A 53,983-nucleotide genomic window follows, 5' to 3' on the forward strand; every position below is an offset into this window, starting at 1 on the left:
GAAAGTGGGTTGAGGGGAGGGTGTGGCAGGGGCACACGACAATACGCAAGACTTACATCACAAAAAATAATTGCAGTGATCGATAGTATCATGCAACATAGAGCGCACTAACCAGTTAGTCTCTTCCCATCTTATTTTATTTTGCTGCTGCAGTCGATAGTGGAGTGACGTCAGAGTCGCAGTCGTCGCAGCAGATCATGTAGATGTTGCTGGCAACTTGCCGCGTCGTCTTAGACAGGTCACCTTGAAAATCAACCATACCTCGTGACAGAACGGGAAAGATATTGTGAGGAAGATTGCCCTTTGCTTAACTTTTCATTTATTTATTTTTTTTTTTACCTGATTGTTTCTGTGTCATCCATCCAGACTGCGTTTCTCGCATTTCATGCATTTGTGAATGATTAAGACGGGGGATGTTAGGTGGATTCGTTATTTAATTTCTGTTGATAGTTTAATAATATTTTGTTGGTTTTACGAAAAAGAAGTAGGAGATAAACCAAATAGTAATGGAGTATACATTGAGTTAATATTGAGATCGATCTATCAACTTCAGGATTCTATGTTCTCCTCACACACACACACCTATGTGCTCCCTCGCTAATGTCTCGCCTTTAGCTCCAAAGGGCTTTGCTATTTTATTTCCTGCACTATCAATGACAGATTAAGGAGTTTGGCACACACTGACTACTTAATTATCACTGACGTTTAGCCGCGACCACCACCACAAACCAAACCCTTTCCTAAATCTTTGTAAGCTTTCGTCCGTCTTCGGGTGTTTCCGCCGACTGTTTGCGCTGTGCCCCGAGCGCCCGGCGGCACAATAGTTGCTAGCAAACACACGGAGACGGGGAGAGCGAGACAACTCACCGCCAGTGTGCCCCCAACTCTACCTGGTGTAGGTCATTGGTGACAGTTTGAACTGCAGCAGTTTCGTAAGACAAAGTGAGTATTGACATTGAACAATATGAACTATACCTGCTATCATCCTTTTTAGTCACGCATTTTCTGACTATAGACTAATGAAATTATTTCCAAATCGATAAGTAAATAAACTTAAGTAAAAAGATATGATTTGCAAATCTGGCTAATTAATATTAAATATTATAATTTTGTAGTCATCGATGTTCACAAGCAAAATTTTGTTGCTTGTATCAAACCTGAGAATGCATTCACTTTTTATTACATATGGTAACGGTGGCAATATATAACCCTTGGAAAATCTAAACAAAAGTGTGCTGATGATAATTAGTACTTTTTTTTGGAATAATTATTATTTTAAATTCGCTGCTTTTTAATAACTTTTATCATAAGGGAATGAAATGCGAGAATATCCTGCAACGTATCATCAGTGAAGGATTGCAGATAGCAGGAGACTGTTAGATGAAAAATAACAAAGTAGTTATAAAATTAAATTGTGTAGAAGACTTATTGTTTGGAATTTTATGTTCCATATATTACAGTATTTCAATGGAGTATATATATATATAATTGATATGTAAATGTCGGTGCCTTTGCTGTCAAGGTGAAACGTTTCAGCCATTTTATCGAGCACACATAGCCGGTGCGCGTGTCAAGCGATTTGTAGCACAAAAAAAAATATATCTATATTTTGTAACCTTAAGGGCGCATAGTTTGAACTCTTCAAGGCATTTTTTGCGATAGGAACATTTTTCAACACGGTTACACTCTCGTGATCGTCAGCGGCTATTGTCTCAAACTCAAGTGCAAGAGTTCCTAGGCAAGGGAATTAACTCTCAAGTCAAAGGTAGTTGAACACTGATAAGTCTCGTTATCGTTATCATGACATTGAGGTGTCACGGCTGAGTCACATCCCTCTCTCCAACCATTTCAAAAATACGTTACATAGTGAATGTAAGAGAAAGCTTCGTAAAGAGGACAGATTCGCACAGTGGGTTAAAGGAAAGATAACAGAAGATATGGTGTAATTAACGGTCGTCGTGACGCAAGACTAGCAACTGTATACAACAAGTAATACAATATCTTTCCTATACGTTGGTGCGCTACATTGTCTTCGACTTCCTTTATCCCTGGGTTAATAACATGTCTTTGTAACAAGTGTTGGGTGTTGGCAACATTGTATTTTTCTCGTTTTGGAATTAACAAAGAAGCTAATTGTGATGACGTAGCGTTTGCGGGACCAGAGATATTTCATACACAAGAAAGTATACCTGTTCTAAGGTATCTATATACACACACACATGTAAAAGATCCACATTTTTAAGGCTTTATTGTTCTTAATGCTAATCCAAAAACACCTGTCAGACTAATGCCTTGAACTTTGAACCAAGCAATAGTGTCAGTGGTAGGGTGGCCATATCACCAATCTTTACATTGTCACAGTCCGTGATCAAGATGGCAAGCGACGCTGAAGCGCTGTTTAAGAAGCTGAGTGAGGCGAAAGACTGCAAATCGCTGTTGAAGAAGCACCTGACCAAAGAGAGGTTTGAGGAGCTGAAGAACAAGAAAACCTCGTTTGGAGGAACTCTGGCAGACTGCATTCGCTCAGGTAGGTGAACGCAAGATTTTAAAGTACAAGTAAATTTGCATGTACTCAGTGTGTGCTGTATCATATGCAACGATCTTGGAGCTAATTGAAGACATTTCTGTTGCATTTAATCTTTATCTTTTAGAAATGGTGTTGAATAAAATAAAAGTGTTCTTGTTGGCACAAAAGGCATCAGACCACTAAGATATAGAGAGAGAACGGTATTTAAAGCATCTACCCATGCTCGATCAGAACAGTAATGGCTTCTCGAGTTGAATGAATGCTCCAAATATTTCGCTTTTATTAGCTCCTCCTAATTTGTGATTCAATTGCTGGGGTCCAGTGTATAAGGCAATGTACAGTGTAAGTCTGAAACTAGAGTGGGATGTTACCGGCAGAAACATGCAGCACAGATAGAGAACAGCACAAAGACTTTATCTGTTGCTGTGGAGGAATAGACATCACACCATATCCGATCACAGGGTCTTTAACAATTACATGGCACTGCAATTTGTTTACTGTCCTGTTTTACACATTAGAACCCCTGTTGTTCATGCAGTAAATTTTAAAGACCACTATCGACAGCCAAATTACTGGTCAGTCACAGCTTAATTGTTAATATTCCATGCCAACTGATTTTCTTTCAAATTTGCTGGTTTTTTTTTTCACCTTTTCTTTTAATTCCATTGAACTACAAATTAAGAAAGTTTTGGTAAAAAAAAAGGCAATCAGAAGACGTATCAGGAAAAGCCCTGAATGTGCATTGTTGTCGAATCATAGTTATAACTGTGAGTGAGGCCCATCCTTTAAAATTATGAAAGCAATTAGCGAGTTTTCTGAACAGATGGATTGCAAGGGAAAATGTAAGCCAGGGGAGGCAACCTGGCAAGTTACTATTTTAATACCAACCAACATGATTACATAAGGCAAATGCTGTTAATGTTTTCTTTTACCTCAAATAATAAATTTTATCACATATTTATAGAATATATTAATTGTACAAATTCTACTTGTTATTTGCATAAGGTATTTGATGGACAGTCACGTCACTGATTTCAGTGTTGTTTCTCACTAAAATGATGTTGATCAAGACTTTTAAATTCCTATCAGGAAAGGTTTATAAGTCAAGTGAACTAATCACCATGTCACCAATTCACTACAATGTCGACAAATGTCAATCTGAAAAATCTTTTAAACACATACAGAAATTAAAAAGATAGGAGATCCACTTACAAAAATATGCGTTAAATCGTTAAATGCGAATTTAACAATAAGAAATGAGAAGTATTATTATTTTTGCTTTGAGAAAATATGCAGTCAGTAAAGGACGACGAAGAGAATAATAAAATATTTCAACGAAGTGGCATAATCCTCTTTTGCCTCTCTTTTTGCCCAAAGGATGCGAGAACCTGGACAGCGGAGTTGGTATCTATGCCTGCGACCCAGAGGGTTACACTGTCTTCGCACCTGTTCTGGATGCTGTCATCCAGGACTACCACAAGGTCGACAAGCTGGAACATCCGCCATCAGACTTCGGGGTCGACAAGATCGACTTCGGCGACCTGGACCCTGAGGGCAAGTTGATCGTCTCCACCCGCGTGCGCGTGGGGCGCAGCCATGATAGCTATGGCTTCCCACCCGTGGCCTGCAAGGAGGCGAGTGATAGTTCCGATGAACAACCTTAAAGGAGAAAATCAAACATTTATAAAGTTCTATTTTCAAAATGTTACAACCTGTACATTTTTCTGTACAGGCAGAATCCGCAGCTAGGACAGCAGAAAAATGTTTCTAATGTTCCGTGGGCCGAAGATTGACAATGATAATAATAATTATTTTTTATTCGTCAGTAATCATATGACCACAACCAACAATAATAAGACATTCGGTCCGTAGAAGCGAAGAACAATGAACAAAAATGTCATGCACAATGAACCAATAATAATATTATGTATTACGTAGTTGATTTAAAATTAAAGAAAAACTCAAGAATTTGCTGAGTTAATTAAAAAAAAACCAACTCAGAAAACAGTATAAAAAGAAATAAAGGTATATATATATATGGAGAGACATCAGAGGAAGATTGTCAGCTCCACCGCTATTCCCTCCAAACGAAATCCTGCATCGCACAAAGGGAGACAATGGATATGCACTATAGGCTTGTGAGGATATAACAAGATTATAACAAGAAATACTAGATGACTAGATGGATACTAGGCTAGCCCGCAGAATCCAAAATAACCTACGGGGATTGCTGATTATCTTTATTCTAATGATGAGATATTTGAAGAATGAAAGGCACTTAAAGTCATTAGGAAGAAACTGCACCTCTGCATTTAAAATAATGGATGGACAGTTTGAGTCTCGGATTGTGGACAGCAATGTTATTTGGGTGGTGTAATGGAAAACATATGATTTCAAAGTACATGTACATGGAAGTTTGTCTAGCTGTCTACTTTTAGAAAAAAAGTATATATATATGTGTTGTATATTACTACTGGTTGGGTGCAGCTTTGCAGTCACAAGCTCTATCAGGCATTGAAATAGTGGCAACAAAGTCGGCCACCTCATCCATTTAACAAAAGATTGAAACTAATAAAGTTAATATTTACTTAATGTATGATTGTATAATTATTAACAAAATATTATTTGTAAATTGTAAAGCTAACTTAATATTAATTATGATGGCTATATTTTTCTGGCTAAATGTCCGTATAAGAAGTGCTCTTGACAATTACTATCAATGAAAAACAGAGTATAATGTTGTGATGACGAAAGCAGTTGCAACACTGATCAGCTAAGGATCGTACATTAAAACGAATTATTCTTTGTATAGATAAAAATAAAGCAAACTTTAATTAATAAGTATTACATTCTACAATACTGTTGTGTGCACAAAAGTTCAAAACACTGATTTCACGTTGTCTGATAATAATGTCAGGATCGCATGGCCATGGAGAAGATAACTCTAGAGGCGCTCAACACCCTAGAAGGAGAGCTGAAGGGTACCTATTACCCTCTGACAGGCATGAGCAAGGAGACACAAAAACAGTTGACAGAGGACCATTTCCTCTTTAACGACAGTGACAGGTGAGTGTCCTTAGTGTCATGCATTTTCGTATTTTCTTCATTTGTGTTGTACGCTTTAAGGACACTAAAATTATCTCCAGAAAAGAAAATGTCCTTTTGCTTCAAACTGCCTGTTTGCTTCCGGTTAACTGAAATCACATTACAGATTTGGTCTTTTGCTAAATTATTTTCCATTAGTTTTCTGGCTACACAGGTTCCTACGGGCAGCAGGAGGCTATAAAGACTGGCCCACAGGCCGTGGAATTTTCCACACGCCCGACAAGAGGTTCTTGGTGTGGCTCAACGAGGAGGACCACCTGCGATTATCTCTATGCAAATGGGCGGCAACCTCAAAGAAGTCTACGTGAGACTCGTCAAGGTGAGCTGACACATAAAATGGCGAGAGCTGTGGGTATTAGTATAAAAGTTAGTACTTGCTGACATTTCTTCAGTTAATTCTATCCCACGAATAAGCTAGCTTTGTCGTTTCCCCTTTTCCAGGTTGGAAAATCGTTTAAGTTTGTAAATTTAGTCATTAAAGTGAATCACTCTAGGAATGCACTCAACGGCAGAGTCAAGGTGTACAAAAGACTGATACGCATTAACATTCAAAGGCAGTGTGGCAGTCAGAATTAAAGGTAACTTCAAGACATAACAAAGACAAACTTTACCCGTCATCAGGCACATGCACTTCAGAGTTAATTAAAATAAATCGACTTGCTCCTAACAGGTCATCCAAACCTTAGGGGAAAGCACGACATGAGATACAGGAGTAGACTTTCTTATTTCTTGAGAATCCTTTTTATCTTTACGAGTCCTAAATATCGTTTCTTTTTAAATAGTGGAAGACGATAGGAGCTTGGCTGTGTGCTGGACACTCTTAGCTAATTTCTTTTTCTGCTGATTAGCATCATTTAAAAATGTTGTCATTTAACAGGCCATCCAGACCCTAGAGAAACGACTGAAATTCGCTAAGCGGGATGGTCTGGGCTACCTGACCTTCTGTCCCTCCAACCTGGGCACTACCCTTAGGGCATCTGTCCACATCAAGATCCCCAAACTGTCTCAGACCCCGGACTTCAAAGCTTCTGTGACAAGTACAACATCCAGGCACGAGGTACGTTCCCTTGCTTTCCGTTTCCAGTAGCAGGTGTTTTAAAAATATTTGCCAGGTGCCAATAACATCGCATAAACTGAATCATTGTCCTGTAGGGTAGAATAACGAATAAAGTAAGAAAGTTTTACATTTGGATGACGATGCAGAAAAGAATATTTTGAAAAACTAGCAAGACAGATAATGGGTTGTCGTTATATGGATCAGTATTTATTGCATGTCAACAAAAATAATAGTGTAATGAAGGAGTTCTTGAAATAACGATTGTGTGACAGAAGTAAGTAACAGGAAGGATTAAAATGTTTGTAACTGTCAATCAGTTATATTTGACTGTGCATGGTGTTGTCCACGTGCAGGTATTCACGGTGAGCACACAGAGAGTGTTGGTGGTGTGTACGACATCTCTAACAAGCGACGACTGGGTCTGACTGAGTTCGAGGCCATCCAGGAGATGAGAAGGGGAGTGGAGGCGGTTATCGCTGAAGAAAAGAAGTTGTCTGGGGTGTAGTCGACCCAGCTGACATTCCCTTGATGCTCACGGCACCCACATATGTGGAAGCCATCTTGACTTGTACGCAGTACGGTCACACATTCCTCAGCACTACAAACTAGAGTTTCCAGAATAAGTAACCAGGTGTGTGACACAAATGGAGAAAAATATTCGAAGAAAACTGTCTTGAAATTCTCAATTCAAAATAACATTGATGGGGTCGATCGTAAATTGTAAGATTTATATTTGGTTATTACAAAATGGGGCCCAGTAGCATGGCTATGTAAAGGTTAAACAAGTCAAAAGAAAAATTTGCTGTGTGTTTTCAAAGTTGATGGACATAGTGAGTTGGTCAGCTCATCGAAATTTATTATTTAAAATCTTTCTTCGGTTCTTTGGGATTTACTCATCTTATTTTTCTTTTTTTCCCCTTTTTATCCTTCCTTTCTTCTTTTCTTTCTTTTTATCGCCGTGTGGTGTCGATTGCACTAGATTTTTCCTATGCGGAATAAAGTTATTGATGTTGTGTTTAACACAATTTTTGTGTTTAGAAGTATTCTAAGGATGAAAACCTACAAAAATTAGATTAATAGAGTGGTATATTTTGTTGTTAAGAGCCTTTGTGATGATTTTTAACGTCAAGTGATGCCTTTGACTTATTGTCATGACCTTTTACACAATTTTTGAATGGAAATAAAGAGTGGCTGTAAACAGGTGTATTGTGATTGAATAATAGTGGTTGAGTTTGAGCAATCATAAAATTCATCTTTTCGTTAACAATGAACTCTACGATTATGTTTCACTGCTCTAAAGAAGAAAAAAAAAACAACCAACAAAAAACAAAAACAAACAACAACAATAATAAAAAAACAAAGTTTTTTGGTCAAAATGAAAACACAAATATAAACAGCAGAAGGCAACAGTTTGTGTGGAAACAGTGCTGGTCAAAGGGGGATAACAAGGCAGCGCTCTCACTGAGGCAAGATTATCTCTCCATAGCGCTTGTATGGCTGGTGTTAGCAATACGAGTCTTTTATTCTAATCAGCCATTTATTTATTATCGAAAAATTTTCCACGTCTTTGTCATGGTAAGTAATTTCAACATCTGCTTATTTGGTGGGTTTTTTTTTTTTTTTTTTTTCTTGTCATTCACCATTCAATTTATTCATCTGTCTTTATCTTTTTCTAGCGCGTACATCACCTAGTCCATCAAGTACTAGCATTATGTGAACTTTATTTACGAATATTGGCTAAAGGAGGTCAATCTTTAGAGAAAGTTAAATGATCTTTATTTTACCTCACGGCCTTCCACAGACAGAGAGTTAATGTGTTACTATCATGGATTTAAGATCCTTGCATTCCTCGAAACAAGTAAGCCTATCTGGTAGTGTTCTTTATTTTTTAAATCAGATACTGTATCTACCAAGGTTCTCCACCTCCCCTCAAATTAGAGGGCCGTTTCTGGGCTTAATTTTGAAGACAAACATACGTCAATTGCTCTCTCTTTATCTATCTATCATAAAGTCATCGAAAATTGAGAAATAAACCCTTGTTATTACATATGTTGGATACACGAGAGAGGTTATGGTAGTCAGGCTCAATGATCGAGTAAAATCCTTGCTGTTTGCTGCCATTTTAAGGTCATTGACCTCCTTGAAATATGTGTTCATTCGATGACTATTTAGCTCTAGCCTTTTAGAGGCAGGCCAAGCAAACTGTAAACAAGCTACCCAAACGGATTTTCCTAGCCTGTAAAGGATTTTGAAACATCGACCATCACGTACAGCAGCACAGTTATCACTCGACTTCTCCCTCGTCTTCTAGACTGCAAGAACGTGCCTGTAGAAAGCGAATTTAAACAGTTGAACGGAATTCGAGGTAGGACTGAGTCATGTTGGCAGAAAACGAGACATCTCTCAGAGGAGGCAACTTCTGACACCAAGCCATGATGTATTGCAGAGTTGAGATCCCTGATACCAGAGGGCGTCTGAGTGCTGCATTGGGAAGCTGCGTTCAACGTGCTCAGACTATCAACATCAAAGCTCTTCCTTCCTTAAAATGAAAAAAAAATCCCTTGGTTTTAATCTTCATTTTCCTTTATTTTCTTTGCTTCGCCGCGTCATTTTTCATCGTTAAAAATTGTTCTCCTTTGATGTTAGTAATGTCGAAAATGAATTCTAACTGTATTGCCTTTTATATCTTTATTATCAAATAAAAGAAGGCTTTGGATTTTTGAAGAATTATCTCTTTAAACATTTTTGGGGGTTTTCTATGGTTGATGTTTCTGTTAGGTGATTGACTAGGTGTAACATGCTATATTTCCCCCCTAATCTGAATCTACAATGTTAGTATATGTTATATTAAGAGCGTTGTATATTAAACTTTAAGTAGACAGCAATTAGAAAATTGGTACTAAAGGGTTTCGAAGAATGAAAATGGCTGTAAGTTTGAAAAGAAATCTAGATAAAGAGTATACAATGACATTGTTGTGTATCTAAAATTGAAAGTATAATGTAATAATCTTACATTGATTACACAACTGTTTTTCCTTATAATGTGTAACTTAAATGCAATGAAAATAAAATCTCTGCCTCTCATCGTATAAAACATTTGCCAGTCACCTGACTCACATTGATAAAGAATATTTCGCAGTAATATTAGATTCATGCGCCTGGTTCTGTGTACACAAGGGGTGTGTGCACTTGAACCATTTCACCCAGTGTCACCCACTTTCACCCGCCCTTTCCTTGTGTCTTTTTTACGACAACCTCAAATCTGACTCTTTTTACCATATTTTGATATTAAGAGAATACTCCAGTCCATGGCCTTTTATCTTATCAAAGATAACTATTAGCTTCAGATAATAGCTAAACTATTTAACCAACAGATGTGACAGGAAAGGGGTTAACAGCTAAACATAAAAGTTGATGGCGCAAATTACTCTTCACCCCGGTGCACACGACCTAGGATCGTTGTCATTTCCATCATTAACTTATGTAGGTATGTTCTTCCTCTATGCCCATGATGATTTCTGTACATCGTCAGCCATAAACAATGTGCTTGCTCTGGAATTCTATCATACTCTAGTCCACAAAAAAGAGAGAAAGAAAAAAAGGAACTTTGAAACAATGGCTAACATTTAGAAACTGTTTCCGAACACGTCTGCTAATGAATAACTGCGTCCCCGCCACTCGTTTAAATTTTTTCTGCCACAATGAAGCTGACATTTTTAAAAGATCATTGCCAATATAAGTTTGGTGGACCTCAGTACTTGGTGAGCTAGGGGCTTCTTAACTTTGGGGAAGATAGAAACACTGATAAGAGCGACGTGCAAGTACCGCTCAGCCCTCCTCCTGCCTTCCTGAACCGCCGTAAATTCCGTTGTCTGGGCCCCGCCTTCCACAGAATATCGATTAGCTTTTGACATGGTGACCTCCGTCCATGACCTGCCTACCTCTCCGCTGTGAAGCTTTCTCCCTCTCCTAAATTTTTTTCTTTTCCCTCCATTCCGCGAACCTTTCCTTCGCACTTTAGTTTTAAAATACATTATGAAAATAATTTGGGAATTCAGCTGTGTGGTCCTCCTGCCTTTCACCATTGTGCAGCAAGGTTGTTGTATCTCGTGTCGTGCCGACTACCCTTGGAATTCTGTTAAAAATAAACACGTGTATCTAGGTTGCCGGGTGTGTACTTTTTCTTAAAAAAAAAAGAGTTTGCATGCTCAAGAGACATTGTTATGAACAGAGTTGTGCACTAGATGAATGTGATTATCTTTCGTATGTCTGGTTAAGATGTTTCTCTTCATATCGACAAATAAAGAGGTGTACGGATTCACAGAGATTTATGAGGAACCCACAACTGATATGCATAAGTCTGAGCTCAGATTAGACACGTGTTGCTATGTTTGTTTTTTAAGTGACTATCTTGCACTTTGACATTTTTTTTTACATGACACTGGCGCCGACAAAGGTGTTGACACTGCATACAAATGTCAGTAAAATTCTCATGTAATAGTTGAGTGTCCTACAACAAGGACATCTACCAGCGTCAAATGAATATGCAAACAAAATGATGGATTGAAATTTAAATGAAATACAAGAATAGACCATTTCAACATTTGACAGTTAACCTAGTAAGAAGGTCAAGTATAGAATGAAAGGCTATATGAATACGTGATAGAAAGACTAAAATAAAATCACTTAAAACCTGAATAACCCAACGATGTTTGTGTTTCTCTTCTCTCCTTGCTCCCATAGCAGAATGGAAAAAAAAATCCAATGCCTTTTTAAAAGTAATAAATGCTCTAGAATCATCTGACTAAAACATGCATTTGCTGTGCTTGTGTCATGGACTGTCTTTACTCAATTTGTCACGCATGCCTGTTGTCGGTTGTTGTGAAAGAGATCAGATCCCTTGTTTTCTTTTCGTAAAATATCACGCAGTATTTTAAACGAACAAGCACATGCTCATACTCAAGACACAGACAACCAGAACGTGACCTTTAACCCGACTGCAGTTTCTACGTCGTCCTCTCGTATCGATCCGAAATAGACACCGTCCCTCGTAAAAACTTCGAGAAATTCCGTGTGATTTCTCGCCGCCGCTCGGCTATTTCCGTCGAGCCTCCGGAAGGCGAGCAGACGTGAATCTGTCGGCGCGCCCTCGCGTTTCGACTTTGGGAAACCGCCAGGCTGTACACGCACACGTCGTCTGCGCGCGCTGCTCGTGAGCAGTCAACACCACGACACCACTTTTAACATACTGTTTATTGTCCAAACTCCTTGAATCGAGCTTCATTCTTTGTTGGAGGAAGTCATCCGCTTGTGCATCAAATTATTCTTCGATAACTGGACTGGAAGCCATCGTTGTTTGATGACACGGAGATCGCCGTCTGGCTTGTAACACCGGCTGGAGACTTGTTGCACTGCATGCAACAGTGCTGGAAGGGAATTTTAAATACTCAGGAGAAATTTATTCTTTGATATTATTTTTTTCTACATTGTGCTGGAGAATATTTTTTAAATTCAGAAATAGTGCGAGCCTGGTAACCCCATCTCTCTCGTGTGGATCCACAGAAGACGAAACAGAAGCAAAAGTCTTTTTTTCGACGTGCAGTCTCAAATATAAGATTTTACAAATTCTTTCACTTCTTTCATTGCTTCGTGTGGGACTCTACGATCGTCTTTTTTTGCTGAATCTTTCCCTTCTCTTATTGCAAGCAGTGTACATCACCATGACAACGGAGGTTGAGGAACTTTACCAAAAACTTACCGAAGCAGAAAACTGCAAATCACTATTGAAGAAACACTTGACGAAGGATGTGTTTGAGAAGCTGAAAGACAAGAAGACATCGTTAGGTGGGACGTTGGCAGACTGTATCAGATCAGGTAAGAACTAAATTAATATTCGTTCATTTGCACGCTTTTTTTCTTTCCAAGCTGTAAGTTCGCTCGGCAACCTGTTACAGTCTCAGTTTCAATGACATGTCGGTTTTTATTTGTCAGCTAGATATTCTCTACATTTTTTTATAAAATTAAAGATTTATAAAAAAATGGTGTGAGCGTTGCCAAAAGTTGAGCAAGCAAACATTAGCATAGACACATTCTGTCTATGTAGATGTATAAGCTTTGTCTGCGTGTTAGTAACCAGTGTAATCAATACGTCTGTATACATATCACTCTACTTACCTCCATTTCGGTCATCCCTCCGCTGACCTCACAACAATGCCCTCCCTTCAATAACCTTTGTGGACAGCATAGTTACTCCCAAACAAGCCACAACAATGTCGGCAACACTGTAGCAACATGCTATAGCACGTGGTGCTCGGTGGGGGACAACTGGTGGTGAATATGACACCACACGATGCCTACCCCTGAAAAGCTTTAATCGCTACTTGCAAAAACCATTCGCAGTGTCATCCCTTTTCCAACCCTTCTGACTTTAAAGTCATCATTCCTTCCTGTCTGTAAAGCAGACTTAACAAAGAAAAGAATAGTAGGTTTTTAATGGAGAGAATGGAGCAGTGGTTGCTAGGAATGAAAGTGTGTTATATGTGTGAGTGTTCGTTTTTATTTCTTTGTATAACTACATGAGTTCCCCCGTCTGTCTGTTTGGGTGTTGTTCATCTTTCTGTCCGTCCTACTGTCTCCACTCTTCTGCTATAATAGCCATCTTTATCTACACATTGCTGTCCAATTTATCGCAGTTACTTTCTACTGGTGAATCTCAGCTTTGCTTAATTATTTGATGTTATGTTCTATAATTGCACATTTTTGTGATTTTGTTTATCGTTCTGATAATGCTGAAGTAGCAGTTAATGTTACTTTTGGAAAAGCACCGACCAGCACATGACTATGATGTATGGAAGAGGATCACTTAATACTCCAAGTAGCCATGCTACTTACCAATAGTCACGTGACAGGCTAATTAAAAAAAAAGCTGCAAAATGTGCGCAATTATTAGAAAACAAGGGTGGAGGGAGGAATGTCTGTAAAATGTTTTTATCTTGTTAGTGGAACTGCGCGCGCGCACACACATACACACACATATACACACAAGCAAACTTGAGGTGCAGGCGATACTTTTGTGTGTGTGTGTGTGATTGCCACGTGTAAAACTAAAGTCTAGCAGTTTTTCTCTCAGTACAAGGAAATCAATAGGGTCTGTCAACACCTTCACCGAGACGAACGCCAGTCACAGACAGAAGGTGCACATGGCTTGATGGAGGACGATTCATGCTCTTGGCACCAAGCTCTTAAGTAACTCCTACTCACGCTTTTTAACATTTCCTGACGATGTGAGCTAATGTGTAGTCTGAGTTTCGCTCGGTCATCACTGGTAATCATCACACGCAAAGTCTGTCTGTTTAGTTCTGAGTTAAGTCTACCGTGGTTTCTTAATTACCACTTCGCTAATCTTGCCATTAGCTTTACTACACGTGAACTACCGCGTGCGAACTTTCAGTCATTCATTTGCATGCACATGGCAGTTTGGTCGTTATTCATACTCGAATGTTAACGAGAAAAAGTTCGAGCGCTGCCCGGATGATGTCCCTTTGCCTGACAGGCTGTTGGCGCTACGTGCGCTCGCAGACCACATCAAAGAGAACAGGAGTTGGGTGGTTAGTGTGTGTGGTGGGGAGTAAGTGGGGCTAGGAAACACTGTCGATAGTTATCAATAAGTTTTATTTGAACCTCTGAACCATTTGGGTGACAGGAGAATGCACAAAAGTATTCGAATGCGAAACCCAAGGCCAGTCCCCGACGCAGAAGGGAATGCCGCTGCATTGCGTTCATCTCTTCTCATGGGATGCCGTTAACTGTCAGCTTCACCACCAGAATCCGAGCGGCAAATTGCGTCGTATGCTTTGGCTGGATGCTAGTCTCATCCTGCACGGATGGGGGTCAGGGGGTCAAGGACGGGTGACGAGAACAAATAAACAGAAGATTCTAAACGGTCACTGTTGCGACGCCAATACAAACTTAACCTTTTTTTTTTCTTTTCTTTTTTTTTTTTTTTTGTAATCAGCCCATAGGGAGCACTTTCTTCTTCTTGTCGTCGATGCCATGCATTGGACTGAGCGAATATTGATGACAAAGGCTACGACGATGATGATGATAAGAACTACAACTAGGGGGATTATATACTTAAAAAGGTAGATGGCTCCCTCGTCTGTTAAAAGAAATTTATCAGATTAAGGCTCAAAAATATGTTTCAAGGATATTTCAATCAACGCCTATCGATAAAGATGTGCCAGTGATGAGCTTTATAAGATTTCTACACTGGTTATTAGTTTGCTGAAGTTTGCAGCAAGAGGTCGCTGGTTCGAGGCTTGCTAGAACCTGTGCTTGAAAAATTCCCGCCGCCTCTTTCCGCTGCCAACTCACCGACAGAAAGGGTTACTGGGGTACCTGAGTTATTTGAGGAATGATGAAAGAGACGAAAGAAGAGAGTTGGTGTCTGTATCGTGTTTTGAAAAGCAGTCGTGTTTTGGACTCGTTACACAAGGGTGACGTCAGGTGGAAGGCGCTGTGGCGCAGGCTTCGGTGACCTCAGCCAGGAGGCTGACCTCGTAGGGTCGGCGAGTTGAGGGCAAACACTTTGCCTGCAGACAGTCAAACACTCCACTTTGTCAGCTGACTTGGCGGTGCTGACTCTTTACGGAGAGCTGTTCAGGCTTAACGACATCACTCGACAGTCAGTCACGACAGCTTTGCTCCAGCTTATCCTGACGCCATCTTGAAAGAGGACGATGACTGTGTGTGTGTGACATGTTGCTCTGTGATTTTTTTTTTTTTTTTTTTTTTTTTTTGTAATCGGAGAAATGGTGTGTGGGCGTGGGTTTGTGCGTGTGTATTCACGTAGGTGTGGTACAGATGTGTATCTTTGTGAATGTGCGTGAGCTAACAAGTATATTGATAATTTACATCTTAATTTATCCCCCGCTGTTTTGTGGACGACAGATAAAGACCAGACTCGAAATATCCCTCACCCTAAGCTGCGATTGGCTCTGATAAGATGTCGTGAGAAAAACTCCAGTCCCCTCCCTAGTCAGCCCTTGTCTACCTCATTGCTCGTCGTCTTGTACTTTAAAAAAATGGACGATGGCTATTGACGCAAATATGGCGACACATTCCACCCTTGATTTAAAAATATAGTTCGCATGTTTGTAAATAAATGTTTCAGGGGAAGCTGATACCCAAGTGGTTAGAGAACTGAGAACGCGCTGGTTCAATTCTCTATTAGCGCAGCAAACTTTCTAAATCGATCCAGATGGCGGGAATGGGTCCATAGACGATTGGGGAAAGAGCAGCTGGCCCTGACAAAAATGGGATCTTTAACATCTCAACCCCGCCAACGACCCAAAAGGCTTAGGGGATGACATTTAAAAAAACGGCTTTTGTTCACTTAAAATTCGTTTGCTTGATGAGGACGAGTTAGGTGTCGCAGTTTCATCCAATTAGGTCTTTTATATGAACTGTTAGAACTCGTGTATTCCTCGTGGATGAAAGCAGACACGACTTCCGGATGCAGATAGCGTCGTTAGGAGCATCGATGTCAGAGGAAATGCTTCTATTCCCTGGATGCGATGCCGACTGTTATCGCCTTAACCACGCAAGCACCCGGCACCGCACAGTTTGAACCTTTCCTCTGCAATCAAGTTCTTTGAGTGGTGAGAGAGGAAGGGTATTGTGTTTCGACTTCAAATGGGAAACAGTCAAACGACAGTTCGGTCGTCAAGTCCCGTGACCTAGCAGTTGACCGCCCTCGTACATAACCCCGCCTGTGGGTCACGTGACTGAAAGCGGTGCCACTGACAGACAGAAGCAAGAAAGGACTCTCTGACTATGACGACAGTTTCTTCTGTCTGTCAGCTGTCTGTGTGGCCACCAGTCTGAACATGACGACTAAGCGCGTGCCCTCAGCACATTTCCATTCCCTCTTCCACTAATCTCGCGAAAGGATCTTCTGGAAGAATTGATGATATCTTTCTTTTAGTATCGATGTCTCTTGCGGCAAAGATGTCCGACTTTTACTGTATCCAGATCATAGGTACTCTTTGCGACGATTCCAAATGACGAAGCAGAAAAATTAAAAGTAGGTAGTTTTACGAAAAGTGTAATCAATAAAATAATAATTTATTAATATAATTTTTAGTTTAATTTAAATTTAATAATTTTTAAAAAGTTCAATACAGATTTTAAGGGCTACAAAAACGTTTAGTAGCAGCAAAGTAGAGCTTTACCTTAGCCATTAGTAAACAAAAGCAAAAATATTGTTTATAACATCTCAGCTGCAAGAGTTTCTGTGCTTGTGAACACAGCCGACATTAATACACGCTCATTGTGTAAAACCACTTGGGAAAGACATTATTCTTGTCTTTCAGGAAAAAACCCAAAATAAAAATCAAAGCCTGTTCGTTTGCTATTGTATTCCAATCACCACTGTCATTGTAGTCATCGGCTGCTCGTGTTAGTGTCACGATGTCACGATGTCACGAGGCCTGCACCACGGGTCCCGGGCTCACCTTTCTCAGCCTCTTTCCAAAGACGTATTCATCGTGACATATCACTATAGCTGCTCGTTTCCAAAAAGGATGAGTCAGCAGTTTCAAAGCCGACAACCTGTCTGAAAGTCTGGGTGCCTTCTTTTGGCAACACTCCGGGTGTTGTAGCGGTAGTTCATAGTGGCAACGGCTGCATGAAACGGCGGTAATTGTGTCTTACATTTAGGCCTTTCTCAAACACACCATGGTGGGCCCTCGACAGGATTGGCACAGGTGTTGTCTTGTAGTCATGGCTTATTGTCTGTGAGGGAAACATGTGCATGCACCAGTCTCTCAACACTGCCTAATGTATTTTAGACTACAATGGTTTGAAGTCTTCACGCTGCTCTGTTGTTGTGTGTTATTGGGTCGCATTTGATTTGAACACCTTTTATTCTTGTTTCACTACCCTTCAGTTTCTTTTTCTCTAGGTCTCTCTGTATCTTCTTTTCTCTTCCTGTCAGGTTAATAACTTTTTATGGTGCTGATTGTCTTGAGGACTTCTTGAGCATACTTCTTGAGACACAGTGGCAGTAATCAGGAACAGTTTGTTATTGAGATAACGCCAGACACTGGAATCACGCTTGACTCTGTAAAAACGGTTAGCAACATGCATGGTCATACCTTCATCCAAGGCCATAAACTCACAGAGAAATAAAAAGCTGCTCACCTAAGTTCACTAAATAGCCCATTTGCACGTATCTGTGATTCCAAGAACAGCAGCAACACAAGCTCGATAGAAAAACGACGGCCTTTGCGCGAGGCCAACAATGTCTTGAATACCTCCTGTAAAAGACTGCTTACGTCACTTGCGATCGTTGGAAAGTGTTGATTACATCTGAGGCCACGTGACCATAGGACTTGATTACAGTGGAAATGTGCATGACCTTTTGTCTATATACGTGGCGCACTCTATGTGGCACATAAATCTTATGCTTGCTTAATGTTATGCTAGAGGTGTGAGTGTGTGTGTGTGAGAGAGAGAAACATTACTCGAAATAGTTTACTGAAGGAGATAACACAATTCAACATCATGGAACAATGTGGCTTGTGGAGAGTAGATGCATTTAAGATGGTATTATACAAACTCTGTAGTAAAGAGTAACAGAGAAAGAAATACTTCAACGGTTTCTCATACAACAGAAGCCAAATTATCAACACACACACACTCGCGACCGCACATTCAAGCAAGGACATTTATCTTGATTTCTTTATGCGTCCTTCTTATAAAAATCGTGGGAGGAGAACAGCTAGAAAGGAGGAACAACTCTGCCTATAACAATGTCACCCTCGCGTCGTTGCAACTGCGGTGTGACACAGGGTTGTGTACCTTGGCGTGTCACACTGTAAACGCCATCCCGCCCACTCTTCCTTCCCCTTGGACTTTCCCCGCCAGACAAGATAAACATGGCCGCACCGCGACCTGGCAACAACGGTCTCACCTGTCACCTTTGAAGTCCGATGGTGATGCCGATCTGTCTGAATTTTCCAGTTAAAAAATTGGGTTGTAGTGAGGGAAAATCCATTTTTGTTGGTAAACAGCAAGCTGGCGTACTTAGTAACCTAGTCCAAAAACTCTTTGATCATTTTAAACCTTGGCAAGCGAACACGAAGACTGCTCCTTTCCTTTGAGATAAAGAGAAGCAATTTTCGAATATTGGCTAATGGGAAAGAGAAAGACTGAGAGGACGACAGAGAAAAAGAAAGCGGGATCAAGAGAAACAAGAAGATATCAATTAGAGGTAAATGAGAGACTGACACGCTTTGTCACAAAGACGTTGACGTTGTGATGTCTGTGATGTTCTTTAAAAATTTGAAGCATCTACCCGTTGGCAGTCCTGCACAACCACTGCGCATGTCAGACCGTTGGGTCTTCAAGTCCACTCGTGCAGTTTGAAGTAGGTTTGAAGAATGTCTGGTATTGTCACGAAACATTAGATGATCTTCCTACAGCAACTGCTGCTAACAGTGAGCATCGTCAGACTATGACTCGCTAATTCGCTGTCCTGTTTTCGGGCCAGATGGCAACAGAATCTTATCAGTTGATTGACTGCTGACCGCACGGAGTCTTCATCCAACTGGCCTGATTTACATGGAACAGATTCCTTTTGTCATCACAAAATAAACTTTTACACTAGAAACTGCTTCCAAATGACAAACGAAATGTTTTTCTTAGCAAATAATACTATTGTTTATTAATTAATGAAACGTTGCTTTAAACACATCTTTCATGAAACATACACATTATGAAACAAAGCAAATAACAGAAATCTCATTACTAGTCGCATTTTTTTATTTTTTACATTTGTTTATGTTGTGATTCATTTTGTGCGTATGTTTAGAAGAACACCGATGGAAAAATGTTTATATTTCGTTTTAAAGGTAATGGGCAAAGAAAGAGATCACTAAATGGAGAAGTCCCCGCCCTCCTGTATTAATAACCGCCTTCGTACCTGTGTCTTGCTGCTCAGTAATGAGGCACGAAAAACTTTTAGCTCAGTTTGAGAATAAATCTCCTCTTTCCTTGCATGCGTGTGTCCATCATTTCCCCTACTGGAGGGGCGTTAATGTAGAGCTTTCTTCATATTTACTTCGTCATTACCATGTCAACAGTAGATTGGTTTGGTGGGGAGTCCATCTGATATGCTATGTTTAGATTGCAGTTCATTTACAAGGTAAAGTGTATTTCGAAAAATATTTCTTTTTTCTATTTTTGTTTCCTAGTGAGCCATTCTTCTCAAACAGTGATATCGGGTTTGATGCGATCATACTAATTGCACACATTCAGATTTCGAGCTTTTACCGATCAGGAACACTACCTGGAGACGTGAGTTGTCGTCAGAAGGAACAGCACTGAGCACGTGTCACGCGCCGTGTGGTCAACTAACTAAAAGCAAGTCACGTGTTTTGCAAACGTGGCAACAGGAAATGGTGGAACCATTTGCGAGAGAAAGATTTTTTTAAAAATATGTTTGAGCTTTTAACATAAAGCCTAATAGTAAAACGAGATTAAGTCACTGCGATGAAACAACATAAAGAAACCAAAAGCAAGTCTGCCCAGTGTTACAAGTCTCGCCAGTGTTACAAGTGTTACAAGTCTAATTTTATATACAGTACTAATATTATGGGCTAGTCCTGATTTCTCTCAATACAAACCTTTAAGTATTTATTGACCCTGAATACGAATGCATCCTCTAAACATTAGTTTGTCAATCCCCCCTCGTTTTGTTTCATACTAATGCTGTCTCTCATGAAACAAGTGACCCGGAACATGATTTGAAAGGGCGTTCTACTTCCTGTTCTGAGGTTATTCGGTTATATTGCCCAGTCAAGGGCATTTCAGCAGTATCGTTGTCATACTTGTAAGTAAAAATACAGAGATTCCATGCAGCCACCGTGTAACAAGACTCGGAGGTATGCAGGAGAGGGAAGCCTGTACGTTGACTCACTCGGTAAATTTGGCAACACGGCGCTAGATGTCAGTCATGCCGGGAAGCCAGCCATTATGCATGGCATTGTTAACCCTGCCCTGTCTGTCGGCAAGGTAGTAGTGACCATTAGACAAGATGCTGGGAAGGAGACGAGTTAAGCTGCTGCACTTTCTGCGGCTGTCTCTGAGGCCAGGACCCAAAAATAAGATGGCAGATAGCAAAAGCACGTCTTGCCCTCCCCCCTTTTCATCTCCGCTAGGCTTTCACGCAACAACAACAGCAACAGTAAAAGAAAAAAAGAAGAAGAAAAAAAAAAAAGAAAATCGGTTTGCATCGCTTTGCGGGAAGGAGGTGAGAGAGATCACTGCAGTCACGTGGTCCCGCTTCCGTGCACCTCGGTGTTTGCTTCTCTCACCATCATGGCATTGTGAAACCACTCCTCATCACCACTTCACCGTCTCTTGCAAGCATCGCGCTTATTATACATTATGAAGAGCTCCAATATTAAAATGGTAGATGAAAGTTTCTGACCTACGCTTCGAGACTTTCGTGTGATCCAACTGTGAAGGATGTGAAATTAGAGAAAGAAAGAAAACGAAAGAGAGAGCGTTGTATGTACGTTCCTTTCGTATGCGTTGTTTGGTTCTTTCTTGTCTTTGCGCATTCCTTTGATTTTTTAAATCTTTCTTTGTGTGTGTGTTTACCTTTTTTTCATTAAATATTATTATTTTAATGTTGTCTTTTTCTTGCTTTTCTCACGACATTATTTTAATAATTAGGTCAATAAGAGATGTTTAAGACACTGTTTCCTTCTTTTGTTTTTTCGCTATATATAAACTAATAAAAATCAGAATGTTTATATTTTCATGCGCTAGTTTCTCTAGAGACATGAACAGTATACTTTAACATTTCTTTAATATTTACTTTCACGTCGGTCCTAAAGTCGTAAGGGTCATAGTTTGATTGCTTTTTCCCAGTCGGGATTTGCTCGTCCTTGTCTTGCATTCAATCATATAACTGGCTGTTAAAAACTCAAACATGCTTTAATGTTTAGTCATTTCTGAAAAATTAACTTGCAAAGCTTTTTGACTCTTTTCTCTCCTGCTGTTCATCTGCCGAAGTTTTTGCCACTACTGGAGCTTCCTTCAGCGAGGCTTGCGTTTTCACTTGTGGTGGCCTTGTGGGCGCTGAGTCACTCCCTCCTCTCACCAAGACAACCTGCCTCTCAAGGCCGAGAGGTAACAGGCATCTCAGGACTCCAGAGGAACACAATCACGACAGGAAGCGGTCTGAGGAGCGAAAATCTATGAGAGCACGTGCAATAGCACATGCAACAGCACATGCGCTCATATATATATATGTGTGTGCAGCCATTTTGTGGTACTTAGTGACCTCAGCAGCGTTACCCTGGTTACAATACATGGTTCTAGAATAATTTTTTTCCTGTTACTGTCACAGATTCCTCGCATTACGATCTCCGACATGCTCTTATTGCTAATGTTTCATACCTATAACGTTTTACATTGCTCTCTCTCTCTCGTCCTCGCTCTACCTCGCTCTGTGCGTGCGTGCGTGCCAGTGCGTGCAAGGATATGAAGACCTTTGTCTTGGCTGACCCACAACATTCAAAGATCTCTCATAATCCGGTATTCAAATGTCTGACAACTCAAGTAGTGTGTGTTGTGGCAGTAGGCGAGACAGTGTTAACACTTGCATTCTGTATTTGTCGTCTTGCCAACCGTTAGGAGCCCATGCTTATCTTCAGCTGTTTTTTTCATCCCCGCATTCTCAGCAAACAGCTTTACAGCAGATAAGTAAGAAATAAGAATGTGGAAGAGACACTTTAACAATACATTATTCATGACATTTTATTCTATTATTATATTTAATGGTTATTCGGTTTGCTGTGTTTGTACATCCTACAACATGTCTGTTGCTGTGTAAACAGTTTTTCTTGCTTCACGGACCGTGTCATACATTATTGTCTGACCATCAAACCCTTTAGTCAGTAAAAGTGTTATTATTATTGCTCACGACACAATTGTTCCCTCTCTATGTATATATAACACTTTCGGATTCTCCTTCCCAGTGACATATGGCTATGGGACTACCTTGACGATAACGGTGATGAGTAGTGAATATTAAATCTTGAGAAACATGGCATTCAAGTTTGAAAATAAACCTAAGATGTTGTCTCTGGAAAGAAATTAATTATTATTATCTGAACAACAAGGTACATCAGAGATAAAAACGCCATAATGTCAGTAGTTTACGCACTTTTTTAATTTGAAATTTTACTTCAATTGAAAGTCTTGTGCCGAGCGGTGTTAGCCCCAGAATAATGCAGAATTAAACATTTTCGGATTACTTAATCCTCAGGTTCATGGGATAGCAAGTTGCGATCAAAATTAATTAAAGTTTATGACGTTGTCGAAGAATGTAACAACTCATAATTGCCGGTTCAAATCCCGTCGTGCCTTTGACGTTTGCGAAGAAGATGACATATAGTATGTCATATACCATTTCTGTGACTGCCCATGTGTTGGTACGGTATTATCACAGTTATCAGCTGATGGTCTGTTCCTAGTTGACCAAAGATTCCGGCATCACTTCAGGAGATACCGAGATTAGGAATCTGAAAAAAGAATCGAGAAAACAAGATGGGAAGAGGATGAACATGCGCTGACAATGTCTTCATACAAACTATATATATATATGCACGCACATGCATGCAGACTCATATATATCCAACAGGATTTTGATGCTTCATCTTCAAATCATCGATGTTTGCGCAATCTGATGAAGAGGAACAGCAGGGGTGCCATGGAAAGACACGCAGCAACGGAATCAGGATTACCTGTGTAAAATGTACAAACAATCCTCTTCCTCCATCGCGAGCGGGGATGCTCAGAGATAACACTGCAGCATGCCAGTTGTGAGATGCTAACATTACTTATCAGATTCAAGCAATGGCCTTAACTCTCAGCCTCTGTAGCTCTTCGGAGGTTTTACAATGACACCTCGTGTATACAACTAAACCCTCATCTTTGAGCTAGCTAGGAAAACCCTGTGTGTGTGTGAGAGAAAGAGAGAAAGAGAGAGAGAGAGAGAGAAATAAGCACCTGTTCATTATTGTTTCCTCCAGTCTGCAGTGAGTGCTATTGGACTGCCTGCAGCAACCAATTTTTACGGGTAGAATTTTCACGGGTGAGCGATCTCATGTAGTTTGCCTGACTGTAGGGTCAATTTTCAGTTTACCGTTTGTGCATAAATTCAAAGTCTTTTGTCTTTTTTCTCAAATAAGGACCGTGTCTGTTGTTTTGTCCGCTATCTTCTATCCTTTTGTCTGCTACACTGCACCATACGTGTCTTGGTGCTCTGCGGAATAATATTAGTGTGTTTTACACTGTGTGTTGGTCTGTTTGTCTACTATACATTACTACACTTTTTCAGTAGTCACGTGCTTCAACTAAACAATTCTACGGTTTTCATTGGTCACTTCCGACGCCGATTGCATTGAACTTATTGTACTGTCCAGTTCCATCTCCTGTACTACATACAATGTTCATCCTGTCGAATGCACTGAACTGTTTTGTCTATTGTACTTTACTTTGCATTGTTCACTGGTCACGTGCGATGTCGCAGTCACACGTACTGACCTTTGCACCATGACGTCATGGGTGTGCGCCACCCGTGCTGCAGTACAGTGCCAGCAGGCTATAGGAGTATTTACCTGGCGGCAGGTAATAACAGCTAATGCACCGCACGCAGCATCTCCGCAGCGCCATCTAGCATCCTGCAGAAGCGCGTGTTTGTGTTAATTCGCTTCTTGAGCCAGTCAGCACGATCGTGCGCCTCTACCCCGCGCCATGTTTACTGCTTTTAAGGAGTTAGATCCCCTATTTTTTTTTTCTTATCTCTCTCTCAGCCCTGGCTGGGTCGTGCAAAGTTTTCTTCCAGTCGCGCGCCTTACCTGGATCGTAAGCTTTACCTGGCAGGATTTACAGGCGCGGCTGCTGTCTGGTCCCCCAGCAGAAACCGCCCCACAAACAACCAACACATCGGGTCTCAGACTCCACAGCACACAGACAGACGAGGGGAGAAATCTGCGCCGGTTCTTTCTTTCAAAAAAAAAACAACTTTGCTTAAAATAGCTTTGTGGATTACATTTTGATAGTGGAGGGTCTGTGTGTTGTGAGCAGTGGGTGGGGAACGTGGGAGGCGGGGTGGGAGAAGGGTGGATGGGTGGGAGCTAGCAGCATCTAAACATCATCAGGAGGAAGGAGTAAAGAGCCGAGGTGTGCTGTTCTGCGCCTGTCGTTTGTTTTTGTTATTAGGACCTCGTTTTAAATATCTTTTAGCCTAATATACCGGAGAAAAAGGCGCAATGTGTGTGTCTGCGTGTTTATGTATGGTTTCAAGATCCTTTACTCGCAACTTGCGCAAGATTTTTTCTCCTGTAATCCACGATCATTTTATCCTGTTTTCTGTGGATGTTTTGCAAGTTTTACCTGATGTGTCATAGCTTGTTATTTTTTTCTTCGAAGGACGCAGAAATGTGCAACGCATAGAGCTTCAACGATTGTGTACAAAAAAGTATTTAATAAAAAAAACTTACCTGTACAACCTTACAAACGCACAGGTAAGGTTGAGGGGGGGTCTAGGTTCTAAACCACTTCGCGTCTTTTTGCGAAACAGGTCTTAAGGCTATATATGTCTGTTTTTTGGTAAACACCAGACAGTATCACTGCGCACATCGGATCAGTTGGTTTTTTTTTGTTTTTTTAAATCCTGTAAGGTGGGCGGTAACAAGTGCAGAGCGATCACGGCCTCACCTGCACACTTGAAACATCTTTCACACAGAGCAGAGACAAATGTTTAAACTGAAATGTAACCGCCGAGTGATACTGAGAATGAAAGACACTCCACGCTTTTTCTGTACATCCCTTCTGGATAGCAAGATTCTGAATAAAACAAGTTCGGATGTTTTTTGGGTTTTTTTTGTATTTTTTCGAGACAAAAATGTGATTGTGCAAGTATACAACTGTAGCTAAAGCGGTTTTTTGTGATGAAGACTTCAGTTTTCAAGGCCAGTTTTTTCTCATTTATTCATTCTTCAGTAACGACAACTAATAAATAACCCTGCTCTATTTGTCATCGATGTTTCATCTGATTGTGTAAACAATTAAAAGTCAAGTATAAACTCATCGGTTATTGATGTCCACCTACCCACCTTCCACAATGTGGTTTATTAATCACAGACCTCTTCGGAGTGTTTATACAATTTGTCCTAACACTCGGTGTGTTTGTGGTGGGTGTGTTTGTATCACTCGAGGTGTGGGGTGTGTTTGTATGCTTACAACAATCCGGGTGCATGGTGTGTTAGAATAAAGCACTTGCATGACTGGTGTGGAAGAATGCATGCGCACTTATGGCACACTGTGTCATCCCTCTATTCTGAGAGTGAAAGTGTTTACTCCATGGTTAAGCCCATCACACTACCAGCTTAATGAACAGTTACTATGGCAACGGTTGCTTTCTCTTCCTTGCAGGTGACACTTGCCAGCGCTGTATTGTAAACGGAAGCAGCAGTTGTTTACAGTTCTTGCTGCTGGCTTCACTTACAGCTACCTGAAAGCGTAGAAACCCTGGACCCACCCTGGTAACTTTGTTTAGGACATTGCGCTGGTAATGTAAAAAGGCATGTGCTGCCTCACACGGGTTTCGATCCGCAAGATGCTGGCAAAACACTACAAGGATCGGACACCGCTGCCCGCTCCCCTGCTTACCTTTTCTAACCATCATCACAGGTTGTGTTGTGCAAGTATACACAGCACAACAGCCATCAATCGTTCTACCTGTGCCTGCTGTGTCAGCAGTCTGATAACGAGGACAGTAAGCTTTAAGCTTCTGCATTCCTTGCAGCTTTATCGCAGATATCATCTGACTAGTCCAGTGCAGGCAGCAGCAAGGCACCAATGCGCTTTTACATCAGTTATACACCAGGTGGAGCTTAGCAGATGGGTCACGTGATCTCTTGTACGAGACTTGCTGACGATTTTGTACTGAGAAAAAGAAATATAGAAAAAAATATATAAAGAAGGAAAAAAAGAGAAAAATTCACCTGTTTTGAGTGAGAACCTATTTTGTTTAAAGTAAAGTCTGTTTAATTTATATTGTCTGAAGAAACTTGATGATAGTACCTTGCCCAGTCTTGTTGTTCTCTCCTGGACGTTTACAAAATAATTATTTTATTATTTTGATGTTTGTTGGACGCGTGTGAATTACTATCTACAATCTCTGTAGTTAAAATACAAACAAATGCAATTAAAGTTGGAAATAGTCAATCACCAGCTGTGAAATATAAGTGGTCTTCCATTTAGAATGTAGAACCCAACCTTTTTACCAGCCATTTTCAGCTACCCTAATGAATTAGCCACCCATGTGGTAGAGCAGCGGACCTGTACAGTCACTAGTTCCAGTAAACTTTCAAACCTGAGACTGTCTATACTGCTATGTTCTTTCCCTTTACTTTTCTTACACACAGGTGTGCATCAGTCGCACCTGGCTGTCACCGACCACTGCCAGCTTCAAAGGTAAACACACGTTTAATAGTTGTTGATGCTGCTTATCTACCTACCATCATTCCCATAAAAAAGCCACGGTCCCTGGTTTTTAAAGTAAACAACTGCATGCAGGGGTTCTCGTCCTTACAACGGATTTGTAGTGTAGCCTCCTGAAGGAAGGGAGTGAATATGTGACTACAGTGAGTGAGGTTTACTTTGTAAGTAGCAGTCTTGGAAGAAAGCACGAAATATTGATTCCATGCAAGGAATAGAAATGTCTCACATGTTTATGCCTTCCTTGAGCTTGTTATGACAATTCTGGCCGCTTTTCCTGACCGCCGAACGCCTTACGGATGAGATATAATTCACCTCGATATACATCTTTATCTTCATCTCTCATCTTTGACCTAAATTCTCGAGGAAAAACCGTTGATGTCTCGCAGCTAGGTGTCATTTTATCAAAGTACAATTACATTGCTTTTGCAACGATGGTTGGACACACCCATTGCAAGTGATGCTCGTTCTGCCAGGCTTCCAAGCTGTTTTTTGTCCATCTCGTAAAGAGATGTTATAAGAAAGCCCGCCAATCAGACTTGTTCCAAGTGTCACGTGACTTCGCGTATGTCTTGACACTACGACTTGGTGGAGTTTGAGTTGTTCGACACATCCTGGAAGAAGCATGTGAAAGTTTGAACTGCACTTAAACATTGGTCTCAAGACGATCTCAGCCATTTATTGCTTAGGTGTTGATCTTGGTCGTGTCATTCTTTATTTGGGAGGATTATATTTGCGCTGGAAGACGGATTTTACAATCTTCCTGCCCATTGTAGCTCGCCTTTCATCATTAAACATGTCCACCCTGTTGTCCGTTTTGTCTCCTAGACGATTCAGGCCGCCATCATGTCAGAATTTCATCATCAGGCACTCGGGAAAGTCTCGATGAAACACTGACATTTGTACAGGTAATTTCTGTATAATCACTTGTACAGGCCCGGTTGTGAGAATGAAAAACCTAATATCTATTCTACATTTAAACATTTTTATCATCTTTAATTCTATGTTGCCAAAATTTGAACATCTTCACAGCCTCCCTATTTCCCTAAAACTGATATTTTTAGGTGTTAAGCTTCATTGAGATCGCCAACAACGCACCTTACAACTATGTTCCAGCTATTCACCATTGCAGTTCAAATAAAGACTGTTGAAAATAAGACCAGTGTATCCCCCATATACCTCATTTTATATATATATTATACTGTATATTAATGCATGGATAGCAAAAGGCCTGTTCTCTTATGCGCAGTTGCTGAGTGAAGCTAAAACTTTTTCAGAAGCTTACCTCATCGGTCGGTGTCTTTGCACCACAACCTGTCAGCATCGCTTCTGGAAGAGTCTAAGTGCATTCCCAGCAGCCTCTTGAGCTCATTCGCCCGCACGAATATAAAAGACACTTGTAAGCCCCTCTCCCCTCAACTTCCCTCTCACCCCATTCATGCCTCCTTCTATTCCTTGAGTCAAAATGGAGGACTTTCCTGGCCCGCCAAATTTATTCGGTATTTAGGCAAGTCAAGACATTTAGGTTGTGGTAATGCAGGTAAATTTACCTCCCCTTGCGACCCGCATTCCCGGGTGCGCGGATCTTAGGGTGCTTCTCGTCAGCAACTGTTTATACATGTTTATACATGTTTACATTTTGTCGACGTTTGTGCGCATTGTGTTTACTCCTTGGTATATTCTTCATTCTTCACCCTCTTTTTATCTTCCTTTCTTTTCGTTGAGTTTTTCTTCATCCTTCTATCCTAATCTGTTTTTTATCTCTCTCTTATTTTCTTTCCTCTATCTTTCTGTCTTTTTCACTCTTCGCCTTGTTCTTCCCAATTTCGCTCCTTTTACTTTTCATATCTTCTTTTTCTTTATCTCTCTTCACACTTTGATCTTGTCACTTCGTTATCTCTGGTATTTCTATTTCTTTCCACCTTTCCTGTATTTATTTTTCTCTCTATCTCTCTCATCCTGTCCTTCTCGTAGTCTATGTATGATTTATGTAAAGCGCTCTGAGCAAAATTTTTGAAAGGAGCTTACATTATTATCTATCTATTATTATCATTATTCGTTGTCGCTTGGTTCTGACAGAATTCATAAAGCTAATCTCCTCTGATGATAAACCAGGCAAAACTGAAGGGAAAAGATGTCAGGAACAAAGAAAGGCTAAATATTTCACCCTGTGGCTAATTTCCGAGTGACCCTCATCGCTCGACTTGAGGAGCCATGTCTAGAGCTAGCAGCAGAGCCAAGGGAGGTAAATCATGGCTAGAGTGACCTGTTCATGAATCGGAGACAGGGAGACAGTTACTGCTGTTGGTGTTTATTCAGCCAGTTAGTGCTACCGTTCCAGTGGCACGGAAGGAATGGTGTGATAAGCCTGGTCAGAAACTGAAACAGCAATTCAGCCATCCTTGCACGTGTCACGTGCACTGAAATAGCTGGTCACGTGCTTAACCATGAAGTCAGCAGCAAAGGAGATTACACAAGTGGAATGCCAGGGTTCAATCGTCTAATTCCATGTGCTTATTTACACCATTAATCTTCCGCCAATGTACTTTGATAGTCAATAATTTTAAAAAAAATTTCTGTTATTGTGGTTAACGCACAAACATACAAAAAACAAGAATTATTTCCATAAAAATGTTTGTTGTTACATATCACAGAAATGTCTCGCTACACAATCGAGCCGAGTAGTTGTTAAAACACTCGTTAGCATGGAAGTGAAAATAGAATGCCATTGGTTTGGATCTCGGTTTTGGTACACCTTTCTCTTCAGGTGAAGGTGACTGTCGGTGGATTTCACTGTTCTCCATGCTGTCCATTACTTTTTTCATCCTATAGGGGGGTGTGTGTGTACGCGTGTGTGCGTGTGTGTGTGTGCACACGTGTGTGTGTGTGTGAGGGATAGTTAATTCGTAAAGTGCAATGGTGTTTACCTATGCGGGTGAATGCACATTTATGTATGGCGCTTTGACCTCGCCTTCAGTAGTTAAAAACAACTACACCATAAATAAACAGAATAAATAAAGGTCTTATAAAGTAGTAAAGGTATTAAACACTACAGGGTTTTTGTCACTTTCGTTTTCCATTAATGGAACTCACAAACATAAAAACCGTGCAGGCAACTCAGAAAAAAACCTGGCAGGAGCCTGGCTTTCCAAAGTGTGGTCGTAGCTGTGGGTAGCACAAATCCCGGGAGAACGTGCAGCAACAATGGCGGGCACAGACTCGTGTTTTCACTGGTATTCAGTGCTCCACACATTGATCTTTGAGACACATCGCAATTCTGTCCACAACAGCACCCTTCTTCCGCATCAACTCATCCACCCTTCGTATTGTGCACAAAACTAGTTGTGAAGAAAAATGCCCAAACCTTATTTGTGGAGAATTATTGCTTTTAGAGTGCATTTAACCACGATTGAAAAAAATAATATCTATAATAAAATTTAAGTGTCACTGTGTACTCTGCTGAGCTCCTAGGACAGACCTGAGCAAAGGCCGGCCTGCGGGCCGGATCCGGCCCGCCTCCTATCTCTGACCGGCCCGCCCGCTGGCCTGCCCGCCAGTATATATACTATGTATACAGTATTGGGTAAAACTGAGTTAACTATATTAGTCCGGCCCTCTAAAACCATCTCAATTTCTCATGTTGCCCCTTGGGAAAATTAATTGCCCACCCTGTCCTAGGAGAACTTGCATGTATTGTTAGACTGTTCAGAGTTCATATGACGTCTGCTTCTAAAAATAAAATGCTCGAGCAACCACGAAAGGTAGGGGCAGGCAACATGGATTACAGTTTCGATCCTGTGAGCCGCCAGACGCCTCCATTGTCACCAAATCCTGTGTGTATAGACCTTATTGATCAGCAGTCTCACTACTGGTCCTCCCAGCGCCAAAAACAAGAACCTTGCTGTGGCCTCCATGATGGAGGTCGGTGGGATGGAGGCGATTAGTAATAGAGGCTTAGGACTGCTTCCTGGCAAAGCTTGTCTGCAACACTGTTTAGGTCTAGTATTTGTACCTAATCTGCCATCACGATAATTTACTTTTACCTGACATCATCGTGCTTCTTGCTACAATCAGAATCGGGTGTCTTAGGTTCGTATCTCGACTCCGACTTTACTTCTTCTTGTTCTTCTTTCTTGTTCTTCTTGTTCTTGTTTCTTGTTTTTCTTGTTCTTCTTGTTCTTCTTGTTCTTCTTGTTGTTGTTGTTGTTGTTCTTCTTCTTCTTCTTCTTCTTCTTCTTCTTCTTCTTCTTCTTCTTCTTCTTCTGTAATAGCTATTCTTAAAAACACCACAAGATTATAGCAGCAGTATCAATGAGAGAGAAAATGGTGAGAGAGAAAAAAAGTCGATGAGTATTATTTCAGATTATTCCAGTTAGTCGTCCTGGACAGACAAATGTCCTGCTTACTAGGACCTTCACACGTTTAGATTTTTTCCCGACTAGCATCATTTTCTGATAAATTAATGCTCGCTTTAGTTTTAACTGATATGTGATACTTTTTGTCATGTAGAAACACAGGAGTGTATATACAAGACCACACACATTATTACATAGGCACAGTGCCTTTTCCTGTGACAGCTAGGTTATCAACTAAACTTAAAATATGTCGAGAACCTGTATCTGCCTACAAAGAGCAGAACCCATACTTATATAACTTCTGGCACATAACTGCCGCAAGACATCTGTAAATGTTATTTTCCCCCTTTGTACCCCTTGGCTGCAGAGGCAAAAAGTATTTTGTATTTTGGTTAGGGTAGAATGTTTTCAAATCTTTCTCTTGGGGAGATATGCAAGCCATGTGAGGTTGTGGCTACGGTATTGCTGGAGGTTGGAGTTTGATGTGTCAGGTTATATCGGTGATTGAAGTTGGCGGTGAGACGTGTTTAGGAATACAGCCACAGAAGCTAAATTAGTAACAATACAGAATCTTGCAAGAAGTGGAAACAATTTTTGTATATTGCAATGAATACAAGAAAATAAAAATGGCTCTTTGTTCATAGTGCATAGAGTGCTGGAGTATTGTGTTGGTGGCCTCTGTTGGGATTGTTGCTATGAGAAACAAGAGTTTGGAGAGCCGAGGAGAAAGGGTAATGGGTGGGAAATGGAGTCTGGGTGAAGGCATACAATAGAAAAGAGAGAACGCTACAAAGATCAGATCGAATGAAACAAGGACTCAGGAGCAAGATGCAAAGATACGAAGACAAGAAATGAATAAGAGGGAAGGAAAGAGCACTTCCCGTAGTTAATTTCTCAATGCACTTTTCGGTTATTATTCTCACTAATTGTTTTTTTGAAATTACATTCTTGTTACCGTATTTTCGTAAGGAGTTAAATGGACAATACAACAACAACAAATGATAGAATGAAGACGCAAGGACAGAGGGACACAGCTTTGTCTTCCTGGCCTGACAGGCTTCAAAGGACAGTTTGAAAATGTCAGGTAAAGTTTGAGGATGTTTGACTGTCAAAGGTTGCAAGTGCGTAGGAGGAGGAGGTGTTGACAATGCGGGGCAAGAGAGCAACATCACAGTCGTAAATCGTAAACACGTTTTTTTCAACACTTGGATTAGTATAAACTATTGGCCTTGACTTTGACATGCCATGACCTCGCGCTATTTAGACACTCGGTTTGCATGACCTTTGTCCTTCGACGCCAGTCGCGCGACCGATGAAGCTGCTTGTCCTTTCCAGGTATCAGATGTAACATAAAAAATTAAACCAGTTTATCAGTTTCTCTCTGCATTTCCTTTCACAATGAGCACCAGGACTGTTTGGAAACACTCGTTTTACCTGACCTTAGTAACCTTTTCTTTATGCTATTCGGAAAGCTGCTTCTCTTCATCTTTTCTTTTTGGGAGAAAGGGGTGCGGTGTATGGGATACGGTTTCTGTTCGGATTTCTATCGTTCTCTGAACTACATGCATGCTGTCGTCAGTATTTATAACCATCATACTCGCACTCCACCCTAAAACACAACATAGTCTCGGGAAGCGAGTGGCCATATCAAACCGTTGTAGACAAAAGTGTTAAGATGCACATAACAGTCTGAACGACAACCACAGGAGGCGGATGCTATGTCCCCACACTACACAATGTCAGGTGCAGAGAAGATTCTACACAGGTGTGCTTCTGACAAGTTGGAGAGGCTTAGATAAGGCCGGCGATAAATGCGGGAGGCTGCTGCTTCTGATGTGGAGCAATTTTCTAGGTTTCTGAGAGGCCACGCAAGGAGAGAAAGAGGATTTTTAGACAGCAGGCTATTAGGAACCAACTCTGATGACGAAGAGATATCATATAATGTGATAACCTACTCTGTTATGTGTATTGAAAAAAACCTTTCTTCCGTCATGTGTCTAATACCACGTGAATATTCATGCAGCCTTTTGGCTCATTAAATACATAATAAGGATACAGAAGAAGAAGAAAAAAAAAAAAGAAGGAGATAACGAAGAAGGGGGAAACAAATAAAAGAGGAGAGAAAGAAATAGAAAAAAGACAAGGTGAACAAGAGGGGAAGAAAATAGAGAAAACGAGAGAGATAAAGAGCGGATACAAGAAATAAAGACAAAGAAAGAAAAAAAGAAAGTAAGAGAGGTTTGAGATTGTGAGGAAGACACCTAAAGATACAGAAGAAAGATAAAGCGTAACAGACAGATTACAGAGAAAACAACATCGCGAATGCTTTCCTCCAGAACAGACGTGTACCAGGTGAATAAACTCGTGTCACTTTGATTAAATGTTGTTTAGATAAACTTTCGGAAGCCATTCCCTTTGTCTCGTTATGCTTAATAATGTTGAGCTGCACCATTTCGTCTTTTATTGTAAAAGTTTAAAAAACTCGAAAAACCCAAGAGATAACAGGATTTTGCCTGTAGAAATCCCAAACACCTCGACTCTAGTGAGGTAGTGGAGTGCCAAGCACTGAGTTACTCAGCTGACAACTCGACCAACGCTCGATCATTCAGTTTGCAGTTAGCAACCTCCCGTGACATCCCGCCCCTGGCATCCTATGTTGTGTTTCAGTTTCTAGTTTTGTTTGCAAACTGAAATCTTATGCACACTAACTGGACCTTTAGAACGCACACACAAACGGTCAAGCATAAAAAAATTGTTTTACTAAAATATCCCTAAAACCCTAATCTTTGTCATTTTTATCGTTCATGGAAGTGGGGTAGAGATATTGGAGAATTATTTGCGAGGGGTGTGTGCGTGTGTGTGCGTCCGCGCTTATTCATGTCTGTGTGTGTGTGTGTGTGAATGAACACTTTGCGTGTAAGCGATGTCAAATGCCACACATTTTTGTTTAACATGAGGCAAGTTCAGATGATCAAGGAAAGTAAAAATCTCACAACCAAGACATATTTCCCTCAGGCTGGCAGTGAACAACCATACCCTGTCTGTAGCATCCCTTCTTTCCAGGTGTGCTCTGCACAGAAGCTCAAAGATGCGCTTGTGGGGTTCTCTCCATCCTAGAAGCCATCGGAGGATGTTAGTCTGTTAAAAGCAGTCAAAGGTTTGAGGATCCGGCACAAACCTTCTCGTTTATTTACATAGCTAGCGAATGTCTGAACACTGCTTACTTCTTTTAGTTGCACGAGAGACAGCTTTGACCTGATCAACATCTATGTCTATGTGAATAACAGGAAGGGGGCCGCTTACTGGGTTTACTCCCCCATTGTCCACACATGATCTACTCAATAGATAATGCAAGTATCAAGTCTGGTGTCTACAGTGGAAATACTTTTCACGACCGAGTTCAGAAATACTAGAATTCCTTTGGGTAACCATCTGCATTTCAGATAAGCATTTCTCACTAACTCATTGCTCATTAGTCTGTTAATGTTTCTGTCATTAGCCTGGAAATGTGCACTCGCAAAAAAACCCTCAGCTTCTTGAGACTGACCAAAAGCAAGACATAATACACAGCATGTTACATACAACAAGAATCTGTAACGAGCGAAGTCGTGCGTTCCCTACATTGTTGAAATTCCATGTGAAAGAACTCTGGAGTTTTTGCAATGTCTGCCTAGCTCCACATTGTGTTAGACACTCAGCTGCTTCCTAAAGCAAAATGGAGGGGCATAAACAAGAATATCCAGGAGGGAGATGTGCGTCCATAAAAATGTGAGTAAGTGGTTCTTTGCCAGCCATCAGAAACAGAGAAATACGCGCGAGGCTCTGTTACAGACTGGAGGCGCCTGTCCCCATTGATTACAGGGGCCATCCCCCGCAGATTTTTGTGCTAAATTCACAAAGGGAGGAACTTAGTCAAGGCATGAGCGAGTAGGGAGGCAGCTTTGTTACCCTCCTCCATCATGCCGTTAACCTTTTCCCTGTCGGATGTTGCTGTTCTCGAGTAAGGTCACGTGAAATCACTTTCCTTTGTAGACGTACATCTTCCTTTCTTCTTTTTAATTATTTACCTCGTTTTTGAAAATAGTTTTGGCTTCTGGTAAACTCTTTGAAACCAAGATTTCAACAGTACATTTAAAAACACTGCATTTCACGTGGTTGAGAAGAGTTAATGGCTGAAGGAAACAGTCTTCTATAAACCCCGGCACGTGCTGGCAGAGTAGACGGGGGTTCAGTCCTGGTACTTGTCTCTTGTGGTCACGTGCACTGTTAATTCACAGGTACATTCCTTACCATGCCTGATTACTCACATCAAGAAAAGGAAAGGTTTAAGACTTGACCTACAAAAACAACCGAATGGAATGAGAAACACGAAAACTATCCAGCTAAACCACGCAGGTAAATAAAGGAATTTTAAAGCTCTACTACGGTGCAATATATTTTCTGCAGACTGGGTGAAACATGATGCAAAGTATTCTTTCCCTAAATTTAGGTAAAAACATTTTTTGTTCTTTTTTTTTTTTTCTCTTTTTTGCCTAAAACATTACCATGAACAGAATGGCAATAAAAGTGTGATGATCATGGAGTTATTCATGCACGATGGTCTCCAAAAAAAAAAAAAGAAGCTAAACAGCACATGGAATATTCAGACGCACGCTGAGGGATGCTAACAATAGCCTCCATTTGGTTATCCCCACGTCCTGCGCTCGTTGAGCTCTGCGCTCCGATGACTTGGACGAGACCATCTTCAACATTTAATTTTAGTGGAAATCTACAAATGATGGCATGATGTGGTATAGTGTCAGGTCATACCTGGTCATGACTTGTCACAGTAGACCTCTCAGTGAAACTACACGTTGACTTTTGTTGTTTGCGTTTTAGTTAACACAATGCTTGTCATTCATCTGGCCGTTTATCTGTCTGTGTCGATGTGTGTACTCTCCCTTCCATCAATCGAATAACATGGAAAAGAATATTATTTATTAATCACGCACATGCTTTTAACTTAATAAAGAGAGCTACCAAGTCTCTTTGCCTTCTCAGACTTAACCATTAACCTTTTTTTACATTTAGCATCCCATCTTTTCCGTGCCATCTTGTTCTAGCTGCTAGCAGAAGGCGTGGCTTGCATGCAAGTGAAAGAAATCCTCAGGGTCAGTGGAGGTTTCCAAATACCTTGCCTCGTCTGCTTCTTGCCAGTCCTGTCAGTCTGCACACTCTGGTCTTAATGTAAGACTACAATCAATCAACCCTTTATTTTAGTGGCACCACCAGCCACCGGTGTCCGTCTTCATGCAGCGCCTTCTACCGCCATGGCATTAGGCGGCACACCAGGTCACGAGGGTTTTACTAGCGGCACCATCAGGCCTCTCTCTGTCTTTTAGCAGCATCACCAGATCACGATATCTGTCTCTCTGCAGCATCAACAGACTGTTGAAACTTGCGAAATGTGTGCACCACCAAATACTGCAAAAGCACGGGCTACAAGATTTTTTCAGAATTTCATTTTTTTTCCTTTTCTGACTTTTTGGTGAGGACATGTTGACCTCTGGTCAAAATAAGTGTTTTCTTCAGTTTCAGATCATGGAAGGGTAGTGGGAATAGCTAAAAATAATGGCTCCCCCTCCATATTTTTCCCTTGTAGGAAATCCGTCGTCAGCACGAGGCCGCCCAGCCTCCCCCCGTGTATTGATTTTGCCGCTGGAAAGACCTGCTGCTGCTGCTGCTGACCATGTTGCCCAACATCCCCCAATATTCACCCCCAAACCAGCAGCGCTGGAGGACAATTTATTCCGCTCATTCCCCTTCATTTCACTATTTTTTTCGTAAGCGGACAACAGAGCCTGGAACACAGCTACACGAGAGCTGCAACAGCTCAGTGACAACTGTATGGAGTGACAGTAGCTGTGTGAAGATGACAAGAGTTGTAGGAGGCTGATGGTGATAGTAGTAGTTCTTTGCGACAGACAAGTGTTGTTGAGGGTCATTGAGGATGAAAGTTGTTTTATTGCATTTTTAGGGAAGTTTGTATGGACTGACAGTTGTATCAAATATCTTTCTGTCTTTTTATCTATCTATATATATATTAACATGTATCAGAGGATTTATAGATTGCAGTATATTATAAATTGTTATATATGTGTAGTGTAATGTGTTCCGCATCCTAGAACTACAGATACGATAAGCTTTTGCTATGAAAATCCGAGAAAGGCTGGTGCTTGGATACTGTGCTGTGGACATCACCACTATTTCTTCCTCCTGCCCCTCTAGCCATTTCTTGTCTGTCTTCCTTTGGCGGTCCTGAAGGTACAGCACTCAAATGCTTGACGCCAATACAGCGAGGATATGATGTTGTATGGTTCAAATCTTCTCTTAGGCATGAAGCTTTTCTTGTTTATATACTTTGCGGTGATGGAAACTTTATTGTTTATTGTTGACTTTCAGTAAAAGATGATTTTCTCCTTACCCAAAATCCTCTTTTATATCTCTGTTTTTCATATTTAAGTCCTGAATCCAACTGCTTAGTTTGTTTAGCCGTCCTCCTACAACACCCTCTCTGTAAGTGATTCCGCGAAGCTGAACTTGGTTTTAACCCTTCATACGCCAGCGATCGATAGTCTCCCCTCCCCCCGCGTGACATGCACACGAGGCACCAGCACGAGTGTAATCCGGGCATTTTCCCGGTGACTGGTTCATCGTTATATACGCCCCCCAGTCACCCGGCAACACGAACGTGAGGTTCTTGGGCAGGTTTCCTCAGCACCGGATGGGGATGCACGTGCCAGTATGATAAATAAACAAGTTATTGTCATTTTTGCTGATGTCCTAATGCTATGTCTACTTGTCACGTGATATTTTAATGTGCTTTCTGTTGTGTCGCTGTTCATCTTTCCTCTTTATTGGTAAATTTAAGGTTTCCTTAGAAACAAAACTTTTTGTTTCCTTTCTTGTATCCGTGCGACCGCTCGATACGACCAGTGTATCGTCAGTGGGCTTGTAGCGGTGCATCAGTGTGATCCTGTCCGCCCAGAGCATCCTGGCGACACCAGAAGCTCTTCAGCCATGCTTTGGTCTACTGGGACAGGGTAGGCGGACAGGTGACAGACAGGGAGGATGAAGGCGAAATTAAGAAACTGCCAAACAGGTTGACCCTTGATGTCATTGTTGTCAGCGCCCGGAGATTTGTTGTTTGTAAGAAAACCTCGGAATCTATTAACACGCAGTGAAAAAAATGAATTATGAATGTTGGGGAGGGATCACTTTTTTTTGTTTGTTTTTGTTTTGAACGAGGTTGACAGGATGTGGATGGTTCGGTCTGTAAAGTGTCATTCTTTTATTAGCTCTAAAAACTTCCTTTAACTTTTATATTGAGGTGTCATAAACTTTTGTTATATTCTAATTTTATGTAAAATTATTTAATTATACATTATGAGATATATATATATATATCCTGTATATTATGACATTGTACGTGATTTGATTATATAAATTATAACAGAAATCATAGGAGGACTCATAGTCTGCTGGTATGAGCGGTCGAATGTGGAGCAAAAGGTCGATTGTTGGAGACAATGCTCAACACGTGTCTGTCACACTCCCCAGGCAGTATAAGTGCTTTTTAACAGAAAATTAATACCTGATTTATCAAGGACAGTGACAGTGGCGGAAAGAGTGCTTCCACGCGGCCTCCCCTAGAGACGTTGAACCACTCACGTTCCGTTGCCCTTTCAGCCTCTAGGCTCTGGGGAACGTTTTACGATTTGACCTTAGCTATATCGTATCGCACTCAGCAGAAGCCTTGGCAGCAGATGATGTGAGGAGGGGTATGATGACGAAAGGGGGAAAAGTGAGAGATGGAGTGGCAAAAGAAATGGTGGTCTGCGCAACTACTGGGTAATTTGATTGTGGAGTTACAGAAAGCAGTGAGTACCGACCTGTGTAGTAATAAGGCTAGCTAGCCTCGTGTGCATGAGACCGAGCTCTGTGCTGGAGAGTGTGCGCTTTGTTAACAATTATTAGCGCTGATGGTTTGTGGAGTGTCACCTGTCAGGCCAGCTCCCAGCCGCACCGTGCTTCTCTGCATTCCTACTTTCTCTCGTTCCCTTCCTCATCCTCATACCATTTCCTACCTTCCCCCTTTTTTTCTTCCCCTTTCTTTTCTCTCAACCGAACCAGCGTTTACAGCTTTTCGAACTCTTGTACCTGATAAACTTTCCACGACCGACTTTTTAAGGGGGCACTGTCAGAAGTGGAGAATGAAGCGAAAACCATGAAGAGTACACGCTGCTTGAAGAACAAAATGCACAGATTGTGTAAAGTATTCCATGTGGACAAAAAGTCAGTATAGATATCTCACTTGAGTATTATGACAAATTTGCGAAAATAGCCTGAGAGAGTAAATGTGTATCTACGAACACCTCCAATGTATTTAGAGTAACTGAGTTTGGACGACAAAGGATCATGTATTTTCAGAAACCTATTAAAGATTTCCGCGTAGTTTGTCTTTCAGTCTGTCTGTTCTTATTTCTTAATTGGCATTCTTGATTTTCTACCATTATTTACCTTCTGATAAGTTGTTTGGTTCACTTCACTAGAGTTACGTCCCTTCTTTTTTTGTTTGCACTGTTATGACCGCCATTGCTGTCACTAATGACAACATAAGACTGTTTGTTTTCAAAGACATTTAACCACATTCAACAAAACCACGTTCTTCTAATTCTACAGCGGTGAAAGAGAGCAGCATTGTTCTTGTGGCTTTCTGATAAGTATGATAACAGGTGGGCTACTCCATGGCAACTAGACACAGGGACTCATTGAGTTATTATCATGCTTTTCCAAAGCATACTAAGCATTATAAGGCCTCGGGATGAAGAAACAACAGAAGCTAGTGACTGTAGGTGTCTACCCTACACCCTTAATGAGAAATGCATTGGCCAAGTTACCGTAGATAAAGGTGTTATTTTACTTCAAGGTTTACTGACAGGAAATAAACTTGACTTCATTCAACAAAACCTCATTCTTTTAAGTTACACAAATCCCTTTTTAGGGAGTAATTTTGGAAAATACGCTGGAATTATAGTAAGCCATAGGAAGGAGAGAAAGTTCCGCATAAGCTTATAACTGTCTTTTCTTTTGTCTGTCTGCAGGATGTGAAAATCTGGACAGTGGGGTCGGCCTGTATGCCTGTGATCCGGAAGCCTACAGCGTGTTTAGCCCTCTGTTTGATCCTGTCATCAAAGACTACCATCGCATCCCGGAGAAAAAGCCCATCCATCACCCGGCGGCAGATTTTGGAGACCTTGAAAAAGTCAAATTTGAGGACCTTGACCCTGAAGGCAAGATCATTGTCAGCACGAGGGTCAGGGTCGGAAGGTCACACGACACTTATGCATTTCCTCCCATCTTGACGAAAGAGGTAATTGCTTTTAATAAAGGATAAAGAGAAGGGGAGAGTTTATTTGGAGGACAAGTGAAACAAATTAATTGTTAGATTGTTTGGGAAGAGGTAGAATTTGAAAATTTTCTTCTTTGCTTTACCTTAAATGATTGTCTGCTTCTTTGTGTCGCATTCGTGTTTTTACCTGCATGATATTTTTATGTATCTATGTAAGACCAAAATCAATGTGTGTGTGGCAAATATGTTGGTGTTCATGTCTGTGTAAACAAGTGCGTGAGCTCTTCAGTATGCACGTTTAGAGGGCTGTATGTCTGCGTGCCTTTTCTTTCTTTTTTTGTCGGGTGGTTGCTTTGTTTGCATTGCACCCTGTTGGGACTTGAGGGGCAAATCCTGTGCTGCTGAAATGAAGATGTCGAACACCTTTTTCTTGTTATTCGGAGACCGTGTCTCCAGATGCCGTTCTTTCAACTTGTTGTCTTCAGTGTTCTTAGACTGGCGTCCCTTCTGTCCTCTTTTCCTCGCACACAGCTTCCTTTCCTTTTACTCAGAAGTGAACATTCTGGTTTGTTCTGTTTATGAACCTAATAAAGTGGTTTACCCTCAAATAAAAACTAAGAAGAAAACGTTTTAACTTCTTTAAACGCTTTTAGAATGAGGAACGTAAATTATTCATGGCATGGCGTCCGGCCAAGTTGAAATTTCCTCTTTGGCTGAACTCACTTTAAACGTTTATGCAGCTTTGAATTTGCTTTTACATTTGCGAGAATCGAGCTTTCGGTTCACGGTACAAGTAGACTTTAGATGATGTTACTTACAGAAAAGTGAAGCCAAAACCATATACAGTCCATTCCGGTTAACCGGAAGAATCGCTTATTCGGTCCGAATCCTTAAGAACCGAAACAAATCCTGTTACATAAGCCTTATATTACTCTCTTTTTTTTGACTAAACTTCCAGCTAATAGGACCAGAGAAAAGAAGAGAGAATGAAAAAGCCAAAAATCGCTCTCTTAGAGCGGATTTAAAGCAGGTCAGCGACATATGGGAGGATCAAATGTCAGGAAGTCCAAAAAGTTGTGTTGACAAGATTAAATCCAGTGGGAGATGAACTCGTCAATCACGATTTCAGTTTACACGAGTAGTGTATCATTTAACCACCTTTATGATTCAAAAAGTCAAACTTGATCTCTAGCATTCACCTGCACTGTTGCAGCAAAGAGAAGAGATGGAGAAGAAGTCGGTAGATGCGCTGAACAGTCTGAGCGATGAACTTCAGGGTACCTACCACCCGCTGACGGGTATGGACCGCGCTACCCAGGACAAACTGACAGAAGATCATTTCCTCTTCAACGACAGTGACAGGTGATTGGGCGCACATAGCAGCCTTTCTGTTCGTTTGTCGTCCGTTCGTCTGTATGCACGTCCGTTTGTCGATGAGTAGATTATTGAGTTAGTACTTCCCTGCAGCTGTTCTTTCTCCTCTACTTTCTTATTACGAGAATATTTCTATAATTTTTTTCCCCTAATATCCTCTCGTTATTCTTATTCAGGTTTCTAAAGGCTGCAGGCGGGTACAACGACTGGCCCACAGGCCGTGGGATTTTCTTCAATGAGGCCAAGACTTTTCTGGTGTGGGTCAACGAGGAGGACCACCTGAGGGTCATCTCTATGCAGAAGGGAGGCGACCTGGGAGCTGTCTACAGCAGGCTAGTTAAGGTACACTTATTGTGATAATAAAAAAGTCTTTGCAGCTGAGATATAATGATAGTTTCTTTCATTTATTTATTTGAATGAAATCAACCACATTGTGTAAATCTATATATATATTACAATCGCTTCCAACCTGAACACCTTAAAAAGGCTTTAATTTTGTGATTAGCCTGGTTTAATAACTAGTTTGGTAAGTCAGGTATGAACCTCATTTAGGAAGTTAAGAAAGGATATTAAAGGTCAGTCTTAAAGGATCAGGTATTTTTTGAAGAATATTGAGAGTTAATACCAGTGTTGGTACAGTTTTGTTCCCGCCAGTGCTTAATCCATACGAAAACAAGGAGGCTTGGGAACAAACCATGTAAAATACAGCAGCAATGATGTCTTTTGCGCCTTTGGCATCTAATTATTTTGATGCGGTTTTCCGTGTTTTTTTCACACTATTTATGCATTTTCAATCATCAGGCCATCAAAACTATTGGCGAAAAGCTGACCTTTGCCCGCGATGACCGCCTGGGCTTTTTGACATTTTGCCCCACCAACCTCGGCACCACTCTTCGGGCCTCCGTCCACATCAAAATCCCCAACCTTGCCGATCAGCCCAACTTTAAGACCGTCTGCGACAAATACCACCTTCAGGCGAGAGGTAAGTTCTGCACTCTGTTTCTGGGGATTATATTCATCTAAAGCTACTCGAGCTAATCAGATATAATATTGTGTACTTAACAGTCATTTTACCATCAGCTTCAGTGTCAAAGCTGCTTATAATACTAAATTTTATTCAACCAACGAATACACTCATTAAATTATTGTTTGTTAAGTGTTTTGTCTTAATTGGTACTAGACACAAGATTCTGTATTTGCTCGCTCTCGCTGCTTACAATATTTAATTGTTTTTAGCAACGAACACATTGTCATTAAATTATTGTAGCCTGGGTTGGTTTGCATTCATTGTTACAAGGTCTACGATTTTGTACTTTCTGGTACCGAGCGCTCATCTTACTGTTGAAAGGTTTCTCAGAGTGGAGCTGCTTATAAAACTAAAATAATTATACAAGCAAAAGGTGTGCAGGGCTTTCAAAGTGTTCAGCTAGCGTTTGAAGATCTTAAATGATGACTGTGTCGATAACAAAATAGCTTCCCTCACGCGCACCTTGCACGTGCAGGTATTCATGGCGAGCACACAGAGAGCGAGGGCGGGGTGTACGACATCTCCAACAAGCGGCGCCTGGGGCTGACGGAGATCCAGGCCGTGACGGAGATGTACAACGGCGTCAAGGAGATCATCAAACTGGAGAAGGAGCTGGCGTGGTAAGAACACGCGCTTTTGTGCGCCATCTGGGGGCCAAACAGAAGAAAAGCGTTCGGGAACAAGAGAACCCTTAGTCTAGATCCCCCATAATGCATCTGTTTGAACTACACCGTCTGCACTCTTGGAATGGCCGTGCGAGGCGTTCCTTGTTTCCCCGTACAATAAGTATTTATCTCTTCTGACCGGCTCGTCGCCAGTCAGTGCAGCGCCATCTGCCCTGGCCTTATGAAGGAAGGTAAGATTACAAGTTTGGGGATCAGGTAGCCGAGATGTTGCCCTCACAATTAAGGGAAGTTTATCTCTATGAAAACAGGTTTTGTATTGCCAACAAGATTCCAATGATTATACAGCTTTAAGATCTTTGACCTCTATAGAGGTGTGCTTGTACGATGGAAGTGACCCAGACCTGGGTATAGGACGTGTTTGTCTTGGTGAAAACTGAAAAATAAGGTTAATTATTCTATTTTTGATTTTTAAAGGGTACATACACTGAAATAGGTAATGTAATATTATGCATGGGACCAATTGTTTAATCAGCTATGTAAGCAAACCATTCATGTGACTTTTCTATCTACTTTATTACTTATATTATCTAGTATATATATATAGAGGCCAAACTAATCTTTGACATATCTGTCAAAGTATCATAGTCAAAGAGATTACCAGGTCCTTCTTCGGTGTACCGCTTTAATGTCATATAGTTAATACAATACAATACATCTTTATTATTTATTGTAAACAATCATAACAACAAAATAGTTTTCTTGAAGCGATACTTCTGTTAAATTAATATTATGCTTATGAATGTTGTGTAGAGATATATTATCACTGAGAGGTGTGTTGTCGCATTGAGGATGCTCTATTGAAAACTTTATGTCTACGTATAACAATTGCGTATATTCAACTGTACTTTCAGTATTTACCCTTAATTAGTTTGTATTGTACCCAAAGTTTAAGCAATTAGTACTCTAAATGAATAAATCATAATCCGAAATTTTGGTATTGATTAGCCATGAGTTGGTGTCGACTCACTGCGTACACACATTTTGTGAGCATCGTAAGTAAATGTATTTGTCTGAATGTTGTCGGGCGTGCCTGTCACGTGGTGTAAGACATACGAGCGCTATGCTCTGTATTCATGCACGTGTGGGTGTGCGCGCGCACAGGCGGCCGGAGACCCTGGAGGAGATGTTCGAACATGTGAGCAAAAACAAGAGCTGCAAGTCGCTGATGAAGAAACATCTCACCAGGGACGTAGTCGACCGACTGAAGGACAAAACAACCTCCCACAATGCCACGCTCGCCGACTGCATCCGGTCAGGTAGGCGACATCTGATCTTTTCACTTCATCTTTTGTAAACACTCGTAAATAGCAACAGTTTCTTGTTTATCTCCTTTTATTTTCTGTATATCTATTTTCGTATATTTATTTTACATCTTTTTAGGTTTTATTTAAATTAATAGCTATTTTACATCTTTGACTATTTTTTAAAAAAGTATTTCTTCACTTGTAAAAATATTTACCTACCTTTCTTTTTTCCCTCGTTTGGTTTCTTCGTTTTTCCTCTTTCCTCTGTTTTCTTCTTTCTTTTGTTTACTTGCACTTTTGTTCCTTTATTTTTACTTCTTTTCGTTGGTTTTCCTCTCATATTTATTGTTTTCAACTTTTATAATGATTTGCACTGTGTTTTATAGATACGCAGCAAACATGACATGAAGAGTTGAAAACAGTTACACTTTTGTCGGAGAAACTAAGTAATCAAGTACTTGCAATAAGTCGAAAATAACTGGGTTCACGCCAGTTCTTGGCATAAAATAAAAGTGATGGTGCACTCGTTGATTTTACCTGAAGAAGCAGACCTTAAAGCTAAAAAGAATGCACAGTGTAATTGCTTCTGTCACTGGCATGGACCTGATGGATCAATTGCTGGGTGCAGAGCCCGTTTATAGGACCATATTCTCTCTCTTTTCTCTTTCAATCTCTCTGTGATAACCTTTAAGCGATAGGGTTAAAATCTTTTGTTTTTGCAATATATCCATGGAAACACACGCAGCTTGTTCCTGGTATACTGGCCTGTATTGTTTTTCTTTGTCGTTAAACAACTGAATGAGAGAGCATGGAGTCCGTTGGATTTAGCCCTGTATTTACTGTTCTGTGGACCAGTCATCTACACACGTCCTTCGGATAAAGAAACTGTTCGAAAAACGGGCTTCGGCATATGTTGCTCTTGTGTTCTCTTTCCTCAGAGTATGCAAACATCAGAAAAAGAAAAAACCGAGCTATTTTCAAGAGATTAGGGTAATTTTCAAAAGAGGGAATTTTTAGATGGGGGGAACAAGAAGTGAATTCATAACAGCTGTCCTGATATCAATTTAAAGTCATTAGACCAATAAAAGTATTAGACTAGAGTTTGTTTATGTTACGTTGCTATGAGTGACAGCAATCAATAAAGACAAACAGACAGGACAGACAGAGTTGAAGACTTTGTAGCTAGAATTTTGACAGTGTATTGTTTTTCAGATGATCTACTCTGCAATTAAAATTTTTAATCCCTTGTTGAGAATCGTCGGTAAAATGAATTTCTGCATTTGGTAAAAAAAAAAAATTAATTAAAATTAAAATTAAAAAAACACGCACACAAAAACACTTCACATAACTGTAAGTGTGACTAGTGTTTTGCATCCTCTTAAGCAGGCAGGCTTCTTGTAAGAGTGGGGGCGACATAAAATACAGTAGAATATATCTTATTGTCTTCCTTGCTTATCTGTTCTTTAACTGCGCAGGTGCGCTGAACCTGGACAGCAGCGTGGGTATCTATGCTGCTGACCCCGAGTCCTATACTGTCTTCGCGGACATCTTCGATCCTGTCATCAAGGACTACCACAAGATCAAGGCCAGTGACCCCATTGCTCACCCGGCTTGCGACTTTGGCGACCTGGAGAAACTAGAGTTTTCCCAACCTGGACCCCGATGGAGAACTGATCGAGTCTACCGCATCCGTGTGGGCAGAAGCCACCAGGAGTATGCCTTCCCACCGGTTCTGACCAAAGAGGTAAGAGATGTGTGAGTGTTAGACATAGATGTGTGGGCTATGGCTGATAAACACATCCGTGCACTTTGTTGTGGGAAAAGCTTATTTGAAAGAGCTCGAGGACCACCCATGCAATCAAATGGTGTCTTCTGTGGGTATGGTGGGTCGACAGCTGAGTGGAAATAATGTGATATCAGTCGCTGAGTGTTATGGGGTCAGCAGAGGACGTTACTTGATCCATTAAGAGGTCAGCTGAATATGTTGTGGATTTGGATCGTTGGTTGGCTACCTGATCATAGAGGTGGTGGGGGTCAGTAGCACAGTATGGATGTAGAAGTCTCACAAGCTGATTTGGATGTGTTTTGGGAGGCAGGATCGAATCAGTATGGAAAAGAAGTCGGTGGAGGCTCTCAAAACATTGACTGATGAGCTCCGGGTACATACTACCCGCTGACTGGTATGGACCGCGCTACCCAGGACAAACTGACGCAGGATCACTTCCTTTTTAACGACAGTGACAGGTGATGATGATGGAATGAAAGACAGGAAATTGATTCTTGTTTGTTTGTTTGTTTGTTTTCTTTATCTCTTTCCACGAAACTACGAGCGTATTTAGGTTTTTCAAATCCTTATTCTGAGAAAAGAACAGAAAAGCTTATCATATATATTTTGCCAAGTGTTAATTATCGCAATTCGAATAATCCGGACATAAAATAAATCTCTCTAAAATGGCTCTTTCTTAGATTTCTAAAGGCTGCAGGCGGGTACAACGACTGGCCCACAGGCCGTGGGATTTTTTTCAACGAGGCCAAGACTTTCTGTTTGGGTCAACGAGGAAGACCACCTAAGGGTCATCTCCATGCAGAAGGGAGGCGACTTGGGTGCCATCTATGTCAGACTGGTCAAGGTAGCTTTTTTGTCTATCTGTTTAAACGTTGAAATGTTTATATCCGCAATCGTGTTCTTAAGATTGGACGCCCATGTACTTATGTCATTCGGTCATTCTTTATACTTGCTACATAATGTAGCGACTAAAGACGACCATTTGGTTGCATAAATATTACATCTTATAAAGATTACTTTCCAAGATTTCTTATTTTGTTTTGTAAAAGACAGATATCTTGCAGAGCTATAAGCTGATTCAGCAGATCATATCTTAATCATAACGGATTGCTTAGCAAACCTGTCCATGTTCCACAGGCGGTCAAGGCATTGGGAGACAAACTGACCTTTGCCCGCGACGACCGTCTAGGTTTTCTGACTTTCTGCCCACCAACCTGGGCACAACCCTGAGAGCTTCAGTGCACATCAAAGTCCCGCATCTGGCAGCTCGCAAGGACTTCAAGTCGGTCTGCGAGAAGCTGAAGCTGCAGGCCAGAGGTACAGGGGGTCAGAGGTCAGGTAGAAGAGGCTGTAGATAATTAATTATGTCCTTGGAGGAACAATCTGAAAGATGAAGAAAAAGCCAGAAAGGGATTTTATTCATATGTTTGACGTTATAAGTCAATATCTGTTCTTAGCTAGAGTCATGGCCCAGACACTCCTTACCCACCCATCACACAATTTTACTAATTATCCTAAAACAAAAGAAATTAATGGGTTGATAATTGCGTAATTTCTGGTGGTCTGAGGAGTTTGGGTTGTGTCTCTGGGAGGAAACTTCGCCTGTCCACCCAGCAGAGTTCTGCCAAGATAGTTTGAGTTTTCTGATGGTGGAAGGACAGGGTTGGATGAACTTCTGCTACTTGCAGTAACCTAGCCACGGAAAACTCACAGTGACTGCTGTAGCATATATCCTACAGCTCTCTTTTCCCTTGTTTTTTTATCTTTTCTTTTCGTTAAATTAAACAGTGAAGAGAAGAATAATAGTATGGCTATCTTTGAAAGACAATAGCCGATGTCTGATTATATGACCTGACAAATACACTCGACAAATACTAGCCTCAAGCGTGCTTCTGCGCGTGCAGGTATTCACGGCGAGCACACGGATAGCGTGGGCGGGGTGTACGACATCTCCAACAAGCGGCGCCTGGGGCTGACGGAGATCCAGGCCGTGACGGAGATGTACAACGGCATCAAGGAGATCATCAAACTGGAGAAGGAGCTGGCTGCCGGCAAAGGAGCCAAGTCGTCCTCGTCATGTCTTATCATCTGATCGTCGCCCTCTTTGCCACGGCCCTCGGCCATGTACTGACGTCACGTGGTACGGGAGAGGAACGAGGGACAAGGTATTGCCAGTGTGCAGGAGGCACTTCAGAGACCTTGGGAGGTGTAGGTTGGTGGAAGGCGGTTTTGTAACGTTTAGTTTGATTCTCACTGGCTGCAAACAAAGTACAGTGTAGGCTTATGAAGGAACAGTCAGGTTATTATTCTTATTATTTCGATTGTTTTCTTCTACATTTTGCTATGCACACAACTTAAAACTATTTCTCGTATACTATAATGCTGAACTGGAAGGAAGTGTGTTAGCTGTGATGTTTGTAAACCACAGACTGAATGGCAGGGCAGGAGACTACGAGATCGGGAAAGTTTAAACATTCTGATTTTTAAAGCAGTTATCATGGACTCTTTCAAGCTTAGCCACATGACACCTAATGTGCCTCGAGGCGCTGTCACCACTCGCCATAATAGAAAACATTCTAAAATTTAAAAAAATAGTTGTTTACATACATCCACCCATAAATGGAAAAGTCCACCCACACAAAAATAATAATCGAAAGACCATACCGTTGACATATATACAACCGATGAGATTTCATAGAATGAAAGTTAAAACTCCTGGTCCAATAAAGAATAAAATATAGAATTTCATGTAACACTCACTGCAAATCTTCATACACTGCTTAAAAATGTGTTACCAAAAGTGGAAGCTCCCGTTTATAGGAAATAAACACTTGTTTTGCGCTCGTGCAGTCGGAATAATTTTATGAACAACACATTAGACATGGTCTTTGCATTGCGTAACATTTTTTTAAACCGGTTCCTAATGTAAATGAGTGTTGTTAAATGAGTTTCCATAAAATGGCAGACAAAATGCAGAAATTAATATTTCAGCCACGAAGTAAAGATAATGAGAACTTACATTTAGCCATAGATTAATACTTTACATACCATTAAACTTTTGTTTCATTAAAAAACAGCTCAAAATAAACGATATTGTTTTCTGAAATCAGCAGCTTAATGAAATTTGTCCTTAAGTTCTGTTGCTTATAGGAATAAATAGACATACGTTTTGAAAATACCATTGGGAAATAGGATGTCGACCCAGGCGATATAAGATTGGTGGGTTATGTGCCAACATTTCGTGGGAAGAAAAGTGTCTGCCAGCATTAACAGTATAGATTTAATATGTTGTTTGAGTAAATGAAAGCTACACTTAAATCTATTTAATGCTTGGATTTTACATTGAACTGAATAGAGGGAGGTAATCAGAGGTTGTATTTGTTGATATGGGGAAAGACGAGTTGTCTACCTTACGAGCCGCTAGAATTGCATAGAATGATAAATATTGATAAATTCTATGTCACTTTATAACCGTCATGGCTCCGATAGCGCTAGGAAACATATATATATATTTTGCTACTTATCTCTTTGAAATAATCTTTTACAACTTATGAAGATTTCTAAAAGTGATTAAAGACAGATGATTAATTATAATTTAAATTTAAAAAAATCTGTACGATTGTTTTTCTAAACATATTGTTGTGTCTTATACGACTCTGTTTTACGTGTGACTATGCATTCAGTTCATTTTAAAATATCTTTGGAAGCAAAAATCCTGTAAAACTGTATGTAGAAATTGTCTTTTTATGTGGATATCAATACAGTCACTAAATATTTCGTTTGTTTCATGTTGCTTTAGAAGGACTACAAAATTGTACAAAGAATTTTTGTATGGGCAAGTAAATTATGTTTTAGATAATTGGAGAAACCAGTATGAGAACGTACTCCAGATGGAGACTTATCACCTTTCTCTTGTTAAATCAAAAGTAATGAACTAGATGTCTCTGCATATTAATAAATATAAATAAAGTGAAGCCCGACTCGCCAACCTAAATCTAATGGTGTTCTGCATTGCCTGCTATCCAAAATATACTGACTTTTGCGAAAAAAACATGTGGCTCGATCCATTAAAACAATAAAATGCATGATGTCACCGAAAAGTGCAGGAAGCCTACCATTGTACATGTAACTTTTGTCAGTTTTGTTCGTTGAAAATTCTGAGCTTCTTCTCAAACGCAAGTAGCCATATATGATGTCAGAAACTTGTTCGGAACTGACATTCGCTCAATTTTGATAACACACATTCATAAAAGACCCAGTTGATGAAAAATCTTCGCCTAGCTACAAATTTTCATTTGCAGACTATCCAATGGCCGCATCAGCATTGCCTATAAATTGTGTCTTACTTATGAAAGCAGCATTATGAGCTCATTAAATCTGTCGAATACTTTTTGAACACATATACTTTGTGAACATTTTGACGTTTTTTGACAAAGTTTATATCTGTTGTTTTATAACTTATAGTTCTGTTGATTTTTGGCTGCAATGGGCGCTTACTCTGGCGGGAGTGTAGCACGAGCCACGGAAGCATTATCGCCCTTTGCTTGCTATAGAAGTTATCGGCGCTTCGTTTAGCAGACTTGTCACACCCGTGTAATTAAACCGCCATTTCCCCCGCCAAAATAGGCGCCCATTTTCAAAATAAGATTGATTAACAGAGGTAAATTATTTTTTGCGCATGTTGAATATGTTCTTTCTTTATACTTGTTTGTTGTGTTGCTCACGTTTGACACAGGTTGCGATACTCATGTATTCTGGCTATAATCAGCACAACCAAATAGTGAAAAATATTTTGTAGTTTTTTTTTCAAAGCGTGATACCATGTTTTTTTCCCAGTAGATGTACATTTTATTTTTTAGCCACTGCCTGTCGCACAGAATCATACTGGAAAAAACAAATATAACTGTACGATTCTCCTTCCTGCAAAGGAGTATACATGTACACTGTAAGGAAATAACATTTAGGTGCAGCTAGGGTTCCCAGTTCATTTATTGCGACTGTGTTAATATTATTTCTAGATAACCTTGATAGGGGTCTAAGTACAACATTGTAAATAACAGTCCTCGTATGCTCACTAAATGTTGCAACCTGTTTTGGATTTACAAATGTCAGTACTAATTGCTGAAATTCTTTGAATGCAAATAATGTAAAAAAAAAAAAGACATGAGGCTTAAGACGGAAAAGTCTACTGGTGTTGTTCAAAAGCCTATTATTTTCTATTGTTGTGGCTCTTTATTCGGGCTAGAATGGAACAAATGATTAATTTTCCACCTTATTCTACATATTTTAATGTATTAATTAGTCTACATTAATTAATTCTAATTAATTATTCTACATATTTTAATGTTATTTCCTGCTCTGGCGCTTTGATTATTAACGTTCGTGATCTGTCTCTGAATATATTTCTCTTGTTCTTTGGTTGTCATAGTTCTGTATCATGAGGGCGCGTTGTTTATTGTTGATTTTTTATAGCTCAATAACTCCACAATCGTGACACAGCTGTGGGAACTGTAAAGAACAACAGAATGACACGAAAAAGGGAAACAATAGTAAAACTAGTTTTAGAAATCATTAGACAGGCATTCCTAACCTTCCAAAAGGTAAAGTTTTAGATGTTAAATCCTTCATAAATAATGATAATAGCAACAACAACAACAACAACAACAACAAGCGTCCATGACTCAGCTGACAGGTTATACGTGACATTCATACAAATATTCTTTCTCGGGCTCGTTTAACACCATTCTCAGCATGACCATACTATAAATTTAACCAGTGTGAGGCATTATCTGTAGTCTTCAGTAGTCAATGGCGTGCTTTGACTGTGCCTCTATATGGTGTACGCAACCATGGTTGTTAATATATCTATTTTATTTATTCGTTTGTTTAACATTAATGATTAGATAAAGCCGTCAGGGACGCCAAGAAAGAGTATATTCACCTAGGGTGGACATCCAGTTTTTATTTTTAAACTAAACTTGCAAATGCAAGACAGATGGTCTCGATGATTAAAGTCAACTGTAGTCACTTGATTCTAGAAAATCTCTTTCTGAATACTTTTGCTGCGAATATTTGACCTGCTTCTATTTTACCTTCATTTTATGTTTAGACAGGTCGGCAGTATTATGTTTACACGGTTTAAGGGTTCATTACTTAGTGTTCATTAAGTTCTAGCCGCTTGCAAAGTGTACCTTGCCTGTGAACATTTGTTACAGTAATAAACGCTTGTAAAGAGTCATCATGTATTTATTATAAGTGACCGTCGCCATTTACATGTCACATGATTATTGTACTTCGGCGCCTTGCATTTGTTTGTTTTCGATTTCTTAAAGAAAATGTACACAGTTTCAGTAGCTATTCTCGTTCCAGCCAGGACTTCAGCAAATTGTTTTGTTTTGTTGTTTGCTCGGAAAACTTCAGACCAAATTGAATTTTGGTACGTCTGCATATTTCCAGGCCTCTAGTTTGTATGCGTGGGTGTATGATACAGCACTGCTTACAGGCTTGTCTTTGTACATCGTGAAATGTTTATTCATTAAAGTATTTAAACAAGGACAATAGTAGAAGCTTTTGATTATTTGAGCTGAATATCCGTGAGTGATCTGCTGACACTAACTGAACTACTGCACACAACTACTTTATGTTGGAAAAGTATAATGGCTTTTCCTATCCTTTGCAAGAGCGGAGGAATTATGTGGATTTCTGTAGAAAAAAGTGAAAGTAAAATTCTCTTTTATCAACTTGACTGTACTTATTTAACTTCTGGTGCACATCGATGTTTACGGTAACAGAATCGCCGCTAGATGTCAGTAAGTAACCTAAGCAGCTGTACTGTGATGAATTCCTTT

The 53,983-nt window shown here is 40.5% G+C and overlaps 1 protein-coding gene across 1 annotated transcript; it reads left to right on the top strand.

Moving 5' to 3' along the window:
• Positions 1-758: 758 nt before the first annotated feature.
• Positions 759-53,690, top strand: LOC112566921 (arginine kinase-like). Its single transcript, XM_025243350.1, is given in 25 exon segments — positions 759-942; positions 2,362-2,527; positions 3,905-4,161; positions 5,445-5,593; positions 5,787-5,893; positions 5,896-5,951; positions 6,510-6,645; positions 6,648-6,689; positions 7,043-7,193; positions 11,693-11,818; positions 12,052-12,563; positions 40,771-41,039; positions 42,232-42,380; positions 42,569-42,734; positions 43,194-43,374; positions 43,895-44,039; positions 45,207-45,361; positions 46,825-47,093; positions 47,446-47,503; positions 47,506-47,593; positions 47,816-47,890; positions 47,892-47,979; positions 48,273-48,342; positions 48,345-48,452; positions 49,040-53,690. Coding segments are annotated over 24 exon segments (3,699 nt in total). The 5' UTR covers positions 759-942; positions 2,362-2,373; the 3' UTR covers positions 49,228-53,690.
• Positions 53,691-53,983: the final 293 nt, after the last annotated feature.

This window comes from Pomacea canaliculata, linkage group LG6 (genome assembly GCF_003073045.1).
Source record: "Pomacea canaliculata isolate SZHN2017 linkage group LG6, ASM307304v1, whole genome shotgun sequence".
NCBI classification, from domain to species: domain Eukaryota; kingdom Metazoa; phylum Mollusca; class Gastropoda; order Architaenioglossa; family Ampullariidae; genus Pomacea; species Pomacea canaliculata.